The sequence below is a fragment of the Engystomops pustulosus genome, chromosome 2 (assembly GCF_040894005.1).
Source record: "Engystomops pustulosus chromosome 2, aEngPut4.maternal, whole genome shotgun sequence".
Classification (NCBI taxonomy): domain Eukaryota; kingdom Metazoa; phylum Chordata; class Amphibia; order Anura; family Leptodactylidae; genus Engystomops; species Engystomops pustulosus.
This window is the reverse complement of record NC_092412.1, coordinates 153,975,203-154,047,291: the sequence shown is the minus strand read 5'-3', so window position 1 is coordinate 154,047,291 and position 72,089 is coordinate 153,975,203. Positions and strand designations below refer to the sequence as shown.

The following is a 72,089-nucleotide window of genomic DNA, read 5'->3' as shown; positions in this document are numbered from 1 at the left end:
TCCTTATCATCTTATAATTAGTTGTTTGATGTTTACTAAGTGGGTATAACAATATGTATCACAAAAACTGAAGCAAGAATGGAAAGTATGAAATTTAACTGTAAAATTAATAACATGACCAAATATGTGAATAGTCAGTCCCTGAAAGTGGAAACTATTCCTTATAATTTACTCAATTCAGTTGACTGATCAGTAAACCAGGTTATTATATGTAAGTAGCATAACAAACAATATACAACATCTTAAAGAAGTTGACCATCTTAGAGACCTGCTACTAAACCACCTCCCTCCCTGGAACCTGCTTGTATTCCTGGGCTAGGTTGCTGGTATCCTGTTGCACTGTACAGCCCCTTTAACAGTTTGGTTGGCATTCTCTATGAAGCCTATGGTCCATATAATAAAAGGGCAAACACTTTTGAGATGAGACGCATGCCAGTTTTGCGGCTGGATGTGGCACTGGAAAATGAATTTTGACACAAATTGTCTCAGCTCTAATCATACAACATACTTTATTTAGCTATTTAAAGATGTGTATTTAATAAATATATTCATACAACATTTTGACATCAATCCATTTGTATGGGATTTATATATTTATATTATATTATATATATTGAGTACGTTGCCCAGTATGTCTAGTAGTGTATATACAACATGCTAATACCTCTCTTTACTTGGTTACACCTCAGTGTATGTTCCTGTGCTACCAGTGTCTGTTTTATCAATGTTGTTATAATGCTTTCATTACAGTATGGACACTTTACAAAAGCTCTGAAGAGGAAGAGATTTCAAATCCATTTAGGTTAGTTACATATAAGAAGGACCTTGAAACAAAAGGTGTGAGGGCTGGGAGATCAGTTGAAACTACTGAAGTCCTGAGTACAAAGCTGGAGTTATAAAAGGCACAGGTGCACCTCAACAGCAATGGTCCAAACGCATACAACTAAAACTGTATAAAGGGTGTGAACAGCTTAGAAGTAAATAAAGGATGCTCTACCTAGCTGTGTCCGGTACAGCTAAATATGGCCAGGTTCACACTTCCTTATTTAAAAGGCTTGCTAAAAAGATGTCAACTCAAACTGATGCTGAAAATAGCCTTTGTTTACCTGCAGCCACTTAGCAAGCATATACATATTATTCAGATTATCATAGTCTCTTCAAGCACAGAGAGTCTTGGCATCAATTTAGCTTTGCCTGTTGCTGCCACCAGCCCTGTATTTTTTCTACATATTTTTATAAAACAGTAACAGTGCAACTTACAGTGCAAAAAGAATCAGTATTCATATTCAATATAGATTTTCCTACCACCCCTCCCACAAAAAAAACAATCCCTTTTATCTTTTTGCTCAAAGACGCTTAAAATTGTTTCTCTAGAGAATCTTCTAGATGAAGGTTCCTATTTGTCCAATACTATAAAAATTTAATTAAAAAATGTTTTTTTTAAAATACATATTAGGGGTTGGGATAATGTACAGACATATTAGATAAATATTGAACACCTCAAAGCACCTATAAAAAAACCTGTATTGATTAGTTGTCAGCCTTTACAGGGGTAACAGCTAAAAAAAGACACTTGTGGCATATAGTTAGGATAGGTCATCAATATTTAATGTCTGTTAGGGTCTGTAAGACAATGGGGGTTCCGCATAATTCAATTCCATTCCAATTAATGGGAGGTAATCTGCAATATCCTGCCTCAGCCACTACACAGAGTTCAATGGTGATAATGTTATATCTAATCAGACATATAGGGCAAAGGAAAAAATGGGAGGTTAGAAGAGACCTAAGGTAGGCTCTATATAAGTGCTAAGGGGGAACTATAAAAGAATTAAGGGAGCTGCAAATTTGTAAGAGGGTACTATTAGAGAACTAGGAAAGATACGATAAAAGACCTTAGACAGGCATTATAAAAGACTTACGCACGTTCTGTAAGTTGTAAGAGGCTTCTATGAAACCTAAGGTGGGCACTATAAGAGACCTAAGGGGGGGTTCTATATAATGTTAGGGGACACCTTATGAAACCTAAGACGGGCACTATAAGAGACTTAAGGGGTGCATTGTAAAAGAACTACGGATGGTGATAATGTAACAATTATGGAGGTACTACTGTAGGCCAAATGAAGAGGCACACTAACTGCAAAACAATGGATATAATATTATTGTGATCACCTATACAGTCTTCAAAACATCTGTATAGAACTAGTATTTATCAGTGAATGTTGGTAACATTTGTAAAAAAAGGTGTTATATGTTAATATTAGTCATTATATTACTCATGTGTAAAGTTAATATTAACCATCAGACACAGAAGGTTTAACTTTTTATATGTACATGTACACTACATTAAACTAGAATTAAATTGGAGGTTTGAAGAGGATAACGGGTAGTCTGAGTGTTGGCTCATTCTTGGAGAAGACTTCTTATTGAATCTTTTCAAGAATTTTATGTGTGAAGTGAAACTGCTCCAGTCCGACTAATTTATTTATGACTTTTTAATGTTGGATATTTTTGTATATATATGCAGGACTGTTTAGTAGCCCTCGCACTTAGGGTACATTCAGACGCACGTCTAAGGGGACGTATATGCGGCCGCAAATTTACAGCCGCATATACGTCCCCATAGACAGCAATGGCGGCACAGAGGCGGTACAGTGCTACACATTTGTGGCACCGATCTGCGCCATACAGCGGGAAAAGATAGAGCCTGCTCTAACTTTTCCCGAGTGTGCTGCTGTATGCCGCTCTTTTCTATGGAGGGAGGAGGGGTCACCCGGCGGGCATACCACCGTGTGAATGCACCCTTAGGGAAGTGCAACACTGAGAGTTTATACTATGTTACTAATGCATTAGAGCTTCAACCCCAATAATTTTAGCCATACGCCTGCTCAATAATAATGTTAGTACTTTATAAATAAACAGCAATATTCGGCTGCCATTTAAAATAGAATAAAACTTATTTTTATCCCAATGGGAAATTATTTTGTACATTATAGATCGATGAATGGGATTAGATTATTACACAGAATAACAATACAATTTTCATGAAATGCAGCTGTATTTATAAAACAGAACATTAATAAGAGGAGAGCACTCTGCGATAATTTCATACAACCTAATTAAATATATTCATTTGTTAACACGATTTGTAAAGTGCTACAGAGTTTGATGGCGCTATATAAATAAAGATTATTATTATACCATTTTAGTAAGTTTCAAAGGATGCTGTAGAAGTATAATACAAGGGTCAAATGTAACAAAAACGGTAACTTCAAGATGTCAAGCTGTTGTAAATACAAGTTTTTCTGTCCTAGGCTGCCATCTAGTGGGTCTCATCCTTGTTACAGGCAGAACATCTGTACTAACACTGGCATTGTGTTAGTAAGGCAGAGATCAGAGCAACAACTCTAATATCAATTATTCATTACTCTAGATACTAACTACACACTTTCACTGATAAATTCTAGGGTCAGGAAATTTTTTTTTCCCTAATCTAGTACAGCCTTGTACTATCACCACATGCTGGTGGTTGACACGCACATGCATACTGTACGTAGATTTGTGCTGATAGAGTAGCCGGTGGGCTAGGACTGGAGTGGCTGGCTTGGCTATGCCTAAAGCTTGTGTCAAAGCAGCACTGTGTCCTAGGGTATGACCTCTGTCATGAGCCACCAGGGTGAAGGAAAAGAGAAGAGTTTGTAGCAAAACAAATCACAGTTCATTGGAGAGAAGTCCAACAGCAGCAAGTTACAGGGTAACAGGCAGGTAACAAGTCCTTAGAAGGAATGGCAGATTCAATGTCAATTCACTGGCTGTGGTGGTAATATCTTCAGCTCATGAACAAGGGGTCTTTGTGTGGCTGGAATCGGTATCCTTTTTGTTTAATGTCCAGTGGATCATTCCTGGCACCCGGAAGCTTGCACCAAATTCAGCTGCCCATGCATAAGACCTTATCTAACTGATAGGGATTTTTATGCAGGGCCCCAACAGCCCTCTTGACTTTTGTAAGGTGAGTCCTAATTAACCCTTTGAGGGAGGATGAGATAGCTGCCGCCAGCGAGATGACAGAGTAAAAGAAAGACACAGTCCGGTCTTCCGATGCACTCAAATCACACTGTTTATTTCAAAAATCCCCAGCTGTATTTTAATACAGAGAAATCAGCATTTTGGGTGTTGTATGAAAGGAGATAAGGCACTAAGATTCTATTGGACATCAGCACATTCTGGAAAAAAGTTATTTAATTGTGCTCGGCTCGCAGAGACCTTGTACACAGATATTGTTTATATTAATTTGCTGAGAAGAATAAGATAAGTGGACTCCAGAATCCTAATATTATGCAGCATCAAGGACAGACTGGCTTCTCATTAAATGTCACAGGGTATTAGCTGACAGGCAAGCAAACAGGTTACATAAAATGAAGTTTGCATCATGACATTAACTTGAGAATGGTCAGGGAACATGGCCGCTGTATCTAAGATGGCAGACAGTAGTCAAGATGGCGTCCGAAACCAGTGCAATCTCCTTAACACTAACTATACAACCTGTCTCCTGATAAATGTCCTGCAGGACAGGTTCAGGCTGGTGGTGGTGGTGTCATGGGGTGGGGAATATTTTCTTGGCACTCTTTGGGCCCCTTGGTACCAATTGAGCATCGTTGTAACGCCACAGCCTACCTGAGTATTGTTGCTGACCATGTCCATCCCTTTATGGCCACAATGTACCCAACATCTGATGGCTACTTTCAGCAGGATAATGCGCCATGTGATAAAGCTGGAATCATCTCAGACTGGTTTCTTGAACATGACAATGAGTTCACTGTACTCAAATGGCCTCCACACTCACCAGATCTCAATCCAATAGAGCATCTTTGGGATGTGGTGGAACGGGAGATTCGCATCATGGATGTGCAGCCGACAAATCTGCGGCAACTGTGTGATGCCATCATGTCAATATGGACCAAAATCTCTGAGGAATGCTTCCAGCACCTTGTTGAATCTATGCCACGAAGAATTGAGGCAGTTCTGAAGGTAAAAGGGGGTCCAACCCGTTACTAGCATGGTGTACCTAATAAGGTGGCCAGTGAGTGTATATATATATATATTCTGTATGTGTGTATATGCAGTATGGGGCAGCATATTTATCACAGCTTGTATGCCTGGAATAGATGTACAAACTGTGATTTAGTCGCAATTTCTGGCACGGAAGCTAGGAAATGCAACTTCTCCTCCCTGTACACCAGTTGGGCGGGGAAGTGGAGTTGCTGCACTTTACTGTATTCTTGCCCTGCTGCGCCTGCACATTGCCTATAGCCTGCGTCTGTTTATGTGCAGGCTATGGCACATTTCTGAACCAAGTCGGACCTGGCACAGAAGGGCCCTGGCACCCCAGCACATTAGCTTCCTAAAAAATCTGACGACTGCCGGGGGGAAGCATCATATGCTGGTGCACTTAGTGCCAGCCTATGATCAATGTGCCCCTTTGTGTGTATATGGTGTGTTTATACTGTATGTCTAAGTATATGATGTATATTGTCTGCAGTTTTCATGTTCTTTTCAGCGCAAAATCAGACAAAAAACTGGTGCAAACACTTTATTAAATGTGGTCCACTGTGTGTATGTGTATACTGTATGATATAAGTGTATTAATGCATATTAGTGCATAAATATGTGCGTATTAGTGAATAAATATGTGTATGTGTGTATATAACTATATAAATGTGTGTACAAATATGTATATATTTTTTTTAAGGGGAAGTGGGGCCCCATGTAGAAGCCTGCAATGGGGCCCAGCCTTCTGAAGCTTCTGAAGCCATCTTCTGAAGCTAATAACTTTTTCATACTTTGGCGCACGGAGATGTGTGGGGTGTCATTTTTTGCGAAATGAGCCGACATTTGCATTGCTACCATTTTGAAGTCTGTACAACATTTTGATCATTTTTTATACCATTTTTTATGTGATGTAAAAAGGTGTAAAAGTCGCATTTTGGACTTTTGGGCGCCATTTCCCGTCTCGGAGATCACCACCGTCCGTAATCGTTTTTATATTTTGATAGATCAGGCATTTTGGGATGCAGCGATACCTAATGTGTCTGTGATTTTTACTGTTTATTATGTTTTATATCAGTTCTAGCGAAAGGGGGCTGATTTGAATTTTTAATATTTTTAATACCATCATACCAACATTAACCCTAGATAGTCAGATCGTTCCTACCATATACTGCAATACTTCTGTATTGCAATATATGGCATTTTTGCAACTCATTCATTACAATGAGCCACTGGCTGATTGTAACGAATCTGCAGAAGCCATTAAGCCTCGGGTCAAACGAAGACCCGAGGCTATCATGGCAACCGTTCGCCGCCCCCCCCGATGACGTTCGGGGGCGCGGCGATCGGAATAAAGATGGCGGCGCCCGTGCGCTGCGTCTTTTAAATTAAAGGGTTAAGCACCGACCACGGTTATTAGCGGTAGGGGTTTGCTGCAATATGCAACAACCCCCACCTTTGTATGATGAGGACTCATACATCCCCTATACCTCTGCGCCGTAGAGCTACGGCGCAGAGCGTTAAGGGGTTAATTAGGGGAGACAGTTGGAAAATGTAGTCATGAGGGCAGGCTGCTTCTGGAAATGTTATTACTGAGGGGAGGCTGCTGCTCAGCATTTTATTCTCATAATTCACTTTGATAAGTAACAGTGTTCAAAAGTTATAACCATATAAAGTGACGCATGTCAGAATACAAAAAATGGGGCTGAGCCTTAAGCTATAAACTGGCTATGTCATTAATAGTGATTTTGTTTTATCGGGTAATTACCGACACAGTGATACCTTATGCTCTTCCCTGTAACTTCGGACAGAAGAAGGTCTCATGACCTTCTACAGCCAGTTTATTGGCTGATAGCTTAAAGGATCCTAACTAAATAATACATGACCTGCGCAGGGGGGGGGGGGGGTCAGAGAGCAGGCATCAGGAAAATCTGCTGGGTGATAAAGCAGGGGACAGGCTTCTTCTGGAATCATCCAGGCTGCCATGCTGCCGCCTCCATCAGGCCTCTGATAACTGCCGCCTTAAGCAAGATTTTCATGGAAGAAGCGGCCCTGATCACCAATGACATGTCCTGGAGTCTTACAAAGACTCCAAACTGTCATGGCAACTAATCTTCCCTCCCCAATTATGTCACTGGGCGCAATTATCAAAGCCAATGTGCTGCTGGCTTTTGCTTTGTCGCCTGCAATCATGGGGTTAACACCCGATTGTGGGTGTTACCGGTGATTTCTGCATGCCGCAAACACCTGGCAGTTATGGAGAGTGCTTAGCTTCATACTGCCTAAACCTCTCAGTGCTCCGCACAGTACTATTATAGCTTGGAGTCTAACTAATTGTGTCATAAAAATACGCCATGGAGCCAATGTAACAGAGCTGAACCAGCATTAGAAAACAAGAGGCGTGAGTGGTAATCTACCACTGACATCCCCGTGAAACACCCACTGTCAGTGCAAGGTGTTAAACCTTTAAAGGGAACCTGTCATCAGGGACCTCATTTTCATTAGAGACAGGTTATAGAAGTCCATCACACCTGCCGTGCAAATATATCTTTCTGCCTTCTCTAAGCATATGCATTACAATATAATTGTGTGTTTTAACTTACCTGACTATCTGGCAAAATCCTCTGGTTAGTCCCAGGGGTTGGGCTTTGGTTTGGATGCATTTCAAAAAACAACATGTGACTTCTCTGTGCTGCTCACTCATCAGCTCCCAGCGACTATTGTGATTCCGGTTATTTAACCCTATGGACATGGTGACCACAGCATCTATAGGGCATTACATGGATGATCGGCACCGATGGTTGCTATGGCAGCTGTGGCTGAGATCAGAGAGCTCTGTATACAAAAAAAATGCAAATGTTATGCCCATGAATAAATGGTGATGCGGAAACAAGCAAATTTCTCACAAAATGAGTTCTATAGTCTGCAAAACAAGTCAACCATAAAAAAGAAGCAATAAAAATGCAGTATCGCCATAATTGTGGTGACCCTTAGAATAAAGATAGCATATTATTTTTATGGTAGGGTGAACGACAGAAAAAAAAAGTTAAAACCCTAAACCAGAATGAATGCTTTTCTTTAACCTCCACCAAGAAAGGGTTAACAAAATCTCCTTCTTAGCTATTGAGCCCTCCTAAATGATTTAGCTGAAAAGTGGATCTCATCCCACCAAAAATAATCCCCCATATATCCATAACCTGTAAAATGTAAGAATGCAAATCTGCTCTGAATGGTGCTTCTTCCGTTCTATGCCCAGCCATGTGCCCTTACAGCAGTTTACCAACACAATTGGGTATCAAACTTTGTGGAGTTTTTCACCATTTAATACATTGCAACTGTTTAATTTTTGTTCAAAATTAATGTATTGTCCAAAAAAATTACAGTTTACCTCCTTTTTGTGTTAACCCCTGTGAAACACCTAAGGGTGCAGCCACATGTTCAGTTTTTCAGATAGTTTTTTCACCATTATTTAATTTTTTAAAAATAAATAAAGTTAATCTTATCTGCCAAAATTTACGTCTATCATGAAGTACAACATGTGACAACAAGTCTTAAAATCATTCCACGCATGTCACATTACAACAAATGGGGCTGAGCCTTTAGATACAAACTGGCTGCGTCCTAAAGCGGTCAACAAATTGTGAGGCGCTTCTACATCACAAGTAATTTTTTTTAAAGAAGTCTTAGCAATAACTTCTTTAACTTGGAAAAGTCATGCCCCCCAAAACATTTAGAATAAACAAAAGAGATGATGACAAACACATAATGCATATGTACGGTAATGCATCTGCATATATTATATTGCTAATCCAGCAAATTAAGAAGTGAAAGCTGTGAACCAAATTGTTTATCCGTGTTTCGTATTTATGACCCAAAATAACTGAAGAGGTTAAATGGATGTTGGTGAATTCTGAACAATGAATTGAAATAACTTGGATTAGTAAAAATCATGGCTGTAATCGAAAGCATGTGTAAACACATTTCTGTGGCAGTGCCTGTTGTTTGGTGCCAAGTGTATATTTTTCTTTAGACAGACGTCACTGCTAGGCACCTGCAGATACAGAACCTAAATCATGCACATTCCTCTGCAAGTCTGACCATGGCAGGGAAACAGTGAGAGATAAGCAGCGTTAAATAAAGTACTCAATAGTGTGAAAAGCTGCCTATTACAGCAGGGAAACAACAATGGGGGCATGTAAAAAGAACTTTTAGGCTATCTCTAATGTATTATTTGGGTACTTCTACACCACAAGGTAGAAAGAAATTAGTCAGTTATTATATGTAGTCATACAAGAGAAGAAAAAACATGATTACTTGCACAGCCAACACCCAATTCCTAGAACCAGAGAAAGATTAGCTCTCAAAGGGAACCTGTCAACACATTTTTCGCAAATTGAAAAAAATAGGAGAAAGAATGGCACTCACACTTCTTTCTGTCCATATGCTTATTTCTTACCAAATATAAAATACATAAGCCAGAGGAATGGGAGTGATGCAGAGGTGCTGTACAAACAAGCGACGGACATTTTACGTTCAGAGCATCCATTATGGTGGGTCTAGTGGGCTGTGTTCAAGGGCCTCCCATTTTTCAATCAAAAGGGGGGCCCTAGTGGCTCACAGAAACCCCCCCCTCCAGCACTTCCGCCAATGGCAGATCATGGGTGGTATGGGCGTGGTCTGCGGCCTTTGACTTGGCTTCACGGCTCTGTCTTCTCCTCTTTCAGCGATCACAGTGTCGCAGCCGCGTGTGCTGTGCTGGGGGGCTATCTAAATACTGAGGGGACATGTGCTGGGGCTATTTATACACTGACTCGGCACATGCTGGGGCTATCTATATACTGAGGGGACACATGCTGGGACTTTCTTTATACTGAGAGGGCATGTGCTGGGGCTATCTATATACTCAGTGGGCACGTGCAAGGGCTAACTACATACTGAGTTGGCATGTGCAGGGGCTATCTATAAACTGAGTGGGCACCTGCATGGGCTATCTACTGAGTGGGTACATGCAGGGGCTATCTACATACTAAGTAGGCACATGCAAGGGCTATTTATATACTGAGTAGGCACATGAAGAGGCTATCTATGTACTAAGTGGGCATGTACTGAGCATGAGCATGTACTGATTGGGCATGTGCAGGGCCTGTTTATATATTGAGTAGGCATGTGCAGGGGCTATCTATATACTGAGTGGGCATGTGCAGGGGCTATCTATATACTGATAGGGATTTTTTTATGCAGGGCCCCAACAGCCCTATTGACTTTTGTAAGGTGAGTCCTAATTAACCCTTTGAGGGAGGATGAGAAAGCTGATGACCAATAACTTTACAGTATACTATTCACGCCTACTCTTCTGTCTGTGATATTATGCATTTTGAGATATTAAACGAGAGAAGATCTTGACTTAGAGACTGACGTGTGTCTTAGTCTTTATGTTCAATCATGAAAGGGTTAATTAGGACTCACCTTACAAAAGTCAAGAGGGCTGTTGGGGCCCTGCATAAAAAATCCCTATCAACACTAAGTGGGCACATGCAGGGGCTATCTATAAATACTGAGTAGGCAAGTGCAGTAGAGTAGGGTCTAGCTTGTCATGGCTTAAAAATGTTTTGCATGCACCAAAAAAGGAATACAATGTACTGAGTGTACTGCAATAACCTTTATTATACACATATAAAAATGTAAAACTTATGTCCCCTATAGACATGCATTGGAACGAGTGGTAGACAATACTGAAACAACAAACAGACAAAAGCAAAGCTCTCTACCTTAATCAAAGATGCTAATAAATCCCTATGTACATGCAGACATTAAATCAATACCAGTGCATCCACATAAGACAATACAGTATATAGGGCCTGGGTAGTGGTAAAGTAAACAATGCCCAGGAAAAGCAAGGGGGGGGGCGTATTATGTACAAACCACAGGTAGGAGCAGAGTCTCTTCTCTTACCTGTGGTTTGTACCTACTACCCCCCCTTGCTTTTCCTGGGCGTCTCTGCTCCTACCTGTGGTTTGTACCTACTACCACCCCTTGCTTTTCCTGGGCGTCTCTCTGCTCCTACCTGTGGTTTGTACCTACTACCCCCCCTTGCTTTTCCTGGGCGTCTCTGCTCCTACCTGTGGTTTGTACCTACTACCCCCCCCCCCCTTGCTTTTCCTGGCATTGTTTACTTTACCACTACCCAGGCCCTATATACTGTATTGTCTTATGTGGATGCACTGGTATTGATTTAATGTCTGCATGTACATAGGGATTTATCAGCATCTTTGATTAAGGTAGAGAGCTTTGCTTTTGTCTGTTTGTTGTTCCTGTATTGTCTACCACTCGTTCCAATGCATGTCTATAGGGGACATAAGTTTTACATTTTTATATGTGTATAATAAAGGTTATTGCAGTATACTCAGTACATTGTATTCCTATTTTGGTGCATGCTTTTTGCATGTGGGGGTGAAGTGGGTGTGCCCGATTTTCACTCACCCCTACTGCCTTTTGGTGTAGTATTAAAAATGTTTTGGTCAAAACAAAATTGTGTATTCAATGTTATGTATAAATGTGGAAATGTAAGCCGGTGGGGGGAGCCACAAAAATCTTCCAGTCAGGGGGTCCAGAATTCCTAGTGGCGGCCCTGTTTACGTGTAAAACGCTTCTCCCATCTTGCCATAAGCATATAGACAGCAAGAAGGCTGAGTGCCATTCGTTCTCCTATTTTTTCAATTTGCTTACTGGTTTATCTTTTACTAGAATAGAGCACCACTCCCTGCATTTGTCCTTGAATGGTCTGTTTTTTCTCATGTGTTGTCCTTAAAGAAGGTCGTTACTTTTCCAACTGATGCAGCAGTAGCTACCCTGTATTGCTTCTATAATTTGTAGTATACATTTTTTCACAAATACAACTGGTGACGAGTTCCCATAGAGCTTTATTAACTGACATCCATCTTTTAGCTAAAAATTGTTTTCCCACATCCCTATAAAATCATATAAAAAGTTTATGTTTCCTAACCTGGCATCAGAGTGTGTCCTTCTCAGCAGACCCCTCCCATCTACACCTCCCATACCATATGACTCTTTACCATTCAGTACTACATGTCATGGGACCAGGGTGATGTCATCTAATCACATTAAATCATAGCATGCCTGCATGGACCTTCACTCGCCCCCATGCCTCCATAGTAGCTGTGAGTTTATGTGATCAGATACATACATGAGGTCGATTTTGCAAATGTTACTGGGTAAAGGAAAGGACCTTAGATGCCATCATCCAAGCACAAGAAGTGCTCAATGATGTAACAGAACTCTCTCTCAATGTGCCAACAAGTACACAGAGCTGTGGTCTGTGGTTGAATGTTAGTAGAAAGTCCCTAAGTACTAGTTACATACATAAGCATGTCCTAGCTGTTAGACATGTAAACCAGGAACAAGGAGGCAGGGCAATGCAAGTCAAATTTTATATGCAGGACTCCACTAATATCATTGGACTCACTTCAGGTGAGTTGCAAATAAGTTTAAAGCAAAAAATAGAGTCGGTGATATACAGCGAATTAATCAGTGGTAGAGCAGGGTAGTCAGTGGTGACTCCAATTAGTGAGCGTGGTTCTATATATGCATAGGTCTGATATTTTGGTGTCGAGCAAGTTAGCTGTTTAGCCCGGACCAACACTTATTCCTCAAACTGAGCGACCATACTATGGTCGAATCCCTCAGGTTCCCTGTCATTAGCCTACAATTTTAGCATTCAGAGACACAAAGGATTTTCATTCTTCCTAACATCCAGCCTCAACATGCTAAAGGGAGGAAGGGGGAGGGAGGTAAGGGAGGATTCCTATGCATTGCCCTACGACTGGAAAACAATCATTCCATCACTCACCCACTTGAATAGATATTCTATATTATTCCCTATTGCGATAGCTTGCGCACACTGCTGAATCTAAAATGATAAAGAACGGAGTAGCCCCCCCCCCTTGACATGTTTCGCCACAAAATGTGGCGTCCTCAGGGGTACTGGGGATATATAGCTCGAGACCATAATATCTGACCTATGTTTATATAGACCCACACTCACTAATCGGAGTCACCACTGACAACCCTGCGCTACCACTGATTAATTCCCTGTGTATCACTGACTGTTAATTTTAATGCACACCGTATTGTCGGATGATCTAATATCCATCTTTTAGAGATTTGAATTAAAAGTTAAAGTGTAACCGTTATTCTGAGCAAAAAAAATAATAAAATACATAATTCTGCTCCAGGTGTCCCTGTGAATCATTCCTCAAAGTATTTTGCCTCTCGGTCCTCATTTAGTACCTCTTTTGGCCCATAAACATCATGGTTTCCAGCTCTCAAAAAAACTACAATCAGCAAGATGGAGGGGCGCGACCTGCCTCCTGTCACCTCATCACAAGCCCCGCTGCTGGCCAATGACACCATAGCTATCTTATATCTCATATCTATCTAATATCTATCTATCTGTCTATCTCTCATATCTATCTATCTCTCATATCTATTATCTATGTGTCTATGTGTCTATGTATCTAAATATCTCTTCCTATCTATATCTATCTCTTATCTATGTATATATCTATTTATCTATATATCTAATATCTATCTATCTATCCATCTCATATCTACTCATATCTATCATCTATCTATCTATCTATCTATCTATCTATCTGTTTATATCCAAGTAATACTCCAGCACAGCACATGAGGGCACAGCACAGGACAGCTTGCAGACTTGGAGAGTGTCTCCTGCTACTTCCTTGTGATGGGGGAGGGGGGGATACAGCTTCTGTCTGTGTGGATGATTTGTTTATATACAAGTGTAGGGAAAGCTGAGGAAGAGATAAGTTTAGGTGTTTGGTCACTACATTAGTGAGGGCTTCTCTCTGCACATGTCTCCCTAGCACTGAGCCATGAGGTGATCAGCTGGCTGCAGGGAGAGAGATGTGGGCGTGTCTCTCCCTGCGTAGTCTCTGCTTCTTTCTGAAGACGGAATGTCCATAGTAACAGCCATATGTGAGATTACTGACATCTAGGGGAAGTCGGCAGAATACAAGAGAAGAGAGCAAGATTCGGGTACCTAATCCAATTGCAAAAGGGCTTAAAATGACCTGCCCTACAACATATCAAAAGTTTTTTGAAATGACTTTAATTTTTATGTGACAAATGGGCAGTGATGTCCCCATAGGACAAATGTTCTTTTTTCTATTGCAAATAAGTTTACACACTGTTTTTTTTTAACATTGCAGCCATGGAAAGGAACTATTTGGGGCTAAGGACAATGCTTTTCATTTTTTTTCATAAAGTATTTCTTTTGGGTCTTTCCTTTAAAGCAGTGGGTGAAGAGAAGAAGTCCTTCACCTCTGCAAACTGCCCACCAGGGCCTAATAAGGAATGTGGAATTATAGCTCAGGAAGAGAATGGTCTTGATACTGAGGCCTAGCTAGGTAGTAAACGAAATTTAACATCAGCAAAACCGTAGTGCAGGATCTGTTTCTGGTAGCGGTCTGAGGTTGAATTAGCTGCATGCAGGCTTTGGCTTTGGTCTGGATAGCCTTCTTGAGCTTGAGGCTGTAGCAAGTATCCGCTTAGAGGGTAGAGGCTTCTGCATTAAAGGTTTGCGGACTGGAATCTATCTCCATTATTTGTTGCGCTCAAATTTGTTACACCCCTCTAATGTCTCACCTAATAACATCTCCTTACTTTGACTATAACATTCCACTGTTAACCCACTTCTACCATTTTTCATAGAACCAGGACAGAACCACATTTCTTAACTCAGGGTACTCCCCAGTGGGCCCTAGTGCAAACTTTGGATTGGGGTCCCATATACCTAAACCTTAGCTGCTGCTCCATTTTGCACATTGTACTTGTGGCTGGTCTATCTTGGCATCGCTGGGGTGAATAAGAGCAACACTCTAGGACAGCACCAATCATCTGTGGTAGGGGCCATGTCTGGTGGCTTGCAGAGAGCTCTGACTGATTGATCTGTTCACCCACTGCTGGATAAGGGTTACCACTTTTATGTGGATAACTTACATCCCAGCGTTACCCTATTCCAATTCCTCAGATCCAGCGGCACTGAACATAAAAACCATAGAGGTCCCCTGGAACCCTTGTTAGGCAGACACTTAGAAAGGGGAGACATCAAGGCTCTTAGCAATCAGAACATGGTGTTGGTCAAATATAAGAACAAAAGCGAAGTCCTCATTCCGACACACTCCATGGGGACTCCAGCGCCCTCACCCCTGTACAAGGTACCTCCAGCGCTTCCCCAAAGCCAGACGGCATCCTGGCTTACGGTAGATACATGGGTGGCTTTGATCTATCAGATCAGGTGCTGAAACCATACAGCGCCCTAAGGAAATGAAGATATGGTAGAAAAGCGCTGGCCATGTACATTGTACAGATGATGCTGTACAACTCTTACGTGCTGTTCCAATGTGCGGGTTATGCTGTATCATTTCTACATTTTCAAGGCGCAGATATTAACGAACTAATATTTGGACAAGAAGGACGGGGCCCCAGTACCTCTGGTTTAGATGTTCCTGTGTTTTGCTAGGAAAACATTGTCCCGGTGAATTCCGCTGCTTCTAAAGGAAGGACTCAGAAAAGAGTCTGTTCCAAAAAAGAGGAGTTAGGATGGACACTATATACTACTACCTGCGAGAACTACAGTGACGAAATTTTAGTATGTCCCTTGGTATATTCCACCTCATTATACACAATGCATTCAGAATTCACGTCCAACCTTTGTTGTGAATTCATTTCGGTAAAAGGAATAATTATAACAGCTCTTATTAATTATTATTATAAATTTTTCACCATACCCCTCGATTATTTGATTGAAGGATGTAGTTTGCAAACTAGGGTCACTTGTGGGTTTTATGTTTTTTATTTAGGTTTTATATTTCCCCTCCAAGCCTCTGGATTTGATAGCAGATCCTTTATTATTCTCCAAGTTCTTTATTTATTTATTTTAATCATTTATTTATATTCCAAGTGCTTTATCATTCCGGAGCCCTGTTGTATTTTCTGGCTAGAGTTTAGGATCACATGTAGGGTCTTTCTCGCATCAGGAAACATGGCTTCCTAATCAGAGACCTGACATTTCACAGTGGCACAATCTGGCCGTCACATAAGGGGCACCATATACAGGTCATTACATAACGGGAATCACAAACTCAGCGTCACACAATGGGCACCGAAATTTCCAGAAATAATTGCAATTTCCATCTTGGGCTCTATTGCACATCATATTTGGAAACCACCTGTATGTTCAAAATGCTCATTTCACCATGCATATTACACTACAACACATATTACACCTTGCTAAATTCTCCATGGGGTGTGTGTTCAACAATTAGGGTCACTTTTTGGGTTTTCCTCTGTTTTATTCCACTAGCGCTCTCCAAAAGTATCCTGACACATCTGAAGGATTTGTCTTCTACAAGGCAAACATCCCTTTTTCCCTCTATTGTGCGCCCATACAACATTTTGTATACAAATGTGGGGTTCTACACTCGGGAGCAATAGTTTTACACATGGGGGTTATTACATTTTTTATCCCTTGTGGCTATAAACAATTTGGGGTAAAAATGACCTTTACAGGAAAATGTTCACCTTTATGGGCAAATACACATATTACATCTTGCTAAATTCTCCAAGGGGTGTCCTTTCCTAAATGGTGTCACTTGTTGGGGTTCTCCTGTGTTTTGGTACCACTAGGGCTCTGCAAATACATCCTGCACGCATTTAAAGGATGTCTGTAAATTCCCCTCTTTCCCTTTTGAGCCCTACTGTGCCCTACATTTAATTGCACATGTGGGGCAATTTTATACTGGGGATAATCCCCATAATCCCTTATGGCTTACAAAAATTAGGTGTAAAAGTGACATTTTTGGGAAAATTTTCATCTTTTTCCTTTTAGGGACCTAATTGAAGCAAACACCTGTAGGGGTACATACACATATTACACTTTGCTAAATTCTGCAAAGGGTGCACTTTCCAAAATGGTGACACTTGTTGGGGTTCACCTCTATTTTGGTATGACTAGGTCTCTCCAAATGCATACACATGTAAAGGATTTCTGTTAAATTTTACTTCGAAAGGCAAAACATCCCTCTTTTCCTTCTCCGCCCTACTGTGAGATAAAAGTAACTTTTGAGAAAATTTTCACCTTTTGGGGCCTAATTAAGTCAAACGCCTGTTGGGACCATTTCTGTACTTTCCAAAATGGTGTCTCTTTTCCTCTGTTTTGGTACCACTAGGGCTCTCTAAATGCATCCTGACACATGAAAACTTTGTCCTCCAAAACAAAACAACACTCTTTCCCTTCCAAGTGCCCCCCAGCAGGGTGCAGTGACAATATGGGTATTGGCTTACTCAGGAGGAATTCCACTAAACATTGTAAAATGCAATTTCCTTTTTAACCCATTGTGAAGGTGCAAATTTTAGTGTTCAGTAAATATATATTAAGGGAAAAAATAACATTTCTGTTATTTCCCTTTCATTTATTTTTCATCTTCATTAAATGCTCATAGGGTTAACAAAACTTCTTACAGGTTGTTTTGAATATTTTTGGTGTACAGTTTCTAAAAATGGTGTCATTTGTGGGGGTTTTCTGTCATGTAGGCCTTATAAAGCCACTTCTAACTAAATTGACCCTCCAAAAGTAGGTTTTGATGATTTTTGTGAAAATCTGAAAAATCACACCTAAACTTTTAAGCCTCCTAAAACATCCTAAAAAAAGGAAAGGATGTTTGAAAAATGATGCAGAGTTAAAGCAGACATATGGAAAATGTTAGTTATCAAGTTATTTTGCTAATATGAACAACTTTCCAAAAAGTTGAAAATTAGAAATGTGGAAAACATAGTTTTCAAAAGTTTCGCCAAATTTACGTTTATTTCATAAAAAAAATACTAAGCATATTGCTTAAGATTTCCCAACAAACATGAAGTACAACGTGCCATGAGAAAACAATCTCATAATCAACTGGATATGTTAAAACATTCCAAAGTAATAACCACTTAAAATGACACGTCAGATTTTTTATAAAAAGGCCATGTCGGGAAGGTGCAAAATGCCCAAGTCGTTGTAGGGTTAATAACAGTAAATTACAGACTGTGCTATTTTGTTATCCTTGGTATATTTAAGAATCTGGTCTTCATGGGAATACCCCTTTAATAGACCTGTATTAAAAAAAAATTATCCACAAGACATGCAGGGAATCTGATACCAAATGAGTTTTATAATTTTCTTTATCATGTATGGTTTGTTATAAGGGTTGTGCTGTCTATCTTAAAAGTAGGTGCATTTCACCACTGCCCCCTCAAGAAATGACAAGCCAACAGCACTTAAATAAAATACAAATTTATTTTACACATTTACTAGCTATGCAGTATAAAGTGAACTGCAAATACTGTGGTGCAACACAATATTAGAGTATAAATAGGTGTAGAGACAATTTTTAGCCACAGTTCACATTTACAGTATGTCACATGTTACAAATATATAAAATTATAAAAATAGTAAAACCAATAAAATGTGATTGTAAAAGTTATAGTTTCTTTTTTCTAAAAGGTGCCACCTCTTAATGTCCTGGTACCCCTGGGACGCTTACCTTGTTTGGCATTTAACTTCTTTATAAGGCACTACATTGTAAACAAGGCTTTTAAGGGAAACACCTTGGTAATAGAACATACAAGGGAAAATTCCACTATTTTATTGATCATTGATTCTACATGAATTTGTTAGAGGAAACATTTTTACTCATTGGACCCTAAGGGTGACTTCACATATGTCTAGCCCAGGTATCAGTTTCACTTGAGTATGGCTGAGAAATGCTGGATGGCACACATTACATATGTTCTATCATCTATGAATCATCTATGCAAAACTCTCCATCCAGCATTTTTTAATCTTACAGGATTCACAACATAATGTTATCAGATGTGTCCAATGCACACAGCTCATACAAGTGAGCAAATTCTAAGGGTGCAAGTCTATTGGGCCTAATTCTTCATTCAGGGATTCAATACTGCTGTATTTTAAAAATACAATAAAAACCTCAAAATGTGACAATGACAATATGGCCATTTTTTGTATCCAGGCTACAAGATCAAAATTCACCATAATTCTACTAAGTATACAGTACATCACCATTAATAGTAGATGGCTGCCTGAAAGTAGCTCATTGTCGGGATTATGTCAGACATTAGGTTGCTTTTTGCTTGTATTGCCATTATTCTTTCTACTTTGTTTTACAGTAATTGCATTCTTTCCCATTCCTTCATAGACACTTAACAATAAATAAAGTAATTGTACATACCTAACCAAAGATTTCCTACAACACAAAAAAGCTCATTTAAAATAAAGTCATAACTTTTTTGGCCTGCAATAGGGATTGGCTTAGGTTTCATGCATAGAGCCATATCCACTGGGCCTGCGTAGAGGCACATGGAGGCCATATGCTGGACAGCATAATTGGTTTCTTTCAAGGCAACTGCTGACATGTACATTTATGAGCACAAACTATATAATATGATGATTTTATAAAAACGTGGACATCCTCTTTATGTTTCCTTCTTAAGATGGTTGTAGTTACGGTCACAGGATGGCTGTTTAGAGCTTCCTTCTTCAGTGTTATGCCTTTTTCTATTAGGGAGAATAAGAAGAAGCACTAGAGGGATAATGTGTAAGCAAAAGCCCAATGACCTACAAATTAAAACAATAAATAAAATTAATAAGGCCTGGTTATTAAAAAGAACATTAGATATATACACATACACACACACACACATATATATATATATATATATATATATATATATATATATATATATATGCTATGATTTGCTTATTACACAGAACTCTGCCAGGATCTATTTATACTGAGAACTGTAACAATAATATCAAATGAGAAAAAAGTCTCTACCCCCTCTTCTTTACAATAAGAGCACAGATTATAGGTCTCTCTGACAAAATATCCATTGTCAGCTTTGGATTTTTGGCATGGATTGAAATGCCCTATGGTCCATGCTGCGTCCACTGGGATTCCGCAAAAAGAATTGGTTTGCTCACAGAAAAAGACACTGGGGCAGATTTATCAAAAGTGTCATAAGGTAAGGCAATGATGAGTTAGAATAGCCAGTCTAATGCCTTACCAGGTATATCACGTTGTCTGGTGGAGGATGATTAATCTGGTGTAGTATAAGACTGTCTAGTCGTACTTTGCACCTCCAACTAGTATGCTTAATTTACACCAGAAAAATGGGACAACATGCTGTCCCGTTAGCATTATTTTTTCTGCAGAAACATTTTGCTCTGAAGGAACGTCCCCTTTTCATAGGCCTATTTGATAAATGTGGAGCAGAATTCTGTCATAAACAGATTGTTAAAGCATAACTGTAAAATTACTGACAAAAAAAACTGTTTTAGAACAGCGGGAGAGAGCCCCGTTTCATGCTGCTGGCTTCTTCCTAGCCTGAATTACAGTCTGGTATATCTATCAGCTCATATTTAGCTATTCCTGATATGGGCAGCACTTTCTGGTTGGGACGTCACTTAGGGCACTGAAGCATTTAGGGCATTCATAGGAATCAGGACAGCATGTTTGTAATTGGCCAATCTGAAGCATGAGATGAGTCACATGCTTGTGACATCACTCAAGGTCATTTGCCAGAACACTAAGGGCTTTCACATGAATCAGGACAGCATGTTTGTAATTGGACGACCTGACACATGTGACATCACTTAAGGTCCTATTTTCTTGCACCGTTATACTACAGCCCCTCCCAACAAGCCTCCTGTCGCCTCCCATATTTTCCCATGGTTACCAGGAAGCATGGCAAATGGAGATTAGCCTGGAGGGACAAGGTAAAACTAGCTGCTAAACACCTGCAGATAGCTAATTAGAGTAAATTAGAAAATTGCTCTTTAGCTTAGTGAAGAGTTGGGCAAAAATTTTAATATATTACATATATACTTTAAATCTGCCACAGTGCTTTCCGATTCCTTTCAATAGGAGAGTGATTGTGCCATATCACTATCAATTTTTAATGTAGTGCTTCTTGAGAACACCACAGTATGGCACAGCCATGACTGCCCTTCTTGCATACAGAATTGCCACAGTTATTATGTCATGTGTATAAAGGGCATCTTCCATCAGTTTGACTTTGGTTTGTTTATGCACTAATCGAAAAAGTTTTTAGTGCATAAAGAAACAGCATATTTGCTGCCAAAATATCACCAGATTTTGATGTATGCATGCCCCTACCTCCACTGTAACAGCCGGTTACTTCAGGGGGCCAGTGCTTGGAGAGAGCGGGGCTGTGCGCTCTCCTAGCTCCCCGGCCGGGAGCAGGAGGTACTGTTACAGCAGAGGGTGGGGGGTGTGTGCATACATTAAAATCTGGCAATGCTGAGAGGCGCTCAGGCATTTTGGCAGCAAATATGCTGTTTCATTATGCACTAAAAACTGTTCAGATTGGTGCATAAAGAAACAAGCATGTCATGCTGCATGTACAACTGATGTCATGTAAAACTGATGGTAGATGTCCTTTAATGGGTTTCTGATATTCCTAATTAATCAGCAAAGGGTTTATTCCTCCATTTGTTCAAACAGTCTTTTACCTGTATAATTGTAGTGATGGTCCAAGTCCTAGCAATATGAAGGGTGCTACAGTGTAACTCATTGCTATTTGTGTACACAACCAGGTGATCAAACTATAAATGAGTTTACTCCATGAGGTATGCTGGAACCAAGGACGAATTGTTTGCCTTACCTGGTTAAAAGAAGAAAAGTAACAGATTATAGCACTTTTACTATAAACTAAATTTAAAGTATAACTAAACATTTGATGATTTTTCTTATTTTTTTGGAGCATGTTTCTGGTATGTCTACTTTATTAATTTTTATTCTGTTGTGCGCTATTATGGGGCTGGAGTAATCTATATTTTCTATAACAATTTGTTATCATTCAGCAGCTGCTGTTGCTTGCAGATATCCATAGACCATCTGTATAGCATAGCTCTCTGCCACTGCCTGCTCCTAGCGTTGTTAGTCGGAATGGGGATGCAGTGCAGCAACCGAGCTTGTGCTCCCCATAACTAGGCAGCTTACAGAGTAGAGCATGCCTGATGAATAGCTGGAGAGGGAGAGTGCCGGTGTAGCTCATTGTCTCATCAGTAGTATAGAAAAGGATGTGAGAGCAGTGGGAGGAATGGCACAGGGCAAATCCTATTAAATGCTCGCTGAGGCACATCACATGCAATACTGCTTGTGCTGTGCTCTGCTCTAAGATACAGGTAACTCATACATACAGCTTTTAATTGGACCTGCTCTTAGATACCTCCCACTGCTCCTGTATCTTTTATTTTAATACTGACAAGAACAGAGTGTACCATAGGAAGGGATTTGTACTTTGCCTCTCTGATTATTTATAAAGCTTGTTCTACACATATGCAGCTAAGTATAGGCGGACAAATGGAGGTGCCTCCCCCTACCTTTTATGTCCACCATCATGGCTGGGAATTGGCAGTAGCGGATGGCATGCTCCCTGCCACTGCCCTGTACTTACTACACACAAGTAACACACTAAGCCTGTCCCTGATGTCAAAATACACCCCTCACACACTGTTAGCACACAGTATCTAGCTGTAACAGAAGCTGCTGTAAAAAAAAAAAAAAAGCTACAGAAAGTTGAGTTAACCTTCATAATAATGATAATTGATAAAGTAAATGTATCATCTAGACACAAAGGGGGAGGTCAGATTCTCAAAGCAGAAGTATTCTAATTGCCCATAGCAACCAATCAGAGCTCAGCTCTAATTTTATAAACAGCTGTGGCAAAATGAAAGCTGAACTTTCAGACCTTTGATAAATCTCCCCCGAGCTCCTAAAAAAATAAAGGATAATTGATAATTTAGTTATGCTTTAATCTCTACTGTATATTTGTATTAGGCCACATTATATTTCTCTAAGAACCATCAGCATGTAGGATGTACTGCAGTTTAATTTTTACAGCATTTTACAAAAGTAAAATTTACTGGCATTACTTTTGTAGAACTTCAATGTACATGCGATATTAAAGACCTACAAGTAATCATGTGAAAATACTTGTTAAGAGGTCATATTCCTCCACTACACTTTCTCAGGGGACTTTGCAAGGGAATGAAATCATTGAGAAGTACACCAATTACTGTAATACGTGGGCCGCAGAGCATTATTGCTGTGCTTAGTTGGCTACAAACTCACCCTTCGGGCAGCAAGTGTGACTGGCACTGCAGTCAGAAAGGTAAAGTAATATCCTGGATGTACACCATGCCAAGCTGCTGACAATATAAAGGTTGAGAGCAGCGGATTAAATGGGCTTCGGTCATAACAAACCCTACAAAAACAGAAGAGTTACGAGTTTAAACTAAAAAAAAAATGTTTTATGCAGCAATTATGATATTTTGTACCACTATTATACCACAGTTAAATATAGAAAATTGCAAGATGTAGCTTGTTCTCCAATGGAACATGGATCATTTATTATTGTAAACATTTATTCTAAAGGGCCCTGGACACATTAATATGCCAGACATTAATAAGACAAACCAGTTAATTGCACCCTATTATTAATAATTAATTTAACATAGTCATAATTAGATAGATAAGTAGATAGTAGTCAGACATGTCAAAATCCTTAGAACAGATTAGCGCATGTGCAGTGTTGTCTCCTTCTTCCTGGCTGGGTGTGCGCATGCTCGTTTCACACTGGTCTTTGTAAATGCACCTGACGCTGGATGAAGCGACACAGGCGTCTAACTGTTCATAGCAGAGATCTGTGAACATGGCTCCTCTCTCCTTGTAGGGGGGTTTGCGCAAGAGAATGCATGATGCATTTCCTCCAACAAGCAGGAGGAATTGTAGTATTTGATAGCAGGGCATATCAAAGACAGACACAACGCAAAGGGGTGGGGGTTAATAAGGATTAGATGCAAAACAAGAAAAATTATGTTTAAAAAATCAGCTTTACTGTAGAAACCCTTTATGTAATAAAATATATAAATGCATATGCAGTAGGTAATTTATGAAACAATGAACCATGCACTCAGGTATGTTACTGGTAAAATGACAAAATGGAATGAGAAAAAAAACAAAAACTGGAACTTTTGTAATAATTTCAAAACCAAGTGGAAAATTGGTACTTAACTCTTTTAACCAGACTGCTGTCTGTATATTCCAGTTATCAATATACATCTTGAAGCTGGTAGCTGTCTAAAAGAAATACAGTGTTGAAAGAAAAAAAGAAAAGAACCAAACGGAAATTGATGCTACAAAATTGTTCAAGTCAATGCAGGAAATGTGGAAACACTGCTTCTAATAGGAAATAACACCCAGTGCATTGTTTGGAAACAGAAAGGAAGCTGTAACATATGTATCTTATATATACATCTTATTTATTGCTTCAAGTATTGGTTGCCAAAGTAAAAAATATTTGGATTTTTAGATTTCTGATAATGATAAGCCACGTATCATGGATTTATTTTACAAGGCTCATCTGTATTGGTTGTTTGACATGAAAGGCGCCAATGCTTCATTAAATGAGGTCACCGTACAATCCTCCCCAGTGGATAGTGGATTTTAGGGATATTTGCCAACTGTATAATATCTTTGTCTTCAAAACTAAGGAACACTTACCTCAATTCTTAATATATTCAGATTTGATAGTAGGTCCCACCTTTCCTCCCCGTAATCTGAGACTCCATTATATCCAAAGCCCGCAGCATTATTTATTACATCCGCTGAATAATTAAACAGAAGAAGGTTGATGTGAAGTGTGCTGAATCTACCAGTATCAATATACCTATAGACATACGTTACAGAAGGAGAAGCAATGCCTTCACTTTTAAGGCATAAAGGGACAAAGCACAGTGGTGCTCTCTCAGCCCAGCACATCAGTCAAATACATAAATAAAGAAAAAGGCGGACATGGGACCTTTACCAGCTATAAAAGCTTTCTCTGGCCCTGCAGATATAGCATCTGATGGTGCTCTAAATAAGATAAATGAGGTAACACATTGGGGCACATTTAGTAAGGGTCCGTCGGACGCATTTCCGTCGGGTTTCGCAAATTTTTCCGATTTGCCCTGCATTGTGGCCCTGAATTTTGGCAATCGGATTGTGGCGCAATAGCGCTGGCTTGAATGCGACACAAATCGGGGGGCGTGGCCGTTGGACAACCTGACAGATTTGGACGAACCGCAGAATTTAAAAATGAAATTGTGTCGCAAGATCAGCACTTACATGCACCGGGAAGAAGAAGGTCAACTCCGGCGGACCTCAGCGGGGCTATAGGATGGCTTTAGACAGTTAACTGATTATAGGCAGAGTTTCAGGCTATAGCACCGTAACATTTTGGATAAAATGCTGATACAATGGTGACGTGGGTAATAGCACTGGAATTAGGCCCTCCAGCCACATAACATTTCTGTTATTCCCGGACAACCCCTTTAATTTTTTCAAATTTAGCAGAAAAGCCTTTTTGCTGTAGATACCATATCTCATCCGTGCGTTACTCAGGTTGTTGTTCAAGATTACTTATTGTTTCTGGTGCTTTATTTTATTTTAAAGGATTTCACAAGAATACATTGTAATTGAAAAAAAATTATATGTTGACTCTTGTTTGGCTCATCACAACCTCAGTACTGTGGTACTCTCAGACAAAGCAGAGTTAAACTGGCTAAATACACTCACCGGCCACTTTATTAGGTACACCTGTCCTACTGCTCATTAACACTTAATTTCTAATCAGCCAATCACATGGTGGCAACTCAGTGCATTTAGGCATGTAGACATGGTCAAGACAATCTCCTGCAGTTCAAACCGAGCATCAGTATGGGGAAGAAAGGTGATTTGAGTGCCTCTGAACATGGCATGGTTGTTGGTGCCAGAAGGGCTGGTCGGAGTATTTCAGAAACTGCTGATCTACTGGGATTTTCACGCACAACCATCTCTAGGGTTTACAGAGAATGGTCCGAAAAAGAAAAAAACATCCAGTGGGCGGCAGTTCTGTGGGCGGAAATGCCTTGTTGATGCCAGAGGTCAGAGGAGAATGGGCAGACTGGTTCGAGCTGATAGAAAGGCAACAGTGACTCAAATCGCCACCCGTTACAACCAAGGTAGGCAGAAGAGCATCTCTGAACGCACAGTACGTCGAACTTTGAGGCAGATGGGCTACAGCAGCAGAAGACCACACCGGGTGCCACTCCTTTCAGCTAAGAACAGGAAACTGAGGCTACAATTTACACAAGCTCATCGAAATTGGACAGTAGAAGATTGGAAAAACATTGCCTGGTCTGATGAGTCTCGATTTCTGCTGCAACATTCGGATGGTAGGGTCAGAATTTGGCGTCAACAACATGAAAGCATGGATCCATCCTGCCTTGTATCAACGGTTCAGGCTGGTGGTGGTGGTGTAATGGTGTGGGGAATATTTTCTTGGCACTCTTTGGGCCCCTTGGTACCAATTGAGCATCGTTGCAACGCCACAGCCTACCTGAGTATTGTTGCTGACCATGTCCATCTCTTTATGACCACAATGTACCCAACATCTGATGGCTACTTTCAGCAGGATAATGCGCCATGTCATAAAGCTGGAATCATCTCAGACTGGTTTCTTGAACATGACAATGAGTTCACTGTACTCAAATGGCCTCCACAGTCACCAGATCTCAATCCAATAGAGCATCTTTGGGATGTGGTGGAACGGGAGATTCGGATCATGGATGTGCAGCCGACAAATCTGCGGCAACTGTGTGATGCCATCATGTCAATATGGACCAAAATCGCTGAGGAATGCTTTCAGCACCTTGTTGAATCTATGCCACGAAGAATTGAGGCAGTTCTGAAGGCAAAAGGGGGTCCAACCCGTTACTAGCATGGTGTACCTAATAAAGTGGCCGGTGAGTGTACATGCAAGTGTAAGGAACAAAAATGGTCTAGTTAAAAAGTGTAACTTAAAGAACTTAAAGAGGACCTTTTACCACCTCTAAATCTTTGCGAACTTTAACAGTTTTCACTCCTCTGATTGCGGCACATTAGAAAGCCTAATAAGCATATTGGTTATTGAAGCTAATGACTATGAGTGGAACCAATTTGGGTTACACAACAAATCTCAAGAGCCAACCTTTTAAAGAATGCCAAGGGTGGGAATTGGGAGTGGTCCCCTTTAAGTTCAAGAGCTTACCTAGGGTCCAAGCAAAATAGTATTTTGGTCTCCTGGAAGCGGCAGTCAAGTAGAGTTCCAAAAATATATACATTACTGAGTTATTGGGGTCATTTGACACAGAAAATTGGTCTGATAGAATAATGTGAGCAGCTAGTAGGAAACAACAAAGCCACAACTTTTTGAATACCACCACCTAAGGGAAAGGAAAGAAAGATTTTGCTTTATCCACAGATTTTTCAAAATGTTTAGCACATTCAATGTTTTCCTGCATCATGCTATATATCTATGATAGTTAAAAGGGCAACAAATAAATATTACAAGGTCATAGTTGCCCAGGATGTATATATGGCTTATAGGGTTGAGCAATAAACACCATATATTCACATCCTCCACTGGTCCCGGTTTCCCACGGCTTCCTCCCGACTACTGCCATGTACCCGCTACAGCTGGAGTTTCAGTGTTTAGCAGGCACGTGGAAGTAGACATAAACAAACAGAGATGGCAGTGCCAGTAGGCCCTGCAGGAGACGGAAAACAATGGAGGAGGGGAGTAGTGTTTTATTGTTTGATAGCCCTCCCAGGCAAATATTTTTTTTTTAATCCTGGACAACCCCTTTAAGGAAATCAATTACAATTATGGTCAAAGTATTATACTGCATGTGCCTGAAGGCCAGACTAAATGTGGTGTTACATAATTCTCACACACAGTGCCTATATATTATTTACAGTTATTTATATTCCTGTGACTTTTCCATTCAGAAACTCACACTCAGGATCTGTTGCATGCATGATTGTGATAACAAATAGTTTACATTTTTTCATGCAAACAAATAACATGACAAACTAGTAAATACCACTGACAATACTAAGTATATTGGGGGGAAATAATTAACAAGTGTTTGCAACCGCTGGAGGTCAGGTGCTCATATCTACGAGGCTCATATCTAAGAGGCTCCGAACAGCCGCAAACTCCGTCAGTTTGCACATAAGGCCAGGTCTGAACTAGCAGAGTTTTTTTTCTATAGTCTCCGCCAGAAAGTCAAACTCCTGACCATCCAGAAAACTGACAAGGAGGTGGAGATTCATGTGTCTTCTCCACCACAAAACTAGCAGAGAAGGCAAAATGAATCTCCACTATTCTATTTAGTATAATTTCTTTTGCTTATCTTTAATAAAAATAAAAAGCAAATATATTCACATGTTTATTTGAGCATGATAAACCAGGGGCACTTCTCATAGATCCAGGCACTGTGACTGTGGTAATCTTCTTATATGTGTTATCCATGGCCTCCTTCCTTCTATAGGCAACTGTTAAAATTGTGCAAATGAGTCTTAAGGACTCTAGGGGGTGTTTACAGAGCCCCTCAGTCATGTCTTTTCACTCATTGTTACAATGAGCAGAGCAGGTCCACCCTCAACCTGTACTTCCTGCTGCTGCAAGATTAAGCAGGCAGAGGGACGAGAGAGCAGGGGGCAGGTGAAACATGTTCGGCGCATTGTAACAACCATAGCTGTCCATGATAATGGCCCCACCCACCACATTGGATACATCAAGAGACGTAGACCTCTTGATGTATCCATCCATCCATCCGTATTGGTGGGAAAACGATGCCAGACCTGTCACAGTTTGCATAAAAACCTGTGAACATTCACAGCTGAAGTAAGTGCACAGGCAAGGGGCAGGAACTTCCTGCTATAAAAGGTACTTGTTTGATTTGTGTTGGGGTCACTGGTGACAGGTTCTCTTCAAACTTTTTAATATACTGTAAATGAAACTGTAATGAAGCTGAATCAAGTGAAATACTTTCTTGTTATGAAAATAGTTAATATGTAGCCTCTAGTGCATAGCTTTCTGCTGTGTACAGACCCAATAAGGATTTCAGAAACAATGCTCACTGAATGGGAATAGAGAATCAAAACATGCGGTAGAGAAAATCTTTTAAAAGAGCATATTTACTTAAAAAACAAGAGGAGCCACAGGAGAAACATTGGGACAACTTGTCTTGAATAAGGTACAATTTGCAGTTTATTGAAGTTAAAGGTGACAGGTTCCCTATAATACCATGCAATAAAAATACATGGCCACATATAAAGTCACTGGTCCGCAGGAAACTTCATGATATAAAACTTGTCCTTGCACAACATGGCATTACTTACATTTGGATTTCTTTTCTTCTCTTCTCCGTGTATAAATACCTGGTAGTCATTAAAAGAACATAGAGGACCAGCAAGAAGTCCTAGAAATCCAACATTGTAACTTAGATATGGAAGTATTCCAGGAAGAGACCTAAAATATTAGTCATAAAGAATAAACATTATGATAAAAATAAATAATGTAAACATGATAAACAAAATGTTGTATGATAAAATAAAATACTAAAGTGTTCCACCCCCTACTTTATTCGATTATAACTTTAGTATGTCAGAACTGACCCAGGTAGTTTTGATATTGTTTTGATATGTACTACTTCAAGTTCGTGAGACATTTTGGCTGATATGTTTTGCATTTATTTATGGAAAAATAGGGGAATTTGTCAAAAAATTTTGAAAAATTTGCCATTTTCAAAATTCTAAATGTTCAGTTTAAAATAAAAAACAGAAAACTAATTGTGGTAGTAAGACTAACATTTTCCCCATCTCTGCCTTGCGTTGGTATCATTGTATAAGTGTCATTACTTTTACTATGATTCTAGAAAGATTACTAATCGAGCAGCATTTTATGAATATTTTCCATTTTCCGTTTTTGCTCCCCACCTTCAGAAATGTATAACTTTTTTATTTTTTCATTTTACAGAGCTTTATGAGGGCGTGTTTTCGGCATAACAAACTGTACTTCCTATTGATCGTGTTTTATATTCCATGCCATGTACTGGGAAAAATTTGCAGTGTAAGGTCTCTTCGCCAGGGTGTAGCCATTGTAGGAAGTCTGCACCAGATTCTTATGCAGGACTTCCAGCTGGATGCTAATTACTCCTCATTAGTAGTAGAACTCCCAGCGTTCCCACATCCACATCTGTCAGAGGTAATGTGTGATCTAGCAGATTCTCCTCTTCTGTCACATCTTTAGTGGTCATCTTCTCTTCATACGAATGAACCTCACCTCTACAAATAATAGCCACAGATACCTTCAGGATCTAGAGTTCTTTCAGATCAGTCTGCCGTTCCTCCCCAATTGAAACTTTCTCATAATCACCTACTTGGTGACCACCACCCATGACCACAGTTTCCATTTTAGGTTTTTCAGGATGATGTTGCTTCTTCATATCACTTTTTAAACCATTACACAGGTCACCCACATCTATCAGACTCTGAATAACGCAGTCTTCCTCACCATCTGCTTGTAGTTGATTGGCATTAAATTCTCTTATCGCGGGGAGTTTGGGGTGTACTCTTGCCCCTGTACCATGCGCTGAGTTACCAGCAACAAGGCGGTTTGGCAGATTGGATTCTTCCAACAGCTTACTTCTGGGTTTATTAGAAGGAACGGACGGGAGTCAGTGGTTGCTCAGGTTCACTCACATTGACTACTGTTGTCTTCACTTTTAGCTCACCCTTTTCTTCCTCTCCTCCCATCAAGCTTCTCATCTCGTCTCTCACCTATACTGGACGTCGATTTAAATACAGCTCTGAGCCCTCACCCAACAGGTCCTCATCGGTCATGCAGAACAACAGGGTGGCATAAAATATATGAATCTTATGTCCCAGTCTTGTGATCACTGGCGCCTTACAAATCTTACGACTAGAGAGTACATGCACTTCTGTAATGGCCACAACTCTCACTCTCAACTCTGACTGGATTACATTCTAACTTACTCTGCTCTATTCACTACAATAGAGAACATAGACAAAGTAAATATAATAATATCACACCGAGGAGTGGTTTGGCTCAAAGTGAATCTCCAATCTACATGCACTTATAGACGATTGTGGCATTTTCCCTCCTATTTGAGAGACTCGGATGACTTTCATCAATTCCTGCTAGGCAAATGGGAATCTTTTGTTGAGGACAATGCTCCACCCATAGATGACCCAAGACTTTTGTGGAGGATGTTCAGAATCACAATAAGTGGTCACATAAGTGCTTATTTGGCACATAATAGGACACAGAGAGTACAAAAATATGACTCCTTGTACCAGTCACTGACGGATGCGCTCTAATGGTACATGGACAGAACAAGACAAGGTACATAAACACGACTACTTTGAAGCCAAAAAGCTCCTAGACACTAATCTTTAAGGCCAGGCCCAATGGTCAACTGACAACACGGGTTGTGATCCTACTTTAGTTCAAACATATAGATCAATTTCCGTGCTAAACCAGGGCTATAAAATTCTCGCAAAAATGTTAGCAGCCCAATTGCAGTCCATCTCACCGCACCTACACACATCCTCATAAATCGGCTTCGTTTGGGGCAGACACTTCACCAAAGGCATTAGACTGGCAATTGCTTCCACTGCAGAAGCTCAGAATATAACCTCCCCCCATCGATGTTCCCTCCCCATCAGGCAATTTCTGGAGACAACTCTTTGTCACCACAACTTTGGTGCAACCTTCCTTTCCTTTTTAAACATGTTACACGCGGACATTGGGGCATCCACAGGGATGTCCCTTATCCCCGCTGCTGTTTAACCTATTCATATACTCCCTCATTAGACTCCTACACAAGGACCCCACAGTAGAAGGTGTGGAAATAGGGACACAGATGACTTGTGACTCCTGGTTTGGACATCAAAAACTGCATCTGAAAAACTAAACGTGTGAATGCACCCTCACATCCTGTGTTAGAAGGCTAATGGATGTTTATAAAACCTTTGAAAACCCTTGTTCTAATATGCTAGCACATCTGAAAACTGTTTGGCTGATTAGAGAAGCTATAAAATTGACCTTCCTTTGAGCTGTTTGAGAATCTGGAGCATCACTTTTGTTTGTTCTATGAAACTCTTACTATGACCAGAAAAAAAGAACATTCACTTGAAACTCGACAGTCTATTCTTGTTCTTGGCAATTTGTCACATGGAATGGCCTTCATTTCTAAGAAACTGAAGATTTCCTACAACAGTGTGTACTACTCCCTTCAGAGGATAGCACAAACAGAGAAGTAGAGAGTAGAAAGAGAAGTGGGAGGCCCTGTTGCACAACTATGACAAGTACATTAGAGTCTGTAGTTTGAGAAACAGATGCCTCACAGGTCCTCAATTGGCAGCTTCATTAAATAGTATCAGCCAAACGCCAGTGTAAACCTCTACAGTGAAGAAGCGACTCTGGGATGCTGGCCTTCAGGGCAGAGTGGCAAAGAAAAAGCCATAAGTGAGCTCGGCTAATTAAAGGAAAATATTAATATGGGCAAAAGAACACAGACATTGCACAGAGGAATATCGTAAAAAAGTGTTATAGAAAGACAATTCTAAGTTTGAGGTGTTTGGATCACACAGAAGAACATTTGTGAGACGCAGAACAACGGAAAAGATGCTTAAAGAGTGCCATGGACTGTGAAGGTCTGGGGTTGCTTTGGTGTTGGTAAAGTGGGAGATTTATACAAAGTCTAAAGGATTTTTAATAAGGAAGGCTATCACTCCATTTTGCAACGCCATGCCATACCATGTGGACTGTGCTTGATTGGAGCCAATTTCATCTTACAACAGGACAATGACCCAAAGCACACCTCCAAATTATGAATTATGAACTATTTAGGGAACAAGCAGGCAGCTGGTATTCTATCTGTAAATGAGTGGCCAGTCCAGTCATTTGAAACTCTTTTAAACTCATACTTTTATTGAAAAACTATGGAAAACACAAAATTGTCTAGGTGACCCCAAACTTTTGGGATAGTCCCAAGAAGCTTCTGGACAGAGGTAGACAGCTTTGTAAAAATGCACACTCGGGCATATGCAACTGACCTCCGAATGGGCCATTTTTGTTGGACCCACACCTAACGACAGCATACCCGACCACCTGACTAAGCTATTTTACTACATTTCTGCGGCCGCACAAAGTGTGATACTTCATTAGTGGAACCATTCCCGTGCTCCTGTGGAGCTATATTTCTCCAAAAATTTACGTTTTTATTCGGGATGGAGTGGATAGAAGTAGCAATACACAAAGAAAGGAAAATACAAAAATTCTTTGCTCTCTGGAAGCCTTAATATCCTTCCACAGAGAATTAAAACAAAATGACATACGTGCTTTCAGTATACCACATGGTACTAGGAACAAAACCCACCCATTGCAATCACTTGAGTGCCACTACTGAGGAAACTGTTACCTGCTTGTGGTAATCAATGCCCTTAAGCTCCGGGTCCACACTCCCCTCCAATGCCCCCTTTTTCTTGTTTGCTGTTGCCCCCATTTACATCATACCCCCTGTCCTCTCTCACTTGGTAGCGGGTCCCTACCGCTAGCTATGATCTTGTTAAAATTTGGGACCCTAAACGCCAGTGTCTTCAATGCTCTACAGTGGTCTCAGGTTCTTCATTGTTACTTAATCAGAATGGACCAGAATGGGAAGAAGAATGTATGGAGAGGGCTTGTAAAACATGGCAAAGGCTGTGTGATGGGGGATGGGCAGACATGAATTACTAGTGTTTATTGATGATATTTGTGAAGACAGAAGCAGCTGGGTGAATTCTGAAGTCTACTGGAATATTCCTTCTGCTTAGATTTAACCAATGCAGTTAGGTTGAGTTAATGGCGCTTCAAGGTAGAGATGGACAATGACCCAAAACATACTGCAACAGTAACCTAGAGTTTAAGGCACAGAAGTAGAATATTTTGTAATTGCCAAGTCAGCCACATTGTGAAGGTATTTCACTAGTTTGTCATAAGTTAAAGTGGCACTCCAGTAAAAAACACTTTTTCTCTTCCTGAAGTTCTCATCCGATGAACATGTACACATAAAAAGCACAGAATGTGAGAAATACATATAACTGTTAGATTCCTGTTTCTCTATGTTGTTTTCTATATTACCCAAAATACATCAGGAGAGAATCACATGGTCAGCTACGGGTTGTACCATCTCTATCAGCTGGGGGACAGTGTATAAACCTTCTCATTATATTGTCCATATAATCCAACCAGTCCTGTGACCATCCTCCCCAAAACTATACAATGTCCTCTTGTGGACTCTATCTATAATACCACCTAATGTAACCAAAATACTAATATTGCCCCTTTCCGGATTTTCCTTTACATATAATGTCCCTCTACATAGTTGCCCCCACTTTTCTGTACAATTTTACTGCAACACTATAATAGTATCATAACGGATTACAGACTCTTGACTTCCTGGGGTACTTATACATTCTGTACATACTGCAGATACTTCATAATTTTCTAGTCTGCATATTCTTAACAGGCATGTGAGAGAAAACATTTGAGAATGATTTGTCACTTGAAGTATTGTGTTAACTGAGCTCTAAAATACTACATACATATGAAAAAGAATGTCTGACTTCCTATGCATTCGATCAGAAACTGTCACCCTATAGTCTGTCATTGATGTGGACCATGTTTCCCTTCACATTTGTAAAATACTGTTTATTTCTTATATACATTCGCATCACGCGAGTTTATGAAGCTACAGAGTGGATGTGAAGAAACAAGCTATTGTATGCTTTCTGTGGCCACAGCAAGATGCCAGTCCCTCCCTTTATTCCCTGTTCTTCCTGTTATCCTGACAACCCTGGAAGACAAGTTAGACAGCTTGGCAGTAAGGGTGGATTTGCATTCTAAAAGAAACTGAAAGTGTTCAACATTTGCAAGCTCCACATGATACACTAGATCTTAACTGGTACAATGTTCATCTGCATTTCCAAAATGCATAATTACTCACCTTATCAAACACAACCCACCGGAGTCCTACAATATCCTAACAACTGCATCAGAGAGCTCAGCAGACTGCTATATAAACATCCTATTTCCTCAGCCAAGCATGCCTGTGTTCTAAATGGTCAGTCTCTGGTGCTAGCTTATTTCTCATGAGAGCACCAATCATCTCAGTTATTTTATCAGCTTATTGCATCAGTTATTGTGAGCCAGAACCAAATGTGAAGACTGCACAGACATATGGTATAAAGAAAAGTTTTTTTTCTAGCTTTATCTCACAATAGCTGATGGAAAATAAGATGAGGGAATGTGTTATTCAATTTTCATTTTGATTCACTGAAACAATTGAACACTGATTGTAGTTTTATTTCTTCTATTTTCTGACAATGATTATGAGGGCTGCTATCTTACCTATGCTGCTCTAAAAGAGACTCATGGCCATAGGCAGCAATGGTCTGAAGTTAACTCACTGAGGTCCTAAGCTGGACATCCTCTATAGCAGTGGTGCCGAACCTTTCAGAGATCGAGTGGCCAAACTACAACCAAAATCCACTTATTTACCATGAAGTGCCAACATGGTATTTCAAGCAGTAACTTATTGCTACCTGTTCTTCCACATCATTCAATTGTATTGGCTCTCCTAAGGCCACCAATGCAAGAAAGAAGAAAGAAGGTGGGCAAGTTCAGATTATCATTGTAGCTTCTCTCCAGGAAGAATGATGGGTCCAGCAGGATGACGACCAAAGACAATGCAGTTCAGTCAACACCTTCTCACTTTTCCTGCAGTTTCAAAAAGCACTGAGAGCAGCATCCCTTAATTTGTTTGGAACTGCAGGAAGATTTGGTGGATGTGGTCCTGTTTGGTGAAATTGGGGGGATGGCCTGAGTGCCCACAGAAAGGGCTCCAAGTGCCACCTCTGGCACCCATGCCATAGGTTCACCACCACTGCTCTATAGTAAAGGATGCAATGATTGTGTTTTCCATGGTGATCTTATATTGCCTTATAAACCTGCCTATCTATGATGTAAATGCCTGGTGACTTATGCAAAGAAAATTCGTACAGAATTAGCAAGTGTCTATGTATTTTTAAGTTTTTAAGTGAGAAATTCCAGGATACACTGGTATTACTTTTTCCTGGGTATAAATACTGGCAATGTATAAAAAACAAAACATCATCAAAAATGCCTTAAAAGTGTTTAAAAATGTGGTTAAAAATAGGTAATTTTCAGTTTACACCATCCCTTTAAAGGTAATTCATTTTAAGAATTTAGGACTGCTGAATGCCAACAACTTGTTATCGAGGACATTAAAAGGATCACAAAGATGTCCTTCTTTATTCTGGGAGAGTACAGCAGGAGGTTAAAGGAGTCAAAGGCAGAGACAAATCACACTGGCTTGAGTAATGTCTCACAGGACGAGTACATAACAATAAACTACTCTTCAGTATCTACTGCTGTAATTGCCTGCCCAATACAGTATTCATTGGAAATATTAATAGAAAATATTGTTCCTATTAGATTGCCTGTGTCCCAGAGAGCCTGATCACCTAGGAAGGAAATGTTTATATTGTGACCAATAGAATGTCATGTTGATGATTGTTACTCCCATCTGTATGAAGGTCCCTGATTGGATAAGGAACCACCTTTTTTTAGGGAATTTCATAAAACCCCTATCGCTGGAGAGTTCTAGAGGTCTTTTCTGATATTGATTCCTGGTAAGCAGCGTCTGAGATCAGCTGTCCCGGCCTGAAGGACCATACCAGAGCCTGCCTTGGAGAACTGCTACAGCAGCTCCTCATCTCTCCAGCCTGAATATACCTAAACCTGGCTGTGAGCACCCTCTGCAGAACACATTCCAAATAGTGACCTGGGACACAGACCAGTTAGAGTGATACCTGGGCCTGTTGCCTGCTGTCAAGTTGGTGTTCTGGAATAAAGGAACCGTGAATTCATGTTTCACATCCCTTGTCTCAGTGTGATCCCTGGAAGCCGATTACCATCACGCGCCTCCCATCTACTCTTTTAAGCCCCATGATTTATTTGAATAGCGTGTTTGAAAATCTTTTTTTCTGTTTAATACTGAATCATCTCTTAGAACAGTGATGGCAAACCTTTTAGTGCCAACATGGAAATTTAACCGAATAGTTTGAAAAATATCACTATGCAAGGGAGAAATAATACTGCCATATCATGACCAACAAGATAAATCAGGTCATACTGATAATGTACAAAGACCACTATAAAAAGGCCAATTTAATGATATCACTATATGAGGAGCAAATACAGTAATGAATTTTACCACAATAAAGTGATAAATATTACCGCCATACAGTGAGGAATATTGCTACCATATAGTGAGGAATATTACAGTCCTACCATGAGGAATATTACCCCCATACAGTGATAAATATTACCACCATACAATGAAGAATTTTACTTCCAAACAGTGATTAATATTACCTCCATAAGTTAATCTTAACACCATACAGCGACAGATGTCCTGAGTAGAGACAGGACTGGGGACTCAAATTTTGTTAACCTTCTCATGGACCAAATATTGCCATCTAAATGAGGTCTAATTCACAACAGTAGTAGGGGAACTGTGAAGGATTGGGGAATCCAATTTGGCTGGGGTCAGTAGAACAAAGTGGCCGTAAATGGGGAAAATGGGGTATAGGGTGTGGGCACTGAAAAAAAAAATTAAAGCAGACTGAGCAGGTGGATTTGGGACCAAATCAGCCAGTATGACAACTGTCTGTGGCCACATAAAGAAAAAAAAACTTTTATACTTCCCCCGTTCCCTAGCTCTCAGCACCTGCAACATAATGCCAGTGAAGCCAGCTTCACAAGCCTGACTTCACAAGCAGCGTATGTAAAGCACATGCAATATAAAGCCAAGTTGTTAAATCCATACTGACAGCATCAGGCTGGTATTGAGAGCCAAGGGAAGTATATTCATGGCCATAAGCACCTGTAGTGGGTTTATTGTTCCAAAGTCCCATTAACCCACAAAAATAAATATATTTTCATAAATTACCATAACAAAACATTGCCCCTATCCCTTCATTGTCACTCTACATGCCTGTAAACTTAAAGTGTAACCATCATTTCAGATGATATTGGGTGAAGGAGGCAATTGTGAACATTTTTCTAATATACTTCATTAACAAATTATCCTTAGTTTGTATAGTAGCAGGTTGTTAAATGTCCCCTAGTAAGGGTACCTTCACATGTGGCATGCCCAACCTGTGGGCATACCGCCGTGTGCAGGAGAGTAGGAGGAGGTGACCTCTCCTCCCTCCATAGAAAACAGCAGCACGGGGCCACACACTCGCAAAAAGATAGAGCATGATGTATCTTTTTGCGGTGTACGCCGCGGATCGGTCCCACACATGTTTTGGGGAAATGTTAGTTATAAATGTTACTTGGGTGCTATGCCTGAACAGCAGAAAATTTTTGACTTAGAAAAATTTTGATGATATCTTTTGGAAATTTTCAATTACATTGAAGTACAATGTGTGAGGAGAAAACAGTCTCAAAATCCTCTGGATATGTTAAAGCTTTACAAAGTTATAACCTCCTATAATGACACAGGGCAAATTTAAATAATCAGGCCTGGTCCTAAAATGGCTTAGACCTGAAGGGGTTTATGTACACTCTTTACCCCATCTTGACAGAAAAAAACCCAGAACTGTAGACATTTTTGCTAATTTATTAAACAAGAAAAACAGAAATCATATGGCCAATAAAATAATGAAAAGGAATGAAGCAGCTTTTGAGCTAGTACAGCCATGAGTCGTCTTGGAAATGACGCAACAAGTTTCTCACACCTGGATTTGGGGATCCTCTACCATTCTTCCTTGCAGATCTTCTCCAGTTCCCTCAGGTTGGAGGGTGAATGTTGGTGGAAGCCATTTTCAAGTTTCTCCAGAGATGCTCAATTAGGTTTAGGTCAGGGCTATGGCCCGTGCCAGTCAAGAATGGTCACAGGGTTGTTTTTAAGCCACTGCTGTGTTATTTTAGTTGTGTGCCTAGGGTCATCATCTGAAACAAGACTAGAAGCCCAGTCTGAGGTCCAGAGCACTCTGGAAGAGATTTTTAATCCAGGAGATCTCTGCACTTGGCCGCATTCATCTTTCCTCCGATTGCAAGCAGTTGTCCTGTCCCTGCAGATAAACACCTCATAGCATGGTGCTGCCACCAACATGTGTCACTTTTGGGATTGTATTTGGCAGGTGATGAGCAGTGCTTGGTTTTCTCCACACATACCACTTAGAATTAAAGGGGTTTTCCCTTGAAAGAAAATTCTCAAATATTAATTCCCTAGTGATAATAACACATTAAAGATAATTTTTAACTCTTTACTTTACAATTTTACTTAGTGTTATTGCTGTTTTAGCTCCTATCACTCTCTAAGCAGACACATTATGATTCATCTAGTTCTGTGAGCTGACCGTGTGGTTAGATTATCAGGATACAGGTTTATATACACTTTCATCTGGCTTCTGAACATTGTACTAGTATCTGACACACAGAGAGATGAGGAGATCCATTAGATCCCTATTGCACAGCTCTTCTACATCTCTGCTAGTCCACAACACACTAGATCTCCTGTGCCTCCCTGCTGTGCCTTTCCAGATAAATATCTGTCTGTAGCTTGTAGTTCTCTTCACGCTGCTGTTGTCGGTAGGAAGTCATTGTCTGTGTGCATCAGTGAGTGTGCTCCGTGAGAAACTCAGCAGCACGGCTAGCACAGAAATCCAAGATGGCGTTCCCGACCCTAAGTCATAAGTTACAGGTTATAAGTTTCATGGGCACACTCTGCCATAAAGCCCCAACTGGTGAATTTTCTTCGTTCTCCCTACGGTATTTCTGGAGCTCAGCCACAGGGATATTGGGGTTTTTCTTTACCTCTTTCACCAAGGCTCTTATCATACGATCGATTTGTATGATTGAACGGCCAGGTCAAGGAAGAGTTGTGGTTGTCCCAAAATTCTTCCATTCTAGGAGTATGCAGGCCACTGTGCTCTTGAGTGCTGCAGACATTCTTTTGTAACCTTGACCAGATCTGTCCCTTGCCATAATTCTTGAGCTCACTGTGCAGTTCCTTAGACCTTATGATTCTCATGCTTTCGAACATGAACTGTGAGCTGTTATATAGACTAGTGTGTGCCTTTCCTAATCATGTCCAAGCAGTTTAATTAAACACAGCTGGACTCCAATGAAGCAGTACAACCATCTCAAGTAGGATTAGAAGGCAATGGACAGCATGTTAGTTAAATATAAGTGTCACTGCAAAGGGTTTGAATACTTATGACCATGTGATATTTCACTTATTCTTGTTTAATAAATTAGCAAAATGTCTACATTCAAGTTTTTTTCTGTCAAGATGGGGTGCAGAATGTACATTAATGAGCAAAAAAAAGAACTTTTTTTGATCTTACCAATGGGCTGCAATGAAATAAAGAAAATTTTAAAGGGGTCTGAATATTTTCTGTACCCACTATATGCATACTGGACTGCTAGTTTCTCCAAGGTTTGTGGAAAGGCTAGATGCACTTTTAGTGGGAACAAATTTATACACTTACTTGATAGCAAGGCTTTTCTGTGTAGGAGTCAGGGATTGATAGCTACGCACCGTACCTATAAAATATTGTAAGACATAACGCACAAGTTATTTCATCAAGCCGCTATGAAGTATGGACAAAACATTAAAAATAAAATAAGTAACCCAACATGAAAATGAATTAAACTATTGGTTCTGTCTTCTACTAATTTTGGTGAGGCCCTGATAAACTCATGTTTAAGGAAGAGGCATAATGGTTACCTAATGTCATTTGTAATGTAATCTATGGACTAGGTATGTTGGATTTTACTATGACTTTTTACCTAATCTTTTCACATATCTGCTATGCTTATCATAATAACCATGCAATCTCTTTTGATGCAAGCATTAATGTTTTTTTTTTTTTTTTTAAAAGCCGGGTAGAAGCCCCTAAGTATATATCCACCTTAAGATGCTAAGAATGAAAACCTGAAAATTGTTAAAGGGGTTGTCCGGTGACAACAAGTTAACTTAACTTGCTGATTGATAGAGGTCTCAGTGATGGGACCCCCAAAGATCATGAGAACGATGGTGTGTTGTACCCCCATTGTACCTCAGTTACGCATGTGGGCGGCTGCTCTATACATCTCTATGGCGCTGATGAATATAGGCAAGTATGGCACTAGCCGAAACCACTCCCCGTTCTTGTGATCTGTGGGAGTCCCATCACTAAGACGCCCACCGGTCAGCAAGTTAGTCTCTAACCTGTGAATAGGATTGTCCTAATGCGGGAAATACCTGCTAATTATGACAATCTATCTTGTCTTGCATCGTCAAGCAGTTAACATCCAGAACCAGGCCACAACTCCTTTTATTAACTTTTGGAGCCTGCCTCTGCAATGTACAGGGCTGCCAGCCAATTGGACAGCCTTCAAAGAAAAACATGCAATCGGTAACGAGCACACATAGTTTTGCATTTAATCAATGCAAAACAGCAGCTGCTCATTACTGTCTGCATATGTTTCTATGGAAACGCATATGCGATCGGGTTGAGAATTGCTCACGGGGGTTTGCCTTCCACTTCGAAACGCCATGTGTGAACACAACCTTAGTGTCATTTCTCCTGTCTCCATGTCAGCCATTACTTAAATAACACACTCTCTGGAGCTGCGGGTGAACTACAACATTATGGACACATCAGTTTCAAGCGTTGACTGCATTAACATATTGCAGAGGTAGCATTATGTTGCAATGTCATTCGGAGTTTGCTATGGGTTCATGTAAAGCGTCCCCAAGAGTAGACTACTGTACTTAGGTTTCCAGGCTAAATCTCCTTCAACAGTTAAAGTGTCAGTCTCAGATTTCTCTATTTTAGCCACTGATGCTACCATGACTCCCAAGTATGTCCAGTACAATTTTTTTTAGCTTAAAACAGTGTGTGCACAAGTTAGTATAGTTTAATGGGGACTTGTTATTAGGCTTATTAGTGAAAATCTGGTGAAAGGTTCCCTTTAAAGTGGCTGACAAATATTCCGTCTAAATGTTTATGTGTAGTGTGTGCCACAGAACCCTTCTGTGATGCTAGCAACACATCCCCTCTCCTACAAATCACTTTTAATCCTTTTGCACCACCATTAGCTCTCTTAAAATTTATTTAAAAACAGAACCATTTCAGGATTAGTAAAGTAGCAGAATTAAAAAGTAGCACATGGGAATCTAGTGTTGTACTCAATGGGGCTCATTTACTTACCCGTTCCTGTCGCGATCCAGCGGCGCGTTCTACGACGAGGATTCGGGTCTTCCGGAGCATTCACTAAGGTCGTGCGCCCGATGTCCTTCAGGTGTCGCTGCTGCGCCGAGGTCCGCCGGAGTTCACCATCCTATTCCTGGTGCATGTAAGTGTGTTTTTTTTAAATAGCACGATTTTTCTGAATCCATCGGATTTTCCGACGGCCACGTCCCCCGTTTGGAAAACCCGGCAGAAAAACATGATTCGGACCCTTAGTAAATGTGCCCCTATGAAGAGTGGCACACAGCTACTGGTTTTCAAGATGACAATTCTTTTAGGGAAATTTGGAGCTGTATGCCCACATGAAATACAAGTCACCAGAATCCTCAGGAAATCTACTGTGCTAGGTGTTGTATAGTGCAAAGGAAGGGGAGCAGCAAGGATTTCTTGTGCTGATCTATGACTTGCTAAAAAAGCTCCCTTTCAGACACAGTGCGGCAGTCCAATTCTTTGAAATTAAATATTAAAAAGAGGCAAGGGCAGAGAAGAGCAGATTAAGTGAAATCACTTCTAATTACTCTCATTGGATCCCATGACTCCTGACAATTCTGGTTGTAATATGTATAGGCGGTAGTGTTATAACACTATATAATCTTGTACACCCAATGTCCAGGCTCTCACCCCTGCCTTTTGTAGGCTACATTTAAAAGATATCCATAGTATTTACTCACCGTCATGATATTCAAAGGCAAACCTGCTCATTTTCTGTGTAAGTGTCATTAAAGCCCTAAGAGACACAAATATAAATGTCACTTTGCCTCTATGAAGCATTTGTAAAACTGTAATACATGATTTATTAAGACTTACACTGTAAAGTCAAGCTCATCTACAAAAGGGTTTGCATATCGTCGAACATGAAAGAATGTGAGATAAACCATGGTTATTAGCAATGTGTATCTGTAAACAGAAGCAAACGAACATAGTTACAAATCCCCATCAATTGTAAATTATTCAGTCATAATACAGTTTCCAGTTATAGGACATGATCACATAAATGCTGTATGGTTATAAAGTATCAGTATGGGTAACTGTATAATATTCCTTACCATCAAGCAACCTAAACTTGATTTTAAAGGATTAAAATTTTGACCGAGCAAAGACAAAAGACATATTTTTATAAAATTGAGGAAGCATAACAAAATACTAAAAAATTACTCCAATCTTAAGATGCTATTAAATGGACAAAATAATGGGCTCATTATTTAAAGCAAGTGTATATGGGAACATTTGGGTCTACAGGCAGTGAGTACAATGTGATAAAAGCAACAATAAACAGAATTAGTCACTAGAAAATAACCTATTATTTTGTATTATCTTAAACATTTTAAAAGACGTAACAGTGCAAAGGCCAACACTGCGCCTCTAAGATCCCGCTGCGCTGACCACGGCATTTAATGGGTTTAAGGCCCCTTCTACGTTTTTCACACGCATGTTCTTTTGACGCGCAGAACTTGTAATCAATGGGCTTTTTTAGACTTGCAATTGTTTTTACGCACACGCGCGCTTTTTTTAACTCACATTTAAATCTCAGCATGCTTTACTTTTGCAAGTCACGCGTGTGAAAAACGCACCATACAAGTCAAGAGACGGATCAAAAACGCATTGTACTCTGAAACACATGCAAGTGCAATGCGTTTTTCATGCATCAATTGCCATAGAAAAGATAGTGCTCAGTCCTGAGTCTTTTTCACACGCGTTATCTGTGTGTGAAAAACAAATTGAAAACGCACATGAAAAACTGAGACACTGAACAAACTCTGACTGAAAACTGATTGACATAAATGTCAGTTTTTCACTGCCCAAATTGATTAATTAAAGCCGGGCCAGCATCAGCTCTGCCTCTGATATATTGGATGCCGAGCGTTAAAGCCCGGCGCTCTGCATCCGATATATCGAGCACAGAGTGCTAACAGGTTAACGCTGTATGTACAAGAAAACTTGTAGACTTGAAGACAAACTACCTCATGCAATAGAAGGGAGATCAATATCTAGGAAGTAGAATAAAAGTTTTACATGGTCTATAAATTAGGAATTATTTATTTTATAGTAACATAAGGGTATGAAAATGGCCACTATTTCTAAGCTTATTGACTTTATGGTGTTTATTCAGCCCAGGACATATACAAGGAATCATAAAAACAATATTAATAAAATTAATAGTCAGACAAAAGTGCTTGCTGTTTGAAAAAGTAAAAAATATCTAACAACTCCTATTCATGAGTTGTCTTTAAACTCACATTTGAATTCTTCTGGGGTCAACCATAAAAAGCATAAGATAACATAAGATAACCTCTCCAACCAGAAATAATGTGAGCCTGTAGAGTAAAAAGATAAGAAAAAACAAGTTTTGAATTTGATGAAATATTATGTTACACAAGCTAGCAAAATTACCGACATTGAACCATATTTCCAGGTTCAGAATAATAATGATCTATGGGAACAGAGCTGAGCTACAGTTTCCAGGGCAAACACTACACAGATAACAGAGCTAAAATCTATTCAGGAGCTGGAGGAATAAGCAGAGCTGTGGGTGCCCTGAGCGTTGGACTCTCACCAGTCTGATATTGGTAACTTATCCTTCGCTTGTGTATTACATCAAACATCAATTTTAAGGCTATTTGCATCAGATTATACAGCTTTGGAGCCCGGATCAGATGACCTTCCTCTACAAATTATTTATCAATAATTAGCAGAATTTTTTTACTGATACACAGGTCTAAATGAAAGTGGAGTTCTACATGACCAAGAGATCTAATAGACGGAGGCCAGCTTGGTCAACCATATGAGCATCAGTTAAAAATGTGCTAACTTGCAGTGCAAACTTAGCAAAAAGCTAAAAATAAGGTATGAGCAGGGTTGGAATTTAGTATGCTTTGCATATACAGTATATGATGTGGGGGGGGGGTAACATTTTTCTAAGACATTCCTTACTATAAGATGCAACCCAAGTCAGCAAAAAAATAAAAAATATATTTGACACCAATTACAAATTCAAATTACAATGTGATCACGCACACACAAGCACAGAACAACTGCATACACATACACACAAAGCTCCACCACATAGATTCATTCACTCACTTGCACACATAGCTTTGTTACATCCATTCACACACCCAAACATAGCTCTGCTACATCTATCCACTCACACAGCCATGCTACATGCTTAGTTTCACACGTATAGTGCAGCTATATCCATCCATTTACACATACCTCTGCTACATCCATGCATTACAGTGATGAAGCATGTAATCAGTCACATCCATCTGACAACACACTAAAGTCATGCAGACATAACTTATGTCAGGATGGCAGGGAGAGAGAGGGAGCAGCGGCTGCTCTCTCAGAAGAGTCTCAGGGAGGTCTGGCAGTGCTGGATCCTCAGGACTTCGGAGTATAAGACACGGGCACTTTTTAGTGAAATTTTCTCTAGCTAAAAAGTGTGTCTTAAAAGTCTGAAAATATTGGAAGCTATGCGTTTACTGGTGGAGTTTAAGTTTATGTAGGCCTTTACCATATATACACGAATACAAAAATGTGCTGAAAAAACTAAACTCAGCTTATACCCAAGTCTATAAAAAAATGAATACTCAACCTTTCCGATGCCCCCCGCAGGTCCTCCTCTTCATTACTGTCGGCCGCCGGTCACAGGTCCTTGCGGGGTGGCTACTGCCCACACTATGACGTCAGTTGACGCTGACATTATAGTATGTGCGCAGTCAGCGTGCAAGGACCTGTGACTGGCCACTGTCAGCAATGAAGGGGACGTCAGAAAGGTGAGTATTGAGGTTTTATTTTGTGCTAGGCATACTGGGGGCAAGGGCTGGCTATATACTAAGGGGCATATCCTGGGGGGGCAATGGCTGGCTATATACTGAGGGTCATATGCTGGCTGGCTATATACTGGGGGGGCATGGGCTGCCAGGATAAATTGGGTGGTATGGGCTGGCAGACTATATACTGGGGGACATGGGCTGGCAGGCTATATACAGGGGGGGTATGGGCTGGCAGGCTATGTACCCTTTGGCCTTCCCCTGATCTGCCCAGTGTCAGTTCATCATGTTTGCGGGTAAGTGTGCAATAGCAATATGAATTTTTGAATACTGGATGGTACCTCCAGTTTGTGTATAGTTTACTCTCCACTGCACTATTGCCACTTTATCCCCTTCTTACCTTGGTCTCACATTTGACTGCATTGTTAATACTGCTAAACATACTACTAGGACCCTGGGCTAATAGGGGTGGCCAGTGGTCTTCTGTGCTGCCCTATTTTCCATCTGGGGCTACTTGTGTCTCCCACATACTGTATTCATACTTTCCCATTTGAGGGATATACATGTTGAATTTGTGTATTTGCTTTCAATAAAGAGTATTATTTTATGCTAACAAGTGTTGTTTGCCGCTCTGGTTCTTTGTGGTTTTCAGTATATACAGGGGGGGGGGGGGGTATGGGCTGGCAGGCTATATACTGGGTGGAATGTGTAGGCAGGCTATATATTGGGGGGCATGTACTGGCAGGCTATATACTGCTTGGCTTTATGCTGGAGGCATGGGCAGGCAGGCTATACATTGGGGGGCATGAGCTGGCTGGCTATATACTGGGAGGAATGGGCTGGCCAGCTATATACTGGGAGGTATGGGCTGGCTGGCTATATACTGGGAGGTATGGGCTAGCTGGCTATATACTGGGAGGTATGGGCTAGCTGGCTATATACTGGGAGGTATGGGCTAGCTGGCTATATACTGGGAGGCATGGGCTGGCAGGCTATAAATTGGGGGCATGAGCTGGCTATATACTGAGGGCATGGGCTGGCTGGCTATATACTGGGAGGTATGGGCTGGCCGGTTATATACTGGGAGGTATGGGCTGGCTATATACTAGGAGGTAATGGGCTAGCTGGCTATATTCTTTGTGAAAAACACAGTGCTGAAAAAACTAAACTCGGCTTATACCCGAGTATATAAAAAAATGAATACTCAACCTTTCCGATGCCCCCCGCAGGTCCTCCTCTTCATTACTGTCGGCAGCCGTTCACAGGTCCTTGCGAGCTGGCTGCTGCCCACACTATGACGTCAGTTGACGCTGACATTATAGTATGTGCGCAGTCAGCGTGCAAGGACCTGTGACTGGCCACTGTCAGCAATGAAGGGGACGTCAGAAAGGTGAGTATTGAGGTTTTATTTTGTGCTAGGCATACTGGGGGCAAGGGCTGGCTATATACTAAGGGGCATATCCTGGGGGGCAATGGCTGGCTATATACTGAGGGTCATATGCTGGCTGGCTATATACTGGGGGGGCATGGGCTGCCAGGATAAATTGGGTGGTATGGGCTGGCAGACTATATGCTGGGGGACATGGGCTGGCAGGCTATATACAGGGGGGGTATGGGCTGGCAGGCTATGTACCCTTTGGCCTTCCCCTGATCTGCCCAGTGTCAGTTCATCATGTTTGCGGGTAAGTGTGCAATAGCAATATGAATTTTTGAATACTGGATGGTACCTCCAGTTTGTGTATAGTTTACTCTCCACTGCACTATTGCCACTTTATCCCCTTCTTACCTTGGTCTCACATTTGACTGCATTGTTAATACTGCTAAACATACTACTAGGACCCTGGGCTAATAGGGGTGACCAGTGGTCTTCTGTGCTGCCCTATTTTCCATCTGGGGCTACTTGTGTCTCCCACATACTGTATTCATACTTTCCCATTTGAGGGATATACATGTTGAATTTGTGTATTTGCTTTCAATAAAGAGTATTATTTTATGCTAACAAGTGTTGTTTGCCGCTCTGGTTCTTTGTGGTTTTCAGTATATACAGGGGGGGGGGGGGGTATAAGCTGGCAGGCTATATACTGGGTGGAATGTCTAGGCAGGCTATATACTGAGGGGGCATGGGCTGGCAGGCTATATACTGGGGTGCATGGGCTGGCAGGCTATTTACTGGGGGCCATGGGCTGGCAGGCTATATACTGAAGGGGTATGGGCTGGCACGCTATATACTGGGGGGAATGTGTAGGCAGGCTATATATTGGGGGGCATGTACTGGCAGGCTATATACTGCTTGGCTTTATGCTGGAGGCATGGGCAGGCAGGCTATACATTGGGGGGCATGAGCTGGCTGGCTATATACTGGGAGGAATGGGCTGGCCAGCTATATACTGGGAGGTATGGGCTGGCTGGCTATATACTGGGAGGTATGGGCTAGCTGGCTATATACTGGGAGGTATGGGCTAGCTGGCTATATACTGGGAGGTATGGGCTAGCTGGCTATATACTGGGAGGCATGGGCTGGCAGGCTATAAATTGGGGGCATGAGCTGGCTATATACTGAGGGCATGGGCTGGCTGGCTATATACTGGGAGGTATGGGCTGGCCGGTTATATACTGGGAGGTATGGGCTGGCTATATACTAGGAGGTATGGGCTAGCTGGCTATATTCTTTGTGAAAAACACAGTGCTGAAAAAACTAAACTCGGCTTATACCCGAGTATATAAAAAAATGAATACTCAACCTTTCCGATGCCCCCCGCAGGTCCTCCTCTTCATTACTGTCGGCAGCCGGTCACAGGTCCTTGCGAGCTGGCTGCTGCCCACACTATGACGTCAGTTGACGCTGACATTATAGTATGTGCGCAGTCAGCGTGCAAGGACCTGTGACTGGCCACTGTCAGCAATGAAGGGGACGTCAGAAAGGTGAGTATTGAGGTTTTATTTTGTGCTAGGCATACTGGGGGCAAGGGCTGGCTATATACTAAGGGGCATATCCTGGGGGGCAATCGCTGGCTATATACTGAGGGTCATATGCTGGCTGGCTATATACTGGGGGGGCATGGGCTGCCAGGATAAATTGGGTGGTATGGGCTGGCAGACTATATGCTGGGGGACATGGGCTGGCAGGCTATATACAGGGGGGGTATGGGCTGGCAGGCTATGTACCCTTTGGCCTTCCCCTGATCTGCCCAGTGTCAGTTCATCATGTTTGCGGGTAAGTGTGCAATAGCAATATGAATTTTTGAATACTGGATGGTACCTCCAGTTTGTGTATAGTTTACTCTCCACTGCACTATTGCCACTTTATCCCCTTCTTACCTTGGTCTCACATTTGACTGCATTGTTAATACTGCTAAACAGGGCCGGATTAAGGTTGGTGGGGGCCCCTGGGCGCAAAATTTTGGTGGGGGCCCCCCATTAAATGTAGTCCAGACAGGGAACAGAAATCGCTATGCAAAGGCCCCCCGCAATAACTATATACAGCCCCCTATAACTATATATATCTCCCAGTAATCACTATATACAGCCCCCCAGTAATCACGATATACAGCTCCCCAGCAATCACTGTATACAGCCCCCCCAGCAATCACTGTATACAGCTCTCCAGCAATCACTATATACAGCTTCCCCAGCTATCACTATATACAGCTCCCCAGCAATCACTAAATACAGTTCCCCAGCAATCACCATATACAGCTTCCCCAGCAACCACTATATACAGCTCCCCCAGTAATCACTATATACAGCTCCCCTAGCAACCACTGTATACAGCTCCCCCAGCAATCAATATATACAGCTCCCCCAGCAATCACTATATACATCTCCCCTAGCAACCACTGTATACAGCTCCCCCAGCAATCACTATATACATCTCCCCCAGCAATCACTGTATACAGCTCCCCCAGCAATCACTATATACAGCTCCCCCAGCAATCACTATATACAGCTCCCCCAGCAATCACTGTATACAGCTTCCAGTAATCACTATATACAGCTCCCCCAGCAATCACTATATACATCTCCCCTAGCAACCACTGTATACAGCTCCCCCAGCAATCACTGTATACAGCTCCCCCAGCAACCACTGTATACAGCTCCCCCAGCAATCACTATATACAGCTCCCCCAGCAATCACTATATATAGCTCCCCCAGCAATCACTATATACATCTCCCCTAGCAACCACTGTATACAGCTCCCCCAGCAATCACTATATACATCTCCCCTAGCAACCACTGTATACAGCTCCCCCAGCAATCAATATATACAGCTCCCCCAGCAATCACTGTATACAGCTCCCCCAGTAATCACTATATACAGCTCCCCCAGCAATCACTGTATACAGCTCCCCAGCAATCACTAAATACAGTTCCCCAGCAATCACTATATACAGCTCCCCCAGCAATCACTGTATACAGCTCCCCCAGCAATCACTATATACAGCTCCCCCAGCAATCACTATATACAGCTCCCCCAGCAATCACTATATACAGACCCCCAGTAATCACTATATATAGCTCCCCCAGCAATCAGTATACACAGCTCCCCAGCAATCACTGTATACAGCCCCCCCAGCAATCACTGTATATAGCTCCCCCAGCAATCACTATATACAGCTCCCCCAGCAATCACTATATACAGCTCCCCATCAATCAGTATATACAGCTCCCCCAGCAATCACTTTATACAGTTCCTAGCAATCACTATATACAGCTCCCCCTGCAATCAATACATACAGCTCCCCCAGCAATCACTATATACAGCTCCCCCAGCAATCACTACATACAGCTCCCCCAGCAATCACTGTATACAGCTCCCGCAGCAATCACTATATACAGCTCCCCATCAATCAGTATATACAGCTCCCCCAGCAATCACTTTATACAGTTCCTAGCAATCACTATATACAGCTCCCCCAGTAATCAATACATACAGCTCCCCCAGCAATCACTATATACAGCTTCCAGTAATCACTATATACAGCTCCCCCAGCAATCACTATATACATCTCCCCTAGCAACCACTGTATACAGCTCCCCCAGCAATCACTATATACAGCTCCCCCAGCAACCACTGCATACAGCTCCCCCAGCAATCACTATATACAGCTCCCCCAGCAATCACTGTATACAGCTTCCAGTAATCACTATATACATCTCCCCTAGCAACCACTGTATACAGCTCCCCCAGCAATCAATATATACAGCTCCCCCAGCAATCACTGTATACAGCCCCCCAGTAATCACTGCATACAGCTCCCAGCAATCACTATATATAGCCCCCAGCAATCACTGTATACAGCTTCCAGTAATCACTGTATACATCCCCCAACAATCACTATATACAGCTCCCAGTAATCAATATATACAGCTCCCAGTAATCACTATATACAGTCCCCAGCAATCATTATACACAGCCCCCCAGCAATCACTATATACAGTCCCCCAGCAATCACTATATACAGTCCCCCAGCAATCACTATATACATCCCCCAGCAATCACTATATACAGTCCCCCAGCAATCACTATATACAGTCCCCCAGCAATCACTATATACAGTCCCCCAGCAATCACTATATACAGACCCCCAGCAATCACTATATGCAGCCCCCAGTAATCACTGTATACAGCTTCCAGTAATCACTATATACATCCCCCAACAATCACTATATACAGCTCCCCGAGCAATCACTGTATACAGCTCGCTCAGCAATCACTATATACATCCCCTAACAATCACTATATACAGCTCCCAGTAATCATTTTATACAGTCCCCAGCAATCATTATATAAAGTCCCCAGCAATCATTATATACAGCTCCCCACCAATCACCATATACAGTCCCCCAGCAATCACTGTATACAGCTCCCCCAGCAACCACTATATACAGCCCCCCTGTAATCACTATATAAAGCACCCCAGCAATCATTGTATACAGCTCTCAGTAATCTATATATACAGCCCCCAGTAATCCCTGTATACATCTCCCCCAGCAATCAGTATATACAGCCCCCAGTAATCACTATATACAGCTCCCCCAGCAATCACTATATACAGCTTCCCCAGCAATCACTGTATACAGCTCCCCAGCAATCACTATATACATCTCCCGGCAATCACTGTATACAGCTCCCTCAGCAACCACTATATACAACCCCCTAACAATCACTATATACAGCTCCCCCAGCAATCACTATATACAAACCCCCTAACAATAACTATACACAGCCCCTAGTAATCACTATATGCACCCCCAGCATTAACTATATAAAGTCACCATATAAAAACTATATACAGACCCCATAATAACTATATGCACCCCCTATAATAACTAACTATATACAGTTCGCCTATTATAACTATATACACCACTCTATAATAACTAACTATATACAGTTCCCCTATTATAACTATATACACAACACCTCCTATAACAATATACCCCATAATAACTATATACCCCCTATAATAACTATATGCACCCCCTAAAATAACTATATACACAACACCTCCTATAATAACTAACTATATACAGTTCCCCTATTATAACTATATACACCACACCTCCTATAATAACTATCTACTCCCTATAATAACTATATACACCACCCTATAATAACTATATACACCACCCTATAATAACTAACTATATACAGTACCCCTATTATAACTATATACACAACACCTCCTATAATAACTAACTATATACCCCCATAACTATATGCACCCCTATAATAACTATATACACAACACCTCCTATAATAACTATCTACTCCCTATAATAACTATATAACCCCTATAATACCTATATACACCACCCTATAATACCTATATACACCACCCTATAATACCTATATACACCACCCTATAATAACTATATGCACCACCCTATAATACCTATATACACCACCCTATAATAACTATATGCACCACCCTATAATACCTATATACACCACCCTATAATAACTATATGCACCACCCTATAATACCTATATACACCACCCTATAATAACTATATGCACCACCCTATAATACCTATATACACCACCCTATAATACCTATATACACCACCCTATAATAACTATATGCACCCCCCTATAATAACTATATACACCACCCTATAATACCTATATACACCACCCTATAATACCTATATACACCACCCTATAATACCTATATACACCACCCTATAATAACTATATGCACCCCCCTATAATAACTATATACACCACCCTAAAATAACTAACAATATACAGTTCCCCTATTATAACTATATACACAACACCTCCTATAATAACTATCTACCCCCTATAACTATATACACCACCCTATAATAACTATATACACCTCCTATAATAACTATATACACCTCCTATAACTAACTATATACCCCCCAATAATAACTATATACATAACACCTTTTATAATAACTAACTATATACCCCACCAATGATAACTATATACAGTTATATACAGTTTATTTTATAAATAAAATTGTACATCACCTTCCTCCGTTCCCCCGATGCGTGCCGTCCTCGTCCTCTTCCCTCGCGGTTATCTTCGGAGGTGTGCCAAGATGGCGGCGCCCTGCTAGCAGCCGGCGCAGTGGCATCACACACGGCGTCGGAGCCGTGACGTCACACACGGCGTCGGCGCCGTGAACACAGGGCGCCGCCATCTTGATTTTACACGGATCGGCAAATGGCAGAGCAGGGAACTTATTGTTCCCTGGCTCTGCCATAGCATTAAGTGTTAGTATGCCCCGGTACTTAGTGCGGTAGTAAGCCCGGACCCAAATACACAGTGGGCGAATCGGGCGGTCATTTGACCGTTCGAATCGCCCACATTTGGTGGAGGCCCCTTTAAGAGCAAAGTGGTGGGGGCCCCGGGGCTCGCGCCCCGTGCGCCCCCCCTATGATCCGGCCCTGCTGCTAAACATACTACTAGGACCCTGGGCTAATAGGGGTGGCCAGTGGTCTTCTGTGCTGCCTTATTTTCCATCTGGGGCTACTTGTGTCTCCCACATACTGTATTCATACTTTCCCATTTGAGGGATATACATGTTGAATTTGTGTATTTGCTTTCCATAAAGAGTATTATTTTATGCTAACAAGTGTTGTTTGCCGCTCTGGTTCTTTGTGGTTTTCAGTATATACAGGGGGGGGGGGGTATGGGCTGGCAGGCTATATACTGGGTGGAATGTCTAGGCAGGCTATATACTGAGGGGGCATGGGCTGGCAGGCTATATACTGGGGTGCATGGGCTGGCAGGCTATTTACTGGGGGCCATGGGCTGGCAGGCTATATACTGAAGGGGTATGGGCTGGCACGCTATATACTGGGGGGAATGTGTAGGCAGGCTATATATTGGGGGGCATGTACTGGCAGGCTATATACTGCTTGGCTTTATGCTGGAGGCATAGGCAGGCAGGCTATACATTGGGGGGCATGAGCTGGCTGGCTATATACTGAGAGGAATGGGCTGGCCGGCTATATACTGGGAGGTATGGGCTGGCTGGCTATATACTGGGAGGTATGGGCTAGCTGGCTATATACTGGGAGGTATGGGCTAGCTCGCTATATACTGGGAGGTATGGGCTAGCTGGCTATATACTGGGAGGCATGGGCTGGCAGGCTATAAATTGGGGGCATGAGCTGGCTATATACTGAGGGCATGGGCTGGCTGGCTATATACTGGGAGGTATGGGCTGGCCGGCTATATACTGGGAGGTATGGGCTGGCCGGCTATATACTGGGAGGTATGGGCTGGCTATATACTAGGAGGTATGGGCGAGCTGGCTATATTCTTTGTGAAAAACACAGTGCTGAAAAGCTTATACCCGAGTATATAAAAAAATTAATACTCAACCTTTCCGATGCCCCCCGCAGGTCCTCCTCTTCATTACTGTCGGCAGCCGGTCACAGGTCCTTGCGAGCTGGCTGCTGCCCACACTATGACGTCAGTTGACACTGACATCATAGTATGTGCGCAATCAGCACGCAAGGACCTGTGACTGGCTACTGTCAGCAATGAAGAGGGGGACCTGAAAGGTGAGTATTGAGGTTTTATTTTGTGCTAGGCATACTGGGGGCAAGGGCTGGCTATATACCGAGGGTCATATGCTGGCTGGCTTTATACTGGGGGGGGGCATGGGGTGGCAGGATATATACTGGGGGGCATGGGCTGACAGGCTATATACTGGGGGGCATGGGCTGGCAGGCTATATACTGGGGGGCATGGGCTGGCAGGCCATATACTGGGGGGAATGGGCTGGCAGGCCATATACTGGGGGGAATGTGTAGGCAGGCTATATACTGAGGGGGCATGGGCTGGCCGGCTATATACTGGGAGGTATATATTCTGCCACAGGTCATTGATATGAGCTCTGAGCTGTTATTGGTTACTATAGGCAATGAGTATAATACACCTTATGAGTGAGGTAAGATGTGAAGTAATATGTGAGGTGATATGAGGTAGCCAGTGAGTGTGAGTGAGAGACAGAGAGACAGGTGGGGAGAGTGAGTGACAGAGAGACAGCCAATGAGTGTGAGTGAGTGACAGAGAGACAGCCAATGAGTGTGAGTCAGTGAGAGACAGATGGCGAGAGTGAAAGACAGGCAGGGAGAGTAAGTTACAGAGAGACAGGAGGGAAGAGTGAGTGAGAGACAGACAGGGAGAGTCACTGAGAGACACGCAGGGAGAGTCACTGAGAGACAGGCAGGGAGAGTGAGTGAGTGACAGACAGGGAGAACTAGATGCATAGATAGATATATATATTATTTTTTTGTTAAGCAATTCTATGTTGTTATTACTAAGTGCAGTTATTTATTATCCTGGGCAATGCCGGGATCTACAGCTAGTACATTATAAAAACCAATAAATAAAGTGTGACTCCAATGAGTTTGCATGACTAAATGTATCTATTGCATGATTCAACCACAGAAATCATCACGGTAAGGCAATGTTAAAAACCTTATATTTATGTGAATAGTCGGAAACATATTAGTGCTTTAAAGCTTGCCAACCCACCCTAGGCTTATACTTGAGTCAATAGGTTTTCTTATAGGTTTTTTGTGTTTGATTAGGTACCTCGGTCTGCATATACTCAAGTCTGCTTATACTTGAGTATATACGGTACTACACCAGAAAAATAAACAGCTCAACTACAGTGCCAATTTAGAAGCAGAAGTTTAAAAGGCTAGGGAGGAGTCAACAACTTGTCCATGTCAGAATAACTATATGCACCACATTTATTAAGGATTTTGGATCATTTTCATGGCCTCAGGAAATGGGAGTGTGGCCTAACCCAGGCACCGGAAAATTCAGTCTGTGCACCAGAAAATTCTGACCTTAACTATACCAACTAATAACTGGTTTAATGTACAACAGAATAAGTCTAACTGCACTGATTTATTCACCGACACTTTTACTACGTCTCCCTAAATGTGTCTGGCACAGTACAACACCTAGCTGGAATTAAAGACATTGGGGAAGATTTATCATGTGAGTCTGAGAGTAGAACTGTTCTAGTTGCCCATCCAACCAATCAGAGCTCAGCTTTCATTTTCCAACAGCTGTGTATAAAATTATAGCTGAGCTCTGATTGGTTTCCACGGGCAACTAGATCAGTTTTACCTCAGACACTTCTGATAAATCTCTCCCATTATCTAGAATTTATCATCAAACAGGCATATGTTAGCCTTAAAACAAACAACTTAAGAGTAATCTTTTTTGTACATAGTTCTTTACTGCTATGGAGCATGAGGATTAGTATTATATTGATATCTTACCATCCAAAGCAGTAGACTGAAAGACAGATTCCAAGGAAAGTGGCAACACCATGTCTGACTTTTGGTCCATACTGAGAAGGCGACAGGCAGTAACGAAACAAAAATGCCAAAACAAGAGCAGAGAGCTGACCAGTCAAAAAAAGACGCTGAAAAAAATAAAAAACATTGTAATTGCATGTGTATAGCCACAATTTAGTCGGATTTCTAAGAAATACTACAGTCATCAGAAACAAACGCATATAGGATGATTTACCAGTTAAAAGGGTTGTTCCATTTCAGCTAATAAATACTGTTGTTTGTGTCATGAGTAGTTATACAATTTACTGATATACTTTCCAAATCAATTCCTTGTGGTTTTCTAGATCTCTGCTTGTTGTCATTCAATAGGAAGCTTCCTGTGGATGAATACTTATAAAAAATATGTCCACGGTCACACAGCTGCACGGCTCGATAGCAGAGAAAAGCAGACTTGATGTCCACTTTCAGGTTCAGCTGCCCGACCCAGACGTTTTACCAGCCGAACAGTCAATCCCGCAGATGGACACCTCTAGCAACCAGTCCGTGCACCAGAAATTCAGTCCGTGTGCAAGAAAACTTCAGCCAGAAACTAGAACAACTAATAACTCATCTGAGACTACATTGTACGCCGGGCATATATCGGCGCCGGGGAGGAGCAGGGGATGAGCATTGCATTGCGTACTCCTAAGTATGAAAAAGTTATTGGAGTCAGAATATGGTAAAATTAATAATTTTTTTCTGGTACAAAATGTTTTAACACCTAATAAAACCTATATAAATTTGGTATCGTACCTGTCATCGTACCGAACCAAAGAATATATTAGAGATTCCATTTGGAATGTACAGTGAAAGACATAAAAACAGAGCCCACAAGAAATTGGGGCAAATGCGGGTTCTTGTTGATTTTCCAGCATTTTGAATTTTATTTCCACTTCCCAGTTTATATATTCCCAGAAATATAAAATACTGTCACTAGGAAATACAATTTGTTACACAGAAAACAAGCCCTCATACAGCTCTGTAACAAAAAAATGAAAAAGTTATTGATTTTTGGAAACGGGGAGCGATTAACAAAAAGTAAAATGAAAAAAGCCCATCAGTGTCAAGGGGTTAAAATGCCCTGATGCCACATGATAAAAAGTTTACAAATTCTCTGGGAATGTGGTACCTGAGGCCAAATTCACACGTGGCATTTTGGTTGCGTTTGGAAACGCAATCGAAAGGCTCCACTCGTGATCACATATATTGGTAACGTTGTGTTTCCAACACATTAACTAAATGCGAAATAAATGCAATCTTACCTCAACGAGCGATCGCAGTTGGAGCCTTTGGATTGCACCAAAATTCCATGTGTGAACGTAGCTCCAGGGGCTCTACAAACAAGTCTACAAAAGCTCAATGGCTCCTTCCCTTACGCACCCAGCTATGTGCCCAGACAGTGGGTTACATCCACATGTGGGGTGTCCTCTTACTTGGAGGAAACTGCACAATATATTCGTAGCAGCAATTTCTATTTTTTGTTCAGTTTATATGGGTACATTTTAAGGCTAAATGAATGTATTAATGATAAATATAAGTGAATTCCAAATCAAGTTCAAAGTTCTGTAAAATATATAAAGGATTTACAAGCTTCCTGCTGTTTTGAATAGTTTGAGGGGAAAAGTTAATAGAATGGGGTAATATGTGAGGGTTTCTATTAACAGAACTTCCAAAACCCCTATAGAAATGAAATTATCCTTAAAGGGGTTTTCCCACAAACAAAAGTTAGGCCCTATCCACAGGAAAACGAGGGATTCGATGGGGTCCCACGTACCTCCTTCGGACCCCTCATCGCTCCATCAGACTGATGGAGCACCTTTGCTGAGGAGCAGGCAAAATTAAAGACTGAACCCAAAGTATATAAAGAAGTCAGTGAAACGTGGCGGAGGATTTTCATGGTTTGGGGAATGTTTTCCGCTCATACAGCTACATGGCAGAGTGTATCAGAATATTTTTCTTACTCAATCAGCCAGCAATATTAACGCAGGGCAATGCCCCCTGTTACACAGCAAAATGGGTAAAGCTGGCCATTTCAAAACATTATTATGAACATCACTTTTTTGGCAAAATAAAGGTTTTATGTTGGTATACGGTACTTTGGTAAAACACTGTTCTAGTGGCATGGTGTACCCCTTACATAAAATCCATCAAATGTTGATCAATGCAGATTACATTATTTCTGAAAAAAAAAAGTAATCATACATTGTTCTATAATTTTGCCCTCCATATATATTTATATTAATATACCTGCCAAATATGTAAGAATTATTTGAGGATCTAATGTGTGTGTGATAGCAGATGTCTGGGGATAACATCCAACATAAAAGATTAAGTCTTCCACCACCAATATATGGCTTGTTTTAGTATGTTTCCATGGAACACATAGTTGTATATAGAAGCTTTAGATTAATAGTTGATTTAAATGGTAAAAACTATGTACCGTGTTGTACATAGCAACTGCGCTATAATTAACGTGATGATTATCTTCTGAATGAACTGCAGGAGAGCAAAGTGGACATCATGAATTCAACTGTTGACTGTGTTAAAGTGGTTGTCCAGCAACAAAAAGTTTTCTCCTACCCTTTGATTGGTGAGGATCACAGTGGTAGGGTTAATTTAGGGGCGTAATATTGTAATCAATACAGAGAAAACTTTACATGGCACTTGATGTGGTGTGAAACCTCTTTAAGGATGTCAAGGGACACACTCTGTAATCAGCCTGTCTGTGACTACTCTACATTGGCATCTCCTTAAATTGGGTCATTCTTTTATATCCATTTGCAGTCATATTTTGTTTCCTTCTCCTGCATAGCATATGTATTTTATTATTTTAAGAGGCCAATACCAAAATCCAACATCTTGAATTGATAAAACCAGATACAGAGAATAGAACTAAATATCTGATATGCTTACATTTAACTCAATAGTCAATATTGGGCTTTAGTGCTTAACATGACCTATATAGGTCTATCTTTTAAATTACCGTCTTACCTGCTGTATTTAAGGCACAATCCAACTTCATGCAAGAATGCATATACCATTCCCTATCATATATACCTTAACTTTTACATGCAAAATCATTTATTAAAAATTTCTAATAAGGTAGAGTTAAAAAACAATACGAAGAATAACTGAATCAATGTTACATCGCATCATTAGATATTTGTAGCCCTGTAATAAAGGTAGAGTGTTTGAAGGTGCTTGTTTGTACTCGATATAAACTTTAGACGTAGCTACAGGTCCGAAGTCTTTGGACAGTGCTGCAGTTTTCTACTGCTCCTGCACTAGCTGCAGGAGCAGGACCCAGTCTCCAGGTGTCAGAGACACCCAGAGACCCTAGGGAGAAGGGAGATGTGGTTTGTTACCGCTTCTCCCTTCTCCGCTCCTCACAGCATTGCGCTGAAGTAGCTATAGACTCTAAAGGGGTTTATCAGAGCTGCTGGGTCTAATTAGACCCGGTCCAGCTCTGATCAGCACCAGGGACAGGTGGTGGTTTTCCCCCTGTAAATGAGGCTCTTATAGATGCCTCAGTTACAGGGGAAAAACTTGTAAAACAAAAGGAATAAAGAAAAAAATTAAAATGTCCCCTAGGGGTCTTTTAAGACCTCATGGGGGACATATTAAGTAAAAACATACATACACACAAAATATGACTTAATATTCATAAAAAATAAAAAGGACATTTTTAAAAATATTTTATTATGTTTTAACCTAGATCTATGTGTCCCGAGAAAAACAGAGCAAAAAATGTTAAGGTAGCATACCAAAAAAGAAAAGTTATGGCCCTTAAACTGCTGCTTACGAATATTCGCTAAAAATGGCTGGTCACTAGAGCCTTTTCAAGCCGAGTCACTAAGGGGCTAATGTATGGCTAAATGCCCATGATGGCTATATTGATCATCTAGGTTGGGTTCAACGCATTGTTAGTTCTATCTTTCTGTTCCATTACAGAAACAGGAAATAGAAAATGATGGGCCACAGAAGCTGTTGTATTACTGACACCAGGGAGCCATAATGCAGCACTAACTTTAGTCTAAGCCTTAGGCCTTGTGCACACAACAATGTGCAGTTTGCAGGCCATAAATGGCTGTAATTGGCCATGTGCCGCTGTGTTTGGCCCATAGTGCATTCACACCTCGCAGATGACTTTCCGCGATGCAATGTGGGCAGGAATAGATCTTGCTCTACAATTTGTGGTCAAAGGGGCCGTGAGAAAAAACGCAGTTTGTGCAGTTAGCTCATGTTCACAAATTACACAAGGTTTTACTCATCTAATTGTAAATAGTAAGAACAATGCATACTCAATCACCTCTCTAATTACAGCAACTAGGACACAAGGGTCAGGAAGTCCAGTTCTTAAGATAGATGTAGGACCTACATTCTTGAAAAATGTAAGGCATATTCATAGAACAGTCTGTGATATGAATAGCATATGTGCTTTCCCAAGGTACTAGGTCACCATTTTCTCCTGCTCTCTAAATGACCTTTGTATAACAATTTAGATGAAAGTGATTATGATACGCAGCAAAGTGTGATAAGCTCTTAACTACAACCACTAGCATATAAGGCTAAGGTCAAATTTTGGTTTAATAATCAAACATCTCATAGAAATTCTATTACAAATAAACTTTAATGTTACTGCTGGATTTAAAGGCCAGTAGTTTAGAGCAGAACCGAACTTTAAAGAACAACTGTAAAGTATAAAAACTTTTGCCTAACTCTGCACTAAGCAATTCTCTAATTGACTCTAATTAGCTATCTGCAGGTGTTTAGCTGCTAGCAGAGGATTTATCTTGCCCCCTGCCTTCTCTCCATTTGCCATGCTTTCTGGTAAACCGTATATGGGTAGTAGCTACGGGTGTCAATTTTCTGGATTTGCTGCACAGCCACCAATCTGGCCATATGACCGGATTGTGCTGGCCAAAAAATTCTCTGCAATTTATTTTCAAACAAGGGATTTATACATCACCACATTTCTATAAATTCAACGTCCATGGCAACGTATGACGAGTATAGTGTCCCGCTGTCCGTGGGGTTACATGGAATGAACAGGTGTGAACAGCGACGTTTCGGAGGTGACTCCTCCTTCCTAGATTTTTTCCCCAGCCAATTTGCATCAGATTGGCTTCCTTTCTATTCCTCCCTTTGACTTCTATTGGTCAATGGGTAACTGAAAACCGCTCTAACTAGGACATGTTCTACTTATTGTTGGTACGTATGCTCAGCCTGATAAATAGCAGACATGTACATTCTAGCAGTCATGAGCTTTTGCCCATGTACTCATTCACACATCTGTGTTTATTCTTCACTATGTTAGCTGCGATTTCCATAAATAGCATAGTGACCCTTGTCCAAATGGCTATTTTACGTGTCCTTTTTTTCAGTGTAAGAAAAACGGATGTTCATACAATACTGACACAAAAAGGACTGAAAACGGGTGTTTTTTTGTGGTTATAAAATGGCCACGCCTGTATGAATGAGCTTGAAGGTCCCAAGCCCCTTTCAGAATTAGGCTACGGCTGCTCATCACTGAATTGTGGTGTTACAAGACAAGGAAGCCTTGTCCTGACCAGTGTGATATTGCAGAAAGGAATAGCTGTGTCCAGGATATGATGTGAGGTCCCTCCTCTCCACGCTGGAGGATGACTGAATTCCTGACAGCCTGAGTAACAGAGGCCCAGATGCCTGTCAGTATGAGTATAACCATACAATGATAGCATTGGACACACGCTGGAGAACTTAAATGTTCTGTGCATGACTGCGGAGCAAAACTTTTCTAGCTCAGTCACATTCCTGTCATGTTTTCTTTCTGCCTGTAGCAAAAACACGAGGAAGAGTTTATTTGTAAATGTGCTGAGCAGCCCTTGCCTCTCCTGCAGGAGATAATACTGAGGAGAGCACAGACACCAGCAGTGCTGAGACTTTCCTTTTCAGCTGCATTGAAGGAAAGTCTCCGCAAGAATTTTAGACTGCTGAATAAAGTCCCTGGCAGTCTGAATGATCCAAAGGCAGGTCCTGGCTGTATTAACCACAAGGGGGCGTACATTATCAGCCTTGGGAGCCGGGACGTAAACCTGAGTGTCTCCGGCTCTTTAGCATGGTTTATAAAAGTGTTTTTAGTAAAATCTCTCTCTTCCATTGTTTAACAAAAACAGTTTCTGAAATAAACCATCATAATGAGTAAAAATGTTTGAGGAATCTACCGTCAGTATATCTGATGGTAGATGTCCTTTAATGAGATTCCTACAAGTAAGGGTGGCCAGGTCCTTGTTACCCTAGGTCAGTGATGGCGAACCTTTTAGAGACCGAGTGCCCAAACTACAACCAAAATCCACTTATTTACCCTGATGTGCCAATGTGCCATTTTAAACAGTAACTTGTTGCTACCTGTTCTTCCACTTCTTTAATTGTATCGGCCACCTGATGCCACCAATACAGTTGAATCAAGGTGGGCAAATTCAGACTCTCATTGTAGCTTCTCTCCAGGGTCTCTCTGTTTAGAAAAAATGATGGGTCCAGCAGGAGCACTTCCAAAGATAATGCACTTCTTTCAACAACTTCACACTTATCAAGTAGTTCCAAACAGTCAATGAAGTGTCACTGTAAAATATTGCTGTGCGCAGCATCTCATAAGTTGCCTAGGACAGCAGGAAGATTTAATGGATTTCTTCCTGTTTGGTGAACTCTGTTCTGGGCTGATAGCCTGAGTGCCCACAGAAAGCGCTCTGAGTGCCACCTCTGGCACCAGTTCGCCATCACTGCCCTAGGTGGAGTACTAAAATGTCTGGTGCCCTATCCATATGTGCATAATAATTCAACTGAGGAAGCAATGCTTCATGCCCTGTATCCCCAGCCAGTGGACACTAGCCTCGGTCCTGAAAAAAACACAGGAAATTAAAATCATAAGCATAGTGCAGATTGAAGAAGAGTGAACTCTCATTAACATATACCCTTCACTATACCCTCGGACAAGCCCTATCGCAATACCTCAGTGGGAGCCAAAATCCCAAATGAATGTGAGGCAATTGTGTTAGGCGCCATACCAATTAGAGCCAAAACTTTCATGAGCACATAAAATTTTAAATTTAAATTGCAAGGCCACTTTCACACGAAAGTGTGAAAACCACTGAATGCAACTCATACCATAACAGTGCGGTACGGTTGTGTACGTTCCCATGCCTTTTAATGGGCAATACATCCATCCATTTTTATGGACATATTTCCCACCGTGCCATACCATATTGGGGGGAAAAGATAGAGCACACTCTATCTTCTCCGTGAGAACATGTGTGCCGCACTTCTTTCACCCTCCACTCCAGTGCGCTGCCATCATGTGAAAGGAGCCTTAACCCCTTAAAGGCAAGTTTCTTATATGTACTCAGCACAACAAAATAACACATTCTCTTTGTTCTTCAATTCTTCATTGTTATTAACAAAAATGCAGCATTTCACAGATATAAGTCTCTATCAGTCCTGCTGTACACAATTTCAGTTGCCTCTAGATCCAACCCTGTATTCTGACGTTTGTCACTTTATATGGTTATAACTTTCGAACACTATTACATTTAAAGCGATTCTGAGATTTTTTTTCTTACGTTTTGTACTTCATTTTAGTGGTAACATTTTGGTTTTGGTATATTTAAGTTTTGCGTTTATTTACAAAATCATTATGTTTTCAGGCAGATCTATTTACCACCTAAATTAGTTGCTGTATAACATTTCCTATATGTCTACTTTACATTTTTATAATTTTTGAAACGTCTGAATAATTTATTTTGATGTGCGGCTTACAAATCGAATAACGGTTTTCTGTATGTTTCCGATTGTTTGGAACATCTGGAAAACAGCTTGTTCGGAGAAGACAAGGTGAGCGATACCACCAGACTTGTCTCATGTCAACTGTGTGGAGTTGCTTCTCAGCCAAGGGAATTGGCTCTCTAACAGTCTTGCCTAAAAACACATCCATGAATAAAGAATGGTACCAGAATGTCCTCCAAGAGCAACTTCTCCCAACCTTCCAAGAGCAGTTTGGTGATCAACAATGCCTTTTCCAGCATGATGGAGCACCTTGCCATAAAGCAAAGGTGATAATTAAATGGCTCAGGGTACAAAACATAGAGATTTTGGGTCCATGGCCTGGAAACTCCTAAGATCTTCATCCCATTGAGAACTTGTGGTCAATCATCAAGAGACGGGAGGACAAACAAAAACCAACATATTGTGACAAAATGCAAGCATTGATTGTGCAAGAATGGACTGCTATCAGTCAGGATTTGGTCCAGAAGTTGATTGAGAGCATGCAATGGAGAACTGCAGAGGTCCTGAAGAAGAAGGGTCAACACTGCAAATATTGACTTGCTGCATTAACTCATTCTAACTGTCAATAAAAGCTTTTGTTACTCATAATATGATTGCACTTATATTTCTGTATGTGATAAAAACATCTGACAAACACACATAAACCAACAGATCATGTGAAAATATATTATTTGTGTCATTCTCAAAACTTATGGCCATGACTGTATTAACCTTTTTGTGTTCACTGCATAGCCTAATAATCATGTTATCTTTATCCTATGGGTCAGTATGGTTACTTAAAATACTTAAATATACGTTTTCCTAAATTTGCTACATAAAACTTAAACTCTGGAAAAAAATCTATCATTTTTTCATCACCGTCTGCCAAGTGGCATAACTGCTTGATGGCTTATTTTTTTGTGGGACATGTTGTACTTTGCAACTATATGATTCTGAAGTACATATGTTTGTGATCACTTTTTATTGCATTTTTTGTGGGATGAAATAGGTAAAAATCATAATTTTTGGTGTTTATTTTACTATTCTATTTCTTCCACCATGGGACATGGACAAGCAATAAGATGATTGCTTGTTCAAGAGAATACCCTGAAATACTGATGTATTGCAGGGTATTAGTGATGTCAGCCTATGCACACTGTGCCTTTAAGATCTTGCCACAGACAGGATCTTACAGGTACTGCCTGAGGACAGCAATGGGATCCTGATCGGACATCAGGGCTGCCATGACAGCAATCGGCACCCTCCACGATGACGGTGTATTCCAATGCCACCCCAGCTCCAATTTATCGGACACTGAGCATTAAGAGGTTAATGCCCACTGTGTATTTTTCTTGCTCCCTGTTTATTTTTCATTTGGTCCAGTCCTATTGAAATAAATTGAAATCCATAGAAAATGAAAGAAAACTGGTCAATTATGTAAATGACTCAAATATAGGCCTCAGATCACATGATGTTTCCTATCAACTGAACGCACTCCATTGTAAAGCGTGTGTAATCCGTGTGTAGTCCGTTGTTGAGTTCTGTTGCTAGGATACATGATGTGACCTGAGGCCTATATTTGAGTCATTTACATGATTGACCAGTCTTCTTTCATCTTCTAGATCTGCAAGGACAGATGGCATATGGATGTCACATGGAGCGTGTTTTTGGTGAGGTACTGATTGTATATGGGACACATACTGAACACAAATACTAAAACTTTACGTTCTGTATAAAAAGCCCTAAAGATCCAGCTCTTCCAGCTCCTGAACGGCTCCCTATGTGATTACATAGAGAGGTAGTCAGCCATCCACCCCCCCCCCCCTCTCCACTTTGAACCTGCAATTTTGGGGTTGAAGGGGGCGTGACCAGAAAATAAATAAGCGAAGAGCCAAATCCCATGGTTCACGAAGGACCCATCACTCGGACATATCGGCTATAGTCACAGGGAAGTGGTGGAAGTGCAGGCGAAGGGGCAGATGAGGAGTTAAATGGGGAGATCGCCTCCTATTCCGTTCAAAAACACGTGTCGCAGCAGAGCCGTGACATGAGGAGGCGGCGGCTCTGCTTGTGTGATACAAGGATGCGGGACGGGATGTTTCCCGAGACGGTGCGGCGGGCACAGCCGCTATGAGGGGCGGGGGGCCACGTGTGGTAGGAGCCGTTACCGGCCGCGCTCAGCTGCATCAGCCCGTGGGAGCAGCCCTTAGGACCTCTTCTTACATCTGTCAGGAGGAAGAAGGAAGGGCCGAGCTCTCATCTCGATGCTGGCTGCTCCCTTTCTAGTTAACTCCTTGCTCTCCCAGCGCTGCCTCCTTTCCTGATTAACCCTTGCTCTCACAACCTCCCCCTCTTCTACCCCGCGTTACAGGCTACACCAACACTGCCTCCACAACTTAACCGCACTTAACTTAATGTGAACTGAGCCATACATGCATCCGCTTATTGATTACTATGAACACACGCGGGTCCCTCACTCACACTCCGCCTTTACACACCTGTTCTATGGGAAGGTTCCTGAGCATCTGCCTCATGACATGCAGCGGGGCCGCCCCAGGCTCCCCGGCTTCCTTCATACTCTCTCCCCTCCGACTGTACTACTAAGCCTCTTCCTGAGTGATGTCCTACTCCACACCCGCTCCTCACTGACACTTTACCTACTACACACCCACCCACATTACCACACCCGAAAAGCTGCCAGGCTGCACCTTACACTGTCAATGGAGGGAGGGCACCTCAAGTATTGGCAATAAGAACAGCAGAAGATATGCCATCTGGGGCACTAAAACAAAGTTATCTATAGAGTCGCCCCTCTTCACAGTTTCGCTTGGAATAGCTGAGGATTGTGTTTGCCAACCATCACGGATTGTCCCAGAAGTTGTAAGAATCTGCCATCTGCATCCTGTAGAGCAGTGCTCCCCAAATCACTGGGCTGCGGGCCAATGCCAGCCCTGGAATCTGTGTGTTGTGTGCCCAAGGATGAGGCAGCTGCTGACTATGGGCTTATTCACACATCTGTATGGCATCAATATTCACCGATGCCTCACTGAACATTCTATTCTATGTGTTTTTTCACATCATTTTTTTGCACACTGATCAATGGCCCGTGGAGAAACTTTTAAAGTCTGTGCTATTATTTTCACAAAAGTTTATGGATGGGGAGGGGGACATTAATTGCCAAAATTTTTGACTTTTACCCTCATTTTTCAAAGTTCTACTCTGTTGCCCATGATTTATCTTAAAAGTCCAAATGTGGATGTTAGAATTAGTTACAAAGTTTTGCATAAATGCAGTAAAAAACAACTTCATGTGCAACTAAACTCCAGAGCAAGTGGTTTTTTTTTAACATTTGACTTAAAAAACCAACTCACATGCCAAACATATCAACCACTAAGATAAATCAGGCAAGCCCAAAATAATTTTTAGCCTGACTTTAAAAATGCCTTTGTCAGCATTTTGAATCATTTCAATAGTTTATAATTACCTGGCTCCCTGCCAGCAACATCTGGTGAGTTCCGGGGGAGGGGGATAGTGGTAGCCTTTTTTTTTTTTTAACTCATGATTCTGGGTTTTGCCTTCTAATTCATGTAAACCATATGTGTATGGCAGAATTTGGTCTTCACTGGTTTTGACCAAACCAATATCCAAAAGTATATGAATTGATGTAGCACGCACGAATAAAAGTGTCTTTTATTGCACCAGTTCACATACTGGCAATGTTTTACCTTCTCAATGAAGGTATTATATATTTCCTGTAAACTTATATATATATATATATATTTTTTTTTTACGAAAAGCTGATGAACAAATGCCATATGGATGTGAATGTTGTAGATACAATGCTGAAGAAACAGAAGTAGTATTCTGTCCTTGGAAAATCACAGATGGCATACTGAGTAAGAAAAAGGTAATGTATGAATAAGCGCTAAATGTGTGGAGGTGTGGCACTCGCACATCCGTTTGCACATAGTACCAGTATGACAATGGGCAGTGGGAGGTGTGAAACGCAGAAGTGCTGCAGCCAAATAGTGATGGGAAGTCCGGCTCCTGGATGGCTCGCTATTGCGGCTCTGCCAGGGTCCCCAGCCCGCTCTTACCTCTCCGCGATCCTGCCCTGCTCCAGGCTAGGTCGCACACGCGTCCCCGCTCCCTAGGGTGCGCGCACACCAGCACTCTAGGATTTAAAGAGCCAGCGCATGCTGATTGGCGCTGCCCCTCCCGGGTTTCCTTAAAGGCCGGCTTTTCCCAGGATCCTTGGGCTACCTAGCCTAAGATAAAGCCTCCTGTGAGTTCCTGTAATTGTTCCTTCCCTGCTCTGCTGTATCCCTATTGTTACCTCAGACCTGACCTCCGCATCTCTGCCGACTGCCCTGACTTGCTGCCTGACCATGAGCCTGGATTCCGATTCTGTACCTTTACCTTGGCTGCCACCGCGGGCTGGTCGTACCTGTGGAACGACCTGGTGGCACCCTGCCGCAGCAAGACCATCCTGCCTTGCGGCTCTGGTGAAAACCAGGTGCCACTGAGACTCCAGTCCCAGGTGTCTGCTAGTACCATCTCCTGCGGTGGTCCACTGACCCCGAACCCGGAAAAATGACATAGAAATAAGTTTTCAGGCAGCCAGCCACCCATTCCCACTCCACTTTTAACCCATAATTGTCATGTTAGAGGGGACGTGGTGACAGAATAGGGGCGGGAGGAGCCGACTTCTCTCATGCATTTGTGCCGGCTCGTTCGTAAACAACCCATCACTACAGCCAAACACAAACAAACGTATCTCCTCTCCCTCAATCGTCCACAACTAATTCAATTATACCCTGATGTTTTCTGGGGCAAAAAACAGGTTGAGGACCATTGCTGCAGAGGACATGGATGCTGGTCAGAACTACTTATATTAAAAACTGTTCTGGGAGAATTCGCTGCCTGTGGGCTCCAGCTGTGAACAAGAGTGTAGCATTAGCAAGCCCATATTTGTATTATTTGTTGCCCCCTGTGATGTCTTCCAGCTGGCGTGCCGATCGTTTGCCATGCTGGCCAAGAGCCTCTCATTCAGCATTTTATATTACAGGCAGTTACATACAATATAGGGTCTGTAGGTTTGTTCTTAAGTTGAATTTGTATGCAAGTCGGAATTGTATACTTTATAATTGTAACCCCAGCCAAATTATTTTTGGTCTCTGTGACAAGTGGATTTTAAAAATGTTTGATTGTCATTAGAACCAGGATTAACAATACATCTTCATTGTAGACACCAGTGATAACTGTTATAGCTGTTTTTTGTAGCCTAAGGCTAAAGTACAGTAAATTACCAACATCCAGAGGTCCGTTTGTAACTAGGGGTCGTATGTAAGTCAGGTGTTCTTAAGTAGGGGACCGCCTGTACAGCCTACCAATTGTAATCTAAAGTCTGTATATTGACTATATACTGCAATACAGTATTTATGATTAGAAGCCACTATGAATCAAGGTTAGAAAAAGATTTGATTGGTTGCTATGCCTTACTGCTACCACTGAAACATAACATCACACAAAACAAACAACCTCTTTTCAGTAATCCTTGTCTCATGTTTTGCTCTGTACTCGCACTCGGGACACGAGTGAGTCAGCAGCAGATCACTATGAGACGTACTGTAGTCATACAAGTGGGGGTTGTTCCTTTTAATACGACTTAGATTCACTGTTTCTGTAACTAAGTAAGAAAGCGTTGTGGGACAGTCTGACTCGCTAACCTAGCTGTAATGGCTGAGGTGGACAATGCATATTGTTACCATAAACGGTTAAAATGGGTGACTCAGCAGCTATAAAAGGGCGTGTAGCTAGGTGTAGGCAAGATTAGCAGAATAAATCTTGCCTGTCCTGATTCCAGATTTGGAGGGCAAATAATTAACCATTGAAGCGACAGTTATTTACAAAATCCTACTAATGTCAAAAATGTATTTTCTAGTAACTAAAGGAAATTTACCATCACAATCCAGCATGATAAATCAGAGACACTTAGGCCCCTTCCACACTTGCGTTGCAGATCACGTCAGAGTTTGATCAGGATGCCATCAGGGTTTGGTCAGTGAAAAACTGACATTTTGAATCAGTTTTCAGTCAGAGTTTGTTCAGTGTCTCAGTTTTTCATGCGCGTGAAAAGCACTCATGACTGTGGTCTATCTTCTCTATGGTAATTGATGCGTGAAAAACGCCTTGCACTTGCTTGTGTGTCAGAGTGCAATGCGTTTTTGATGCATCTCAATAGACTTGTATGGTGCGTTTTTCACGCGTGTGACTTGCAAAAGTAGAGCATGCCGAGATTTAAACGCACATTAAAAAAAAACGCGTGTGCGCATGAAAAAAAGTGCAAGTCTGAAAAAGCCTATTGATTACAATGGGTCAGAGTACAATGCAAGTTCTGCGCGTCAAAAGCATGCGCAGAACACGCGCATGAAAAACGCAAGTGTGGAAGGGGCCTTATATTTGTTATCCATGGCCTCCTTCCTTCTAAAAAAAACTTATAACATTATTTGGCTCCTGTATTATTATTATCTCCTGCAAGTAAACCCACACAAGAGGACATCAATGTAAAAAATTTGAACTGTACTTAGGTATTAGTTGCTTGATCCAAAAAAACTTCCTCCTTTAATCCTAAATCACACTTAGGACAAATACACACTTGCAAACACTCCCACACTCTGTTTTCTTCTAAACCCCTTAAAGACGCAGCCCTTTTTGTAAAAAAAAAAACAAAAAACAAACATTTAATATTATGCGAATAAGCAAGGAAGGCTCTACCTAAGCCCCCCCATGGTCTGTTTTCAAAAGCTGTTACAGTGACTCACCTTACCCCAGGCTCCCTCAGTACTTCCTTGTTACCTCGTCCCAGGGCTAGATTTTAGGGGGGCATGCACTCCAGGGCCCCCACCACTTTGTCCTTAAAGGGGCCCCCATCAAATGTGGGCGATTCGGGCTGTAGCATGGCCATCATGGTACACCTCCGATATCCACTATCCTGACACCGCAAGGGAAAGGAAGGAGGTTGGTGCGCATTAGGACTACGATGGAAGGTCAGTACAGTTAAATTATTTTATCTAGGACTGTATATAGTTATTATAGGGGACATATATAAGACATCCCCCGAAAATAAGACCTAGTACAATTTTGTCCAGGTTTAGAAATATAAGGCCTCCCCTGAAAATAAGACCTAGCGGCAGTCATTGCAGCAGCTCCCCCCAGCGCCATACATTAGTATTAGGAAATCTTTTAGATGC

General features: G+C 41.3%; 1 protein-coding gene across 2 annotated transcripts; it reads right to left on the bottom strand.

Moving 5' to 3' along the window:
* Positions 1-18,402: 18,402 nt before the first annotated feature.
* Positions 18,403-67,470, bottom strand: LOC140118724 (lysophospholipid acyltransferase 2-like). Of its 2 annotated transcripts, none has more exons than XM_072136978.1 (13): positions 67,335-67,470; positions 56,983-57,128; positions 44,657-44,734; positions 43,227-43,316; positions 43,091-43,146; positions 40,674-40,728; positions 29,421-29,550; positions 27,283-27,457; positions 24,735-24,838; positions 24,247-24,311; positions 23,304-23,436; positions 21,680-21,831; positions 18,403-19,762 (listed from the first exon to the last, which is right to left on the bottom strand). In XM_072136978.1, exons 1-13 carry the CDS (start codon positions 67,410-67,412, stop codon positions 19,621-19,623), a joined length of 1,404 nt encoding a protein of 467 aa, XP_071993079.1. In that variant the 5' UTR covers positions 67,413-67,470; the 3' UTR covers positions 18,403-19,620. The 2 variants fall into 2 exon arrangements, with proteins under 2 accessions (XP_071993079.1, XP_071993080.1); XM_072136979.1 differs by lacking the exon at positions 67,335-67,470 and adding an exon at positions 57,236-57,804.
* Between the last annotated feature and the right edge of the window lie 4,619 nt (positions 67,471-72,089).

What these genes read in the sequence shown, in the direction of transcription:
- LOC140118724 (XM_072136978.1), bottom strand. Translation starts at nt 67,412, where the DNA reads ATGAAGGAAGCCGGGGAGCCTGGGGCGGCCCCGCTGCATGTCATGAGG. An exon ending in GATGAGCTTGACTTTACAGT is followed by an intron (nt 43,147 to 43,226) that starts GTAAGTCTTAAT and finishes TGTGTCTCTTAG; the next exon opens with GGCTTTAATGACACTTACAC. An exon ending in CTATTTTGCTTGGACCCTAG is followed by an intron (nt 24,839 to 27,282) that starts GTAAGCTCTTGA and finishes TTAATTATTCAG; the next exon opens with CGGATGTAATAAATAATGCT.